The 72,089-nt window shown below is 44.5% G+C and overlaps 1 long non-coding RNA gene across 1 annotated transcript; it reads right to left on the minus strand.

Moving 5' to 3' along the window:
* Positions 1 to 26,672: 26,672 nt before the first annotated feature.
* LOC123406178 lies at positions 26,673 to 31,503 on the minus strand. The gene is made up of 3 exons (XR_006612026.1): positions 31,016 to 31,503; positions 30,596 to 30,647; positions 26,673 to 26,827 (listed from the first exon to the last, which is right to left on the minus strand). It is a non-coding gene; the product is annotated as an uncharacterized LOC123406178 (long non-coding RNA).
* Between the last annotated feature and the right edge of the window lie 40,586 nt (positions 31,504 to 72,089).

The following is a 72,089-nucleotide window of genomic DNA, read 5'->3' on the forward strand; positions in this document are numbered from 1 at the left end:
ATAGCCCATGGAGTATAACCATTGGGGCGTTCGAAATACTGGACGTCATAATATTCCCAACATAATTGTTTTGATACCATCCTCATCCCTAGAGCACAACGTAAATCAAGTCTTGGCGCTAGTGTGACCGGATGATAGCTTAGAGCCTCGAAAGAGTGTCGATGCGTCCACCCACGATCATTAGAGACTAATTGTCCCTCCATTTTTGTTGACTTTACAAGAATAGGATTAGCAAAGGTACTTGTTTCATGTTCGTATAATTGCTCCTTGTCAAGTTCTGATAATTTTAAATGATACGAAGAACAAGTGGGTACACCAAGCGCCATCTATACAGATAAAAAAGAACATTAAATTGGAAGATATTACCAAGCCCTAAAACAAGAGGGCTTGAGGTGTATTGCCTAGGACTTACGAGGAGCTACTTTCCGAAAAGAGAGTCAGCCTCCTGTCAAATACACATGGAGAAAAGCTTAAGGTCATGATAAACAAATAAAAAAAAATCCAGATAACAGATTTTACTTGAGTTTTGTGTAATTGTGCGACGGACCAAGTCCTCTTCGATTGAGGACACGGTGGGGTTACGTCTCGCGTAAGTAGGTGTTAAGGATCATTCATTTGATCATTATTAGTTCACGTCCGGTTATGCATAGGCCATCCCCCTCTTATTCTCGTACTCGTAAGTTAGCCACCTCAAATAAATGCTTAGTCACTTGCTGTAGCCTCACCACTTAACCTTACCTCACCCATTAAGCTTTGCTAGTCTTGATACGTTTGGAAATGAGATTGCTAAGTCCCTGTGGCTCATAGATTACTACAACACCAGCTGAAGGTACACGTAAAGTGATTTTATGATGTGAGCGCAATGATTGTGCTTTTGGAATTTCTTCTTCTTCATCATCGATCTAGGATGGGTTGCAGGCCGGCAGCCTGGGATAGCAAGGATGGACGTCATTATTTTATCGTTTGTTTTGTCTGTAGTCAGACCATGCTCTTCTTCATGATAACTGTATATTGTTGTATTTATATGAACTTTATGTAGCTTGTGGCGAGTGTAAGACAAGTCCTTATACTCATTTTTTCAATACATGTACTTTTAACGATATCAATTCTTGCGAAACGACGAGATGTGCTTATATCCCTGTCGAGGCTCTCGAAACAAAGTAAGGATAGGATCGCATCTTGGGTGTTAGGAATTCGTATCAGAGCAATACTGACCTAGGAGCCCCCTTGATTGATCGATCTTGGCCGAGTCAAGTCTAGTGAAAAACTGCTTTGAGTCTAGTTATATATCGGAGAGTATGATTCTTTTTTCTCCTCTTCGATGCCCTGGTGAAAAATCTTGACGTAATAATTTTAATTCTACTCCTCTTCTCACTCAAAAAATATTTAGGATCACGCGGATAATTTTGGAATCTATATGATGTTGATGTGACGGAGTTCTGTGTTGGTGTCTCGTGTCTGACTTGATTTCTTCCGGGGGTTGAGCTCCAGGGGATTCTTGAGCACATCGTTATCATTCAGATTTCTTAGTATCTCAGGACGAAAGATGTTCGAAATTTCTTCAATACTACTAGTGGTGAAAGGAGTCTGGCATCGCCGGTACTAGTGCAGAGTGTCTGGATGTACTGTCATACTTAGTATCATTGTGTTTTCGAGGGTCTGAGATAGATGATTTTCCGAGATCTCTGGTTATGTGTTGACGGATATGATACACTGGACGGGTTAGTGTTATTTCTAGGAGTTGAGTGATGGATTTTACTCCTTGTATCTGTGGACCCGATTTAATGACTAGAAAATTTTGGAACTTCTTAGGTGGGAATTCAAGTAGTTACTTATAGGACAATCTTCCAATAGATTTATGATGTGAGGTTGGGGTTCGACATCTAGTGGATTCGTTTGTTCACGGTCGTTTTTACAAAGGACAGTCTCGATATATGTCATAAGTATGCTTCGACAAGCCTTGTAGCTCGCTACGCCTAGGGAGCATATTCAAGCATCATTTCAATATGACAATCCAACATACGATCGAGCCCGTGCGATCCTATCCACGAAAATTCAAGCGGAATCTCTATCATATGTTTGTTTTGACTAATTTGCAAGCCTCATCCTTTGTTTTGTTGGAGCATGGTAATTCGAGTTGCTTCGATGTCAGGTGGTGAATTCATAACTTTCCAAGATGTGTTCTCATATTTATTTGGGAATGCTAATTAATTCTTTTGCTCAATCAAGTTGTCTTATCAATTCTTTTCAACCAGAGTCATCATGTCAATTCTTATTCAACCGGTGTGCTTCTCTTCAAGTATTCAATCCTCTCCATTTTTTGCAAGATCGATCTCTCATTTCTTTCCAGAGTTCTTCTCATCTATCCCAAGTTGTCTTTGTTTTTCCCCGCCCTCCCGCTCTTTTCTTCAGTGACTCATTTATCATCCAAGTGTATTTCATTTCATTATTGCTTCGCTATATTTTTCTTTTCTCTCTTATTCGGTAATTCATTGTGAAGATTCTCAAGACTTCTTAGTTCATCATTTTTCATTCTTGTTCTCTTTTCCGGTGAATTCAATTCAAGCTATCTATGTTCATCATATCCTTTTCATCATTTAAATTCTTTCCCATGTTGAAAATTCTTATCAAGTCTTTCTTGTTTTTCATCCCTCTCTATTTGGTCCGGAGTGCTGAACATATCTGAGAAGTTTCTTGTTTTCAATCCTTTCAATTATTTTGAGGGTCTCACCTCTTCAAGTTTTTAGTTATACCGGTAAAGTATCTCTCTTTCTGAGCAACCTTTTCAACGGTGTTTCTTTTGAGTGGGCCCATAACCCATAGGTTTTCCCAAGATCTATCCTGGCCCTTCTTATTATTTCTGGAAATCTCTAATTCTTTTTAAATATGATGTAAGAATGGATTCCATCAGTCATATTCCTTCCTCAACGTCAATCTGAATTATTTCATCATCGGCTCAACTTTTCCTTATTCATTATTCCAGAGTGTCTGCTTCACGGTTTCGTTCTTCTTCCAAGCAGGATCTCAGACAAGATGACCATTTCCCTAGATACCATTACTATCAATGCCATGCTAGTTGTCTTGTTTCTTTTGTTACGTCTCATTGCCTACCACCTGTTAAATATGAGCCTCTCAACATTGCCATGAAACCTTCAACCTTTCTACAACCTAGCAAACCACTGATTGGCTATGTTACCGCTTGCTTAACCATGTGTTAGTGTTGCTAGTTGCAGGTGTTTTTGCTTCCACGTGATAACATGGGCTCCTTGTTATATCAACATATTAAAGCTATTTAATTTATTGCACATATATACTTGGTAAAAGGTTGAAGGCTCGTCCTTTCTAGCCTGGTGTTTTGTTCCACCTTTGTCGCCTTAGTTTCGGCTACCGGTGTTATATTCCATAATTGAGTGCTCCTAACATGATCGGGGTTGTTATGGGGACCCCCTTGATAATTCGTCGTAGTTGAAGCTTGTCTGGCAAGGCCCAACTTTGGTACTATATTTGCCTAATTAACTAATGAACCACATAGGGTTTGATCGTTCCGTGGATAACTAATCAACCCCCGGGCCAGTGCTCCTCATGGGTGTTGGTCCAACCTAGAGCACTGTGTGGGGCGAACCTAGGGAAACTTGGGTGATTTCTATCATGCCACGGTATGCGTCGCTTATATGTCGTGTCCTCAGAACAAGATACGCGCCTCCTATTGGGTTCGTCGACACGTCGGGTTGCCTTGTTGGACTTGTTTTAGCTTTTACGAAATATCTTGTGCATCGGGATTTCGGTGTTTCTTTGGGCTATCTGAGAGCTGAGGTTTTCCACTAAGGAATCCGAGGAGATCACTAGTTTCGTGATCAACGCTTTCTATGCGGCATGTGGTAATTTGTGATGGACTAGTTGGAGCTCCCCTGGAGGGTTAAATCTTTCGAAAAGTCGTGGCCGCGGTTATGTGGCAAACTTGGAAACTTTGTTTAACATCCGGTTCTAGATAACTTGAAGTAAGCTTAATTAAAATATGCCAACTGTTTGTGTAACCGTGAATGTCTCTTTCATGAGCCCCTTGTCCTATTGAGGACACAGTGGGGTTATGTCTGACGTAAGTAGGTGTTCAGGATCATTCATTTCATCATTATTAGTTCACCTCCGGTTTTCCTTAGACCATCCCCCTCTTATTCTTATACTCGTAAGTTAGCCACCTCAATTAAATGCTTAGTCGCTTGTTGCAGCCTCACCACTTAACCATACCTCACTCATTAAGCTTTGCTAGTCTTGATACCTTTGGAATGAAATTGGTGAGTCCCTGTGGCTCACAGATTACTACAACACCAGTTGCAGGTATAGGTAAAGTGATATTATGACGTGAGCACGATGATTGTGCTTTTGGAGTTTCTTCTTCTAGGATGGGTTCCACGCCGGCAGCCTGGGATAGCAAGGATGGACGTCGTTCTTTTATCGTTTATTTTCTTCCGTAATCGGACCCTTATCTTCTTCATGATGATTGTATATTGTGGTATTGATATGAACTTGATATAGCTTGTGGCGAGTGTAAGCCAACTCCTTATACTCATTTTTTCAGTACATGGACTTGCTACGGCATCCATTCTTGTGAAACGACGAGATGCACTTCTATCCCCGTCGAGGCCCTCACGCCAAAATAAGGATAGGATCGCATTTTGGGCGTTACACTACCATTTGCATTTCTTTGTCTATTATCATCTGCATCAACTTCATGGTCAGGTTGCCATCATTTTTAGATATAGTTGTTTGTATTGAAGCTTGAAAGCTTGATGTCCGTGAGATGAAAGCTGAATCTGGCACAGTGCCCTCGTCATTTTCTCTAGGAATAGGTGTGGAGGGCAGCATCCTATGAAGCATTATACATCCAAAGTCCTAAACTTGTAGAAAGTTATTGATCATGTGGTACAATTAATACATTTTTTAGTTTATAAGTACAAGTTGGACAAAAGATTAGAATTTGCGTGGAAAATGACTGGTGTATGATAGTCATAACCATCCTGTTGGGCTTGGGCATCATCTTGTGTGACATGGACCTGCTCTTGAGGTACTTGGTCATCATCTTGTGTGACATGGACCTGCTCGTGAGAGACTTGGACATCATCCAGTGTGATTTGGCCATCATCATCTGACACATCATCAAGTATATCCCTTAGCCCCCTTCTAACTTGTAGCTTTGGCCTTGGCAAAATGCTAGCTTTTCTCTTGCCACATCCTTTCCTATTGTGTTCTTGTTTATTAGAGTAAGAACATTTTATTGTACGTCCATGTCTAGTCCGTACCTTTGTTCCATCTTTCTTCTCAATCTCATAAGGCTGCTTTTTCCTGCTCTTGTTGGAAGGCCTCCTTACCTTTTTTCATAGATAGGTGGCTTGATTTCTCACCCATTCGTCTTCCCCCACTCATTCCTATCTCTGCAAGGCTTGATAATGGGTTTGTAAGCTAGCTTGAGAGCTTCTATACTATAACAGGAGTGCACCACAGTCTTAGGTTCAATTTTCTCATGTCTGCAGCATGCAATTGCATGGTCACAAGGAACTCCACTTACATCACACCTTTTACATGTGCAACTCTCCTCCTTTATGTCAACAATGTATGTCATGTTCTTGTTGTCAACCTGAAAAATGGCATCACGAGCCCCTCAAACCATGAATGTAGTTGATAGCTCTATATTCTTTTCTATTATTTTCCCTATTTTTGGCCATATGGTTCTAGGCCAGGTCTCTGCCTCTTTTCTCTTGTCGTAGAATTTGACCATTAGCTGGGTTTTGATCTTGTCAATCATTCATCTGAGATGCATCTCCCTATCCTCGAGAATATATTTGTTGAAAACCTCATAGTTGTTGTTTAGAAGGATATCACACTTGGGCAAGACTCCTTCGACCCCTCTAACCCAAGTGTTTGGTGGAAGTTGCTCAAGACACTTGTAGGCTTCTAAGCTGATGGCCTTTATTTCTTCCATATTTGCAGCCCATAGATCTGATGTTGTGCTCCTTGCACACTTTCATAACTAGTTATTAAGCACATCTCCTTTGTGTGTTTGATGAAAGTTTTGCCACATATGCCTGACACAGTGTCTGTCCTCTCCATCAGGAAAGTGTTGCCTCACTCCCATGATTAGTACCTTTTGCTTGTCTGACATTATAGTGAATGGCTTGTATTCAGTATTCCCAAGTCAATCTTCGGATTTGACAAGAACCATTTCTAATTGTGAGTGTTGTGAACCACCACAACTGCAAATGCTATAGGGTAGATGCAGTCCATACTTGGTCTTCAAGTGGCATCCATCTAAACATATGAAAACACTCTAAGCTTGCATGAAACCCCTTTTGCAAGCATCCATAGAGAAATAAAAACTTCCAAATATGCCATTATTGACTCCCACATAGAAAGAGCTGCATGGGTTTGATCTTCTAAATTCTTGTGCATAATCCCACATGCTATTGTACTTCTCTAACTCATCTCCTTCAGTCACTTTCTTGACTAATCTCATAGCCCTTCTCAGTTTGATCCTTGATGGTTTCATATTACAGTCCTTATGAAATACTCTTGAAAAATTCTTCATATTCATATTTTCATCACCTCTGAAGGAATCAAGGTATTTTCCAGCCATAAAAGGAGAAGTGAATGACCTAACTCTCCATTTCTTTATGCACGTATGCTTTGGTTGTATTTCTTGACCATGAAGCAATTAATTCTTGTGTCATATGATGCAAACAAAGTCGAAGGGAGCCCATCTTCACAATAGCATCCAGTCTTTTCCTATCATTTTTGGGGCGCTTAATGTCAACTCCTTCCTCACAAACGTACTCGTTGATAGCTTTCCTCGGTAACTCAATGGTGCCAAAGGTCTGACCAACTTGGAACTCAGGTTTCGTCAGGTCTTCATCTCTGAAGTATTTGAAATTCAGCTTAACCTTATCTTCATTAGAGTCAGGCAAACTCATGTCCCCATCTTTAGTAGGATCATCAGGTTCTTCTTGGAATGCTTTACCTGTCTCAGAATCAACATTGATGTCAAGCAAGTCATTGTCATCTTGAAGATCATTGTGTGAATCAACAAGCTATAGGTTATAATCATCACCTGAGTCATGAACTGCTAAATCAAAAGCTCCATCTGATGCATCCATGTTCAAAGTCGTGCAGGTTTTCCTGCCCCTGTGCTCAAACTGAAATGAATGGACATAATCTCCTTGTTGAGGTGGTCCAGGTATGTAATAATCTTCTGACTCTTCCTCACTTTCAGATAGTGCATCTTCCTCACTTGGATCTTGGTCAGCCTGTTGGTTAGGTTGCTCCTCTTGTTGTTGATTAGTTTGTTTATATATTTGGTGATGTGATTGCTCCTCTTGTCCTTGCACCTTATTTGGTCTCTTGCCACTGAATTTGACCACAGGAGGATCCTCATCATCAGAATAATCAGGAATAGTACTAATATATGATCTCAGGTTGTTATCATGATCAAGATAAATCTGCTGGAACTCGTTCCCATTATAGCACAATCCTCCATGTCTTCAGTTATAGTGTTGCCCCCAGCTTAATATCTCTCAATCCATTATTGTAAACTATCAATTCGAGAACACACCAGTAAGCCCTGATTATTGCCTCAAACTCATAACCTATTTCCTCCACTAAACTAGCAACAACACTAGGTGTCTAATTATCTATATCACAGTAGTCATACCAAATGGAGTGGCCCTTGTGGTAACCCCTATGCTTTCTTGAGAAAAGGAAATAGCCACCATGTATGACTTCAGCAGAGAAGTGGTTGCTCTTGGCTTCCGCAAAACAATCACATTGACATTGTTCAAACAAATAAATTACAAACATATTCACACAGTAGAAATAGACATTGCAATCTTCATACATTTCTGACAGTAAAAACAGACAGTGCAATCTTCACACATTCTTGACATTTTCTTGCAAAATTTAATCTTTTGTAGAATTAAAGAGGGGAATTATGGCCTCCACTAGATAAATACATGATCTCTGAGGTCCAACATCAATTTTGTGGGTCTCTAAAATGAACAGAAGACATTTGACCAACACAAGGTTGTATTAAAGCACACATTTTTTGCCAATTTAACAAGGATTGGCCTTTTCTGGCACTACACCACTGTTGTTTAACCCTCTAACCCTCCCCCAAACCCTAATTTTCATCTATGACTGTCGCTGCTAAAAACCTACTTGGCACAATCAAGTAGCTAGAACCTTACAAGCAGACAACTCGATCCATGATGACAAAGCCAAAACCCTAACAAGTGAGCGCAATTGAACCCAACACGGAGTCGATCGAGGAGCTAGCATCGAAGGATTTAGCGCACAAGGATGAGACTATGACGATGTACCATAAAGGGGCAGGTCGGCATCCGGTGGATGCCGCATCAGAACGAGAGGGGCGTTGTGCAGGCCTCTCCCAAAGGGCACGGACGGTGGCGGCTCGGCGGCCGATGACGAGCTCATGTCCATCACCACACACAGTAGAGCTCGGGGCCACCACCTCGGCAGAGACAACAAGGAGGGGAGCGAGCAAAGAGGAACAGGGGAGCGAGCGGGTGCAGTCCGACCAGGTGCATCCGACTAGGTGGGAAGATATTTTAATTCATCTGATTTTGCAAGAAAAACCATGGTTTATGTGCGTATAGCAGCGGTCCAACGGCCTCGAGCTGACTTGGCAATCAACGCACATGTGGACATCCGAGTCAACCACCAAATCAGCGTGTATATAGACAAAATCGTAGAATGGACCGTATGTGAACCCGAGGACAAGTTTTGTGACCATATTTCGGGTATTTCTAACTACGTGGACTACTGTGAACTTTCCTATTTAGAAAACATTGTCGATCCGCGGCAATGGAGGATTAATTTGATTATTTTCCCTTACTACGCATTTAGCCGAATCACTGAACCGAATAGTAAAGGAAATCTTATCCCCTCCCGTCAAAAATCCTTCCCAATCTCCTTAAATATCCTTCCTCCCACCGTGGCCAAGTAAAAGTGTGAGCTTTTCTTTCTCCCACCCTCTTGCCGCCTTGTCTCCCGCCACCGTAGCCATCATGCCTGACCGCCGCCACCGATGACCATCCCTCCAGACGGAATGGATAACTCAGACCCTTCCCTCGCCCCGCCGGCCACTGTCCTCGGCTTGTCGCAGAAGGAAACCACCCACGCGTCGTCGTTTGCATCGAAGAAAAGTTTGGGAATAAAAAATCCATCGGGTTCAAGCTCCGCCTCTAGCCGCGGCAATGGCCTTCTAGGAGGTGACTACCTCTCCGGCAATCCGCTCCCTCGTCGAAGCCAAAAGCACAAGAAAACCAATGGCAATGACGAAAACCCTTGCTGAGGAGTCTATGATGACAACGTCAAAGAAGAAGAAGTTGGCGCCCCGTCCAAGGTTGGCTCCTCATGCAGCTACTCCGGTGGCCACTATAGCCATTGCTCCCGCGCTGGCGACGGTAGCGGCCGACAACAAGTGTCGCGGCTGCCAAGTGTTCAATGAAATTCCCACTTGATAAACTTCAAATCTTTTTAGAAATTAGGAGATGATTGTTGGTGGCCGATGGTGATGTAGTTTTTTGGTTTCTTATCATGGTGTGAATATAAACACAACTGAATGCTTACCATATTTGGAGTCTTCTGTGACAATGGGACTTGATGAGCTCAACTACGACTCCATTTGGCATTTAGAGGCGGCCCAAGACATGGAGCAAGAGGATGTGGCCGAAGAGGAGGAGGTGGTCGAGGAAGAGGAGGAAGTTGAGGAGGTAGTGGCTGATGAGGAGTTGGGCGATTAAGAGGAGGTTCTAAGCACGCGGTCGTCAAGGTCACATACCGCTAACTACAATTACAAACAAGATGTTGCTCTTTATGATGCTTGGATGAACATCTCCATGGATGCAACGATTGGACTCAAACCAAGACTATGTTTTGGGAGAGAATTACAAGCCACTACAACAACTCCATGGACATGCAATCAAGCTGCACCCGAGGTTTTCTTCGGCATCGTTGAAGCACAATTCATGACCGATGCAACCAATGTCTCGGTTGCACCAACCAAGTGAATCATGCACCATAGGGTGGTGTGCAATTGGCAGCGTATGCCCCTACATCCGAGAACTATTCAAGCATAGGGACACCAATTTCGGCCACAACCCCTTCATAATGCATCATTATTACAACATTCTAATAAATAAAGAGAAGTGGATCCAAAGAATTATGGAGACCACTCCAAAGAGATCAAGGTTGAGCATATCTGTTGAGGAGGACGGTGAGGTTGATGAGGATGCCAGCAATAAACCGGAAGGTGACAAGATTGCAAAAGAGAAAAAGAAGATAAATGCATCAAGTGGCACTTACAAAGAAGAACTTGTGGCCATGATTGAGACCAAGAAGGTGTTGACGGCCGAATCGAAAGAAGAGAAAATGGCAAGGTGGAATGAGCTCAAGATGTTGGGGTGAGAAATGGAAGGCCACTTTGGCGGCCAAAGAGAGGAAGTTCAAGGCGGAGGAGCATAGGCTTGGACATGAGGAGGAAGGATTCGTGATGCCAAGAAGCTGAAAGAATGTAATATCATATTCATGAATCCAACCACAATTGATAACACCGCCCGAAAGTATTGGGATCTCACTCATGGATAGATCTTGGAAGCCTCTATTCGTAATGTTGGGGGTAGCAGAGAGGGTGGTGGTAGTGATGGTGGTGGCCAAGGGGTGGTGGTTTTAATGGTGGTAGAAGAAGGGGTGATGGTGGTGATGGTGTTGACCGAGGGGCAGTGGTGTTGATGGTGGTGATGATGGTGACCGAGGGGGTGGTGGTGGTGATGGTGATGGACGAGGCGGTGGTGGTGTTGATGGTGGTGATGGTGGTGGTGGTGATGGTGATCGGGGTGGTGGTGGTGGACGAGGAGATGGTGGTGGTGATAGTGACCGAGGTGGTGGTGGCGGCTGAGAGGATGGTGGTGGTGGTGATTGTGGCCGAGAGGATGGTGGTTGTGGTGGCAATAATGTTTTATTCGCTGAGCACCTCGTTTGAGTTCATGCATGCCATTGGTTGTCTAGATCCATAAAATATACATGTCATGTTTGTGATGATTTTGGATCAAACATTGTGTTTGAAGTGGTGACTTTTGGGTGAACTATGCCTGTTTGTATTTGAAATTCGCGATGATGAAACTATATGATATGATGGTTATGTTCTGCATGCTTTAATTTCATTGTTTTCATGATATATATAATGAAGTGTTTGAACCTCATGTGGTTCAAACCCAAAATCTATAACATTTTTTACTCCACTAACTTTTAGAGGATCGGCTAGGTGCGGACACCTAGACACGAGTAAATTCTTACTCCTCTAACTTTCCTCTGTGGATCCTCCTTCGACTTTTAGGGGATCATTTGAGAAATGCCCTAATCTGGTTGGTGTGGATATGATCATTGTTGTACACTACCAGTTACATATCACATTGCTTGTTTTTTCCCCGCCTACATATGTCTAGTTTTGGTCTTATATGAATTTGCTATTGCTCGCATGGTTTTATGTGCGTGTATTGGTGTTGGTTGTATGGATCATAGCTATGCACATGTCGGGTGTGTGCTCATTATGATTGTATTATTTTGATACTTACTTTTGAGAAAATAAAATCCATCCTTTATCAAAAAATTGGCGAGTTCATGTTAAACTGACGTTTTGATTCAGTTGAGTGAGGTAAAAAGAGCATGAGTAAGAACATGTCGGGATTTCCCAAAATGGCCATTCTAGTTCAACTGTTAATCAATTTATTAAAGGTCGATTTGGGTTGTCACAATTATTCTATGAGAATTTTTGACGTGTTGGTCGATTTTGGCTTACCGCGAAGATGGGGCATGCCAGTCGTGGACTCCATAACGAGTGTGAGTCGTGCGTGAGTGAGTGTTAGTGCTCGTTGTGGCGTACATTGCGGGAGCGTGTCAAATGGTAGTGGGTAGTGGTTAAGGGAAGTGCGAGGAGACGAGGCAAGCATGACAACATCATAGGTCGTTGGAGGCGGGACCTAGCGATTAGGCCAACATTGTCGATGATGCGGGGAGAAAGAAAAAAACAATATAATGACTTTCCATTCAAAAATTCGACTAAAGTAAAAAACAACCATGCATCTAATCAATAGATGGTTCTATAAATATTACATGTGTAGCACAAGTGTTACAGAAAAGCGATTCGGAGCAAACTTCGAACCAGTTTAAGTTTCAACTTTAAAAGATCCCTCGATCCGAACGAATCTCTTGTTTTGATTCAAAGGGTTGGTCTGCCCTTCTTCTTAGAACTTAACCGAGAAGTGGCGGGGTAAAACAGGTAAAAAGGTACAATATGATTATCAAACTTCATCAAAAATAAATATTGGGATGGTGTGGGTTTTGTTTGAGGTAATCCTCCTACTTTAAGAAATTTGACATATCTTCCGCAATCCAAAGTTTGACATCTCGGCTGGAACTGCCATGGCTTCGACCGTTTTCTTCCTCTCCCATCCTTTTCGCTGCAACGATGGGTTCATCATCATTGGATGAAGACGTCGATGAATGCATGCTCATATCCAAAACGAATCCGCATCCAGTCATTGTGATGTGGGAGAGGAGACAAAGGGATTCAGGAGTGATGTGAGATAACTGGGAAGGGTGGTATATATAGGTATGTGGAAGAGAGTTGTTGGCAAACTAGCCACTAAAAATATAAGTACTTGAAAAGTAGTTGTAAGGATTACAACCATCGCAACTACAAACCATTTGAAGTATAATAGTTGAATTGGTTGTTACAAGATGTGTTCTAATAGAGGGGGGGTATAGATAATTTGCTGAAAAAAAGGTAGTGTATATGAAGAAATCTTTTTATACCATTATTTATATGGATATATGCAAAACCAAATATACACAAGTTGTCAGAGACTTTCTTAGAGGTGGGCGAAGGACAAGACATATGTGGGCAATTGTAGCTATTAGGATGGGAGTGTCTAACCATTAGACATTTGTGTTTCATCTTTTGGTTTAGGTCATTTTTTTGTCCAGTGACAAATTGTCACGTGTATATGCTCCATTGAGTTGAGTTCATTCCACCAATTGTAAAGAATTCATGTGATTTCATTTGGCTTTCAGGTTGGATTCCACTTCGTCTGAGTGTTCAGCTCCACACCGCCCCCGGCCCTCTTGGGTTTTCCAACCCTCAGCCCACCCTGTAGGGCCAAAATGGCAAACCCGATGAGTTCCTCTTAGTGTGGTTTGGCATGCAAATCTGGCACACCATCTTGTTACATGAAAACTATGAATGATAACTCAAGAATGACAAGTGTAATGAAGCAAGAAATATTCAAAATGAATGAAAACTAACAAGTGCTACTTGTGAATTTATCTTCAGAATGATTCAAAATCATTCTTAGGGGTACTAAGGTCTAAAAACTGAAAACTGAGAGTTGTCATTCATTGATTTCCGGATGGACTTACATTGAGTTATTGATATCCGATGCAAGCATTACATTGCATAGATGGTGTTCTTGTATGTTGCACGTAAGTATTTATCATGATTTTCTATTGTGTGCTTTCCACATTGTAGTCTGGTAAATCTGACTTGTATTTTTGAGCCTCTTCATAGTGTTGGTGATCCTATTCTAAACATTCTTCAATCAAACACATTGTGTGTCATCCTATATGATGCGCATTTCGAAGAAATGGTCGTCGAGTGTGTGAACTCTAATGAGAGTCCCTGCCTAACATCGACAACTTACCTTATCCTTTGTTTTTATTCATGCAACAATAGGGTTCCTGACTTAACAAGAAACAAAGCTTCAACATTTTACTAATACAAAATATGAACTTCTGCAACTTCTCCATTTTTGAAAAACACATTAATGTTCTCACATGGAAACGATAACATGAGATGTCAAAACAGTCCATGTTATGAACAATGCAAAATTGGTCGAAGGGTAAAACTAAAATGAACATGTAGGATTGTTAAGTCTCGAAGGTAAGAAAATCTAGAGAGCAACACACAACATAGTACTTCATTGGATGCACGGCCACACAATTTTACGAACTTATCTAGTGAATTGCATGATTATATTCATCCATGTAGGATCCTATTAAGTGTTAACAACCATTGGGCTACTCACATGTCTTGTGTTTTTCCAGAATACATGTATGATAGAACGATGGAGAGCTACATTTCGACCAAATTATTTCAACGTCGAAAATAATGTGAACAAGTTTTTTCCTTGTAAATCGCAAGCACCTTACGAGAAACATATTATTAATAGGCCTACTCAAGCAATGCATCAATTTTTCGGCAAAGTAATCAACCAAGTAGCCCAAGTAGATAGCATTTCTCAACGGATCATTGTAGTTAACAATACTAAGACACTTTCATGTTTAGAATTCATACCAACAACACAAATTCGATATTCCATTATTTTAAGATTCACACGGGGGACAAAATGGAGACCCACTAAAAAAGGAGTATTTTCTAAACTCTACAAACAAGATTTTGGTCAACTAGTCCTCATGACGGATGCAATGAAACATAAAAAATAACACACATAGTTTAGTAAATCTATCTTGGTAGCTTCATCAAGTAAGAATCACAAAGATTCATTGTTATCTACATAAATTTTGTCTTTGTGAAAGTGAAACTCGAAATACAAGAACAACACTATAGGATTGGCTATTGTAGCTACTATAAAGTCTCCGTTTTAGAGTTTTAGAAAAGATATACCAGGGATATATAACATAACTAGAGAGTGGACACTCTCCTATACGTCTAGTAAATATGCGCTATGGATATAATATCACCATTTTCCATTTTAAATAGGCCATCTAATATATTGGAAATTAAACTATACTTCAGAGTTCCCGATATACTTGTGCCCCTACCAACAATGCTAAGACTGCATCTTACTACACCAAAACCATTCGTATCCTGTACTAGACCGTATAATCTACCATCTCCTTGTATTACTGTTTGGTGATACCCTGGCTAAGGGAAACAATTATAAAATAATGGAAATCTGACTAAATTTGTGATGTTGGACTAAAGTTCCCACGTACAACTTACCCATAGCAACCGACAGACGTCTCCTCCTGCTCCACCGAGAGTCCTGTTTCTGCCCGCCATCCCGGCGCTCATCTCATGCGTAGGGAATGACGACGGTGCATTGATGCCCCCCCCCCCCCGCGCGCTCCTCCTCCTTCACCTACACTCGCCGGCGGCAGTAGTGTCCTTCCTACTCATGAACCTCGACTCGAACTAATCCTACACTCGCGGGAGGACGTCACGAGATTGAAAGGAAGGAATGTGGTTGACCAGGATGCATTCCAACAAAGTGAGATCCATGCACCCCACCTGAGAAATATACTCGATGTGTTGAACTCCTATTTGGCGCACTCAGTGCTAGTAATAGGCTTACCCACAAACCGGTGCACTTGCCCTCTCCGTTCTGGCCTTGATCCTTTTAACTTTGTTTTTTATTTTATTAAAATCCAAAAATAGTGCACGAGTTAAGATTCAAAGTCCAAACCTCATGTTTTATTTCCAACGATGGAACATATCACTTGTTGTGCCTACTTCTACTCTTTCTCTCTTCTTGTTGTGCACATTATCGGTTCACGTACCAGTGTTTTCTGAGTCTTTTTTTATTCGGTTTTTTCTTGTTGGTTTTTTCATGAACTTTCTATTGAATTTGTTCGCTTTTTTACTTGTGAACATTTTGCAAATTTATGAACCATTTTTTCAATTCACAAACTTTTTTGCAAATTTGTGAACATTTTCCAAACCTGTACTTTTTTAATACTCACAAACATTTCAAAATTCGAATGCAGAAAATACTCACACAAATTTTATAATTCGAATGCAAATAACATTTTTCGAGTTCACAAACATATTTTCAAAATTATGGAGTTTTTAATATTGACAAACATTTTAAAATCCAAATACGAAATATATTTTCAAGTTCACAAACATTTTTTTTCAAACTCGTGAACTTTTTAAAATTTAGTGATATTTTTACAAATCCGTGATATGTTTTCTAAAATTCACCGACCTCCTCCAAATTTTGTGAAATCTTTTCCAATTTATGAACCTTTTTTCCTTTTTGGTGATGTTTTTCATTTTTGTGAACTTCTCTCAACTAACGAACCTTTTCAAGTTTTACACTTTTTTCAGTGCATGAACATTTTTCATGTTCATTAACTTTTTAAAATCAATGATTTTTTTCCAAAATCGATGAAATTTTTCGTAGACGCAAACTTTTTTTCAAAATCTGTGAACTTTTTTCATTTTTTATAAGCTGCTATAAAATTTGTTTTTCTAAATTCATGAACTTTTCAAATTTCACAATTTTTTTCTTAAATTCGTAATATCTTTTACTTTTTATGTACTTTATCGAGTTCACAATTTTTTCCCAACTTCACAAAAATCCCTTAAATGGATGAAATTTTATTTAAAATCCGTAAAGTATTTTTGTTTTCACATATTTCTTCAACAGTGAAGCGTGCGGCCGAACGAGCGAGAGCGGGCGAAGAAGCAGCAAGAGAGAAGCAGGAGCCAAATTAGGTTGTGGCGCGCCCATATTCATGCAGGTGCTGACGAGGACATGTGTCCCCGCTTCGAGGCTTATCCGTCTACCCCAACAATGCTAAAAACAGTCTACCCCAACGGCTATATGGATCAGTGCGGTGTAGTTCCCCTCGCGGACAATCCTCATTACACGTACCCAGTCGCGCTCCCGTGATCGAAAACAGACACGGACCGTGAAACGCTCCCACGTCTCTCTCTTACTAGACCGGGATCGCGCCTTGGCGTGAGGGTGTCGGTCCCAACATTTTGGTGAAGCAGATAATGCTAAGTTAGTAGGAATTAGAGTCCAGTGTGTTTATAAGATCACAAAAGACAACCACTCATACATAAAGTTCGATACCAAAAACGCAGCCATTCAACATGAAGTTCAATACCAAACGTGCGAACCAAAGTAGCAACACCACCAGCCAAACCGTAAAAACCATCAACCAATGTTACTCCAGTACCCATAGAAAGTAGCTAGAACCAGATGAAGGTTTTCCATGAATGCAGGAATGCAAAAGTAAATAGCAGACATAGAGGAACAATGAATTTACTTCATGAAGGAATTCAAATCGGTAAAATTGGGACAACCAACCTGAGTATTAAACAGTGATGTTGTATATATGTGTTCCTTGTAATACGCCATTATCAGATAATTAAGGGTCGTATGATGTGCTCAGTAAACAAATTATGCCCAAACGTATACATAGATGACTGTTTTTGCAAGAACAAAGGAGACTACAAGAGATAGAAATGAAAAGACATCATCATGGACACACCCAACTGTGGGTGATGCTGATAGGAAAAAAGATGGTATTTACTTATTCTCAAGAATATATAGAAAGGGAAAAGTTTAATAGCCACTATTGATCTGTTAGGATTTAATTAATCATATTAATACCTACTTTCCAAACCGAGGTGGTTGCCTCGTGTCCCTTCAGAAGCACCCCTTCGGAGGCTATATATGTGTGTAATCTATCATCAATGAGAAGAACGGTTCACTTTACATCTTTTGTCTTGTCTCTAGTTCTACTTCGAACACGTTATCAGCATTGTGCTCTCCGATCAGAGAAATAGGCCATCCCCAAGCAGCGGTTAAGCACGCCTGAAGCGCCCGCCCGACGTAACCCGGTGCCTCCAGAACCACGGCCCTCAAACAACAGCAGCGATCGGCATGGCTTGTCCTGGCGGTGTGCCTTCCGGCTACACAGCCATCTAGGTGCTGCAGCCCAGCGCATGGCGCATGCTCGCGGCGCAGTGGTCAGATCCGAGCGGCCGGCATTCCTCAGGCGCACAGTCCGGCGGCGACATATGACGAGTCAACTGGCCACTATTGCGTACAGAGAGGAATTTGTCCAACAATTCCTTGTTTGATCTTATCTGTCTGTGATCAATCAATGATCCAATAATTGATTTCTTTTGTTCTGAACGCCTTTGCACTCACAAGCATGTGGGCATGATGAGATGAAGGGATTGTTGAAGCATCAACCGAAAGAAATTCATGGGTCAAAGACCAGAAGGGTTGAATCAAGATTGCATCAACGAGTCATGCAAAGGGGAGGTAGAAGGGACGAAGTCATTTTCTGGATTTTTTTCACGATTTTGACCCCTGGGATGAAAGTATTTCACGGAATGAACTCTGACTGAAACTATTTCACAATCTAACCTTTTTTGAAACGCCAGAGCCCGTGGCGTTGCAGACGCACATAGAAACGCCAGTCTAATGTGGCCTTGTAGACGCACATAGATACGCCAGTCTAATGTGGCGTTGCAGACCCACTCAAACGCCAGACTCATGTGGCGTTGCAGGCCACGAATGAAACGCCATGGTCCATGGCGTTTCAGCAGTACACATGTTGCTGGCAGCATGTCGTGGGCTGGTTGGATGTCGTCGCTGCGTTCCATAGTGGGTCTGCAACGCCAGCACTGTTGGCATTTCACAATTGGCCTGCAACGCCACATTAGACTGGCGTTGCAAGAAAGAAAAAACGCCACGGCAAACAGGCGTGTCACTGTAGGGCAGCAACGCCAGCACTGTTGGCGTTTCACAGTGGGTCTGCAACGCCACGGTAGACTGGCGTTGCAGAAAATAAAAAACGCCACGGTAGACAGGCGTATCACTGTAGGGCAGCAACGTCACGGTAGACTGGCGTTTCTATGTGCGTCTGCAATGCCATGGGCTCTGGCGTTTCAAAAAAGGTGAGATTGTGAAATAGTTTCAGCCAGAGTTCATTCCGTGAAATACTTTCATCCGAGAGGTCAAAATCATGAAAAAGCCTCATTTTCTATTCTCCCTTGCCCTGATGGTACCGGCCAGTACCCCTCGTCGCCTCGTTATTACTGCAGCAACAACATCCTCGTGGAAGAGGCATGTAGTAGCACCAGTCCTCCCGTTGCGGTGGAGACTACAGCCACGCCGCTCCTCCGAGCGGCCGTTGGCCTCGCTCAGCCCAGCCGCATCACGCGGGAGAGGAGGCCCCACGCTCAAGTCTGAGCACTTGCGGCTGTCGGCGTAACCCTGGCGCACAACACTGCGTGTCTACGCGGGACCTTAGCGACGTCGAGCGCTCTCGCGCATGGCGGGATGCCTTACCAAGTGCTGGCATCTAGCAAGCAGTGTTAGCGCTGTAGCGCTCGCACGCGCATGGCGCGATGCCTTTCCAAGTGATGGAATCTAGCAAGTAGTTCCAGCACTGCAGCGCCCTCGACACGGTCGAAGCGACCTCCTCTCGACGACGGAGCACCCGACGCTCCTTGACCGTCGGCCCGCCGCTGCCCCTGCACGCGCGGTGCTTGTTCCTGCGTCCGTTGGCTCGTGGCAGCCAACAACCATGGCCACCAATGGAGTGGCGTGTTGCCCGGCCCGCGGCGACTTACGTGTGTGCCGTTACATTCCACTGGAGCACGGGATGCGGCTCTCGCCATGGTGCAGCCCTCACCGACTTCCCACGATAGTGCGCGACAGCAGCGGTGCCCACCCGGTGCGGAGGCGGTGCCCAGCGATGCGGTGCGCCCTCTGCGGCAGCGAAGCACGCGGCCATGGAGTGGCCCTCGGCCACGGCCGGGATCTCGGTCCAAGGAGAGTCATGGCTCCTCCTCCTTCCCCAGTGAGGCCCCTCTGGAGACGTGCTTACCGACGGCAGTTACTCCCATGAGGAACTGCTCAAGAGAGAATTTAGGGAAAACGTATCCCTTTGCCATTTTGCATTAAAGATCTTGTGTTAACATGAATTTGCAAAAGGCCCAAACAGTGGTCTAGACTAGTTTGCCACAATACCCTTCTTTTTGTGGGATTTCACAAATTGGTTCTGTTAAAATACTATTTACTAGTATTCACATATTTTAGACCCTGTTATATCAAGTATTTATCTTCAATATTGTGTTTCTGTAGAGTACCTTGTATTCCAGAACATATATGTGATGTAATATATTTCCATGTCCTAATTGGGAGACTTTTAGTTTCTTGCAAGTAAAAATCTATTCATCTTAATTGAGCCTTTTCCTTGATACAAGCAAGAATTCATATGCAAAATTTGAAATGTTGTTTTTCAAATTGGTGTTTTGGGATCACAAGGTAGTGTGTAGATCTACTACTTTGCAGATTATCAACACTACTGATAAAACCTACATTTTTTCGTTTCAACATTATGTTTGCTTTACAAAGTGCTCTCCCACACATTTTACTAAGTCATGACATAAGGCATTACGAGTAAGTATCTACTGATTTCATCAGATTATACTCTCTAGTGCTGCGAGATCTACTCCATGTTGGAGATTATCTTCAAGGTGTCATATTTAGAAATTTGAGATTCACACTAATGGTTTCAAGATAACTTCTTGAAATACCCATTGATTTTGCTAAGTTCATTACAACATCAACCATGATGGTCCTTAATTTACTAACCGTAAATTGGTTATCTCAGGTTTACCCATAGCAGTAAAATATGGCTATAGAATTTGATGCACTCGCCCTCAATGGCCACCACTGCCCTATCTGGGCCATGGACATAATGATCGCTCTTGTCTCTCGTGGGATAAAGGGTGCAATCTAGGATTCACCTCTGGTCAGGATCACACCGCTAATAGAAAATAGTGCCTTATATATCATAAGGCATTTGATTCAGATCTTTGCATCTGGTAATTCTGTATTAGGAATTCATGGGATACAATGAACTCAATGGCAAAGGTTTTAAGCCCACTTCAACCTTCAACCCGACATTACCAGTGATGATGGGATCCCATGGGCACGGAGAACGTGTGATTGAACATGCCTCAACCGACATTTTTAGAGACTATGAATAGTCTCCCAGTCTCCTGGTGGCCAATATAACTTATGTCCATTCATGATTGTAACAATAACAAAACATATTATTGTCATCATATATTGTATATCACAATATATTGTATCAGCACTTTGGTACATATACATTTGTATGTATTCTCTATATCTGACATTGATTTTCAAATTGAGAATCTTCATGTCTATATATAGATTTCTACGGGGGTCAATCTGATGAAATATGAATTGTGCCTTGTGGACATATGCGCCACGAACTCTATACTCAGGGAAGTCCAATGTTTCCACTCTCGTTGGGAGAAAGGAGATATTTTAAATCGCTAGACACGATGAGGTATTTGTTGAATCAACTTGATTCATATTTACTATCCTTGTGGGTACTCGAGTAACATCGGGATGCTTTATTGCTTCCCAAGTTTAACTCGTACCCTACTAAACTATAGAGGTATCCGTCAAAATAGTTTCCATAGCAAAACTTATGATGACAATAAAGAGAAATAACTTATCTTTACCATATGCAACGGATATGGCAAACACATTTTGTATGTATCATCTGGATTGTACTACACATACGACACAACCCATAGCACATGTTGCGCACGAGATAGTTTCACAGAGTGTCTTGTACATGACAAACTTGGCATTCTCGTCTTGGTCGTCGAGACACTGGGTTGAAAGAGAAACTATCAGCAATTCCAATAGTTTATGATTATTATGATGCTAAATTCTAACAGTATTTGGATTTTGTGTGCAGTACATGTGACACACGGAAGCTAATTTTAAGGCTCGCGCACCTTAAAGTCTACACTGAACCACTCAGACTCCTTGAATGCATCAAGTCGAGGTTAGTGGCTCTTTCCATCCATTGACTAGACCATTCAGGTATTCCATGGTTCTAAAAGACATATGTATAAGATTCTCTCAAGTGTGATTTATCCACATGAAACCATTGGCTCATTATCCTAACATCGATTTCCAGCAAATCGAATGGATAACATTGCAAGATTCTCCTTGAGTGGCTTCTCTATGGCCCTTGGATTAAAGTTTAGCAAGTTGTCCTAATGTCTAGACTCAAAATGGTTTGGTAGAATCCTTTATCCAAAGAATTAAGCTTAATGCATTATCTTTACTTTGGAATTGCAACTTACCAACTTTACGTTGGAGGCATGTAGTTTTACACGCTCATGACAGAATTGCATAATATTATTCCCCTATATCTTTGATATGTAGAAATCTATCAAGTATTTCCCATCTACGGTAATTCGGTTGCATACTGATATCACCACCCGGCATACATCATTGGCCCCTCAACATATAGTTGGGATCTATGTGAGGAATAACTATATTTCCGTCAATACCTCAAGCCCCTCACATGGGGAGTTATTCGAGGCTAGTATGCTGATTCAATGAGGAATATTTCACGAATTAGGGGGAGAATTCAAGTACCATAAAGAATGTCAGGAAATTAGTGGAATGTTCAACACATTTCTGCCTCAAATCCACGTACTCAAAGATCTAAACCATGTGTTCAGAAGATTTGCAGCACATTGCAAATAACCTGTCAGATTCATTTACTGACTATAAAGGTGTCACCCAATCCTACAATCTTGTAAAAGTACGTCTGAAAGAGTGGAGGTAACAACAAAAATCACTCCACTCCCCGTTCGATGCAACATGGGGAGATGTATGGCAAAAGTACATTGGGATTCAGCTTCTTGCAAGCAAGGATATCAAGGCGTGTGAATTAGTAAATGCAAGTCAACTTCACGTTGACAAACACCTAATGGGTAGTATACACCTAGTGGATGGGAAGCCTCCACCAACCCAGGACATAGTGCACACAATGACCGGGACATCAAAATACCCGACTCAATCGCATTGGGAAATCGCGAGCAGTCACCATGGGTAATGATATTTCCATCAACTATATATTGATATATAGATTCTAGAGAAACATATAACCGGAAGTCTACAATTTTCGACATGCATACATTTCTTAACTAGACTGCAAAAATCTTTCAAATGATTCATGTCCAAAGACCATGGCCATGGCAAAGTGTGAACAACACTCGGACTAAACTCAAGCAAAGGGTATAATCTAGGTAGAAATTATCTTGCTCAATAATGGGAAGGTATTCATAAGAAAGACCTAGACTAGTTTTCTTTTGGAAACATAATTGAAAACAACGAGGTGGTGAAACAAAGAGCAAGTATTGGAGCACAAGGGTTCACGCAGATACCCAACTATTCTCTAGAGGTGGAATCTCTTTCCGATAATTTATATCATTGGCACTACAAAATCATCTATCTCTGCAGTTGATAGATGTAGTGATCACATATCCATGCAGATTGCTAGATTCACACAGATATGATTGATTCCCAATGCAATGTCACTTCTGAATCGAGATGCAAAACGCAACATACATTGTGTAAAATCAGTAAGTCACCATACGACTTATTGTTGTCGGTGCATATGGTACAACCGACGTAGTGAGATCCTTATACACAAGGATTACCCCTACAATGATGATTATCCATGTTTGTGTGTCTGTGATGAGGACACATGTAATCATCTAAACGACGGAGTTTAAAATGAAGGATTTGGGTAAACCAGAATATCGCTCGTTACTACAACTTGAGCACCTTCATTCATACATTATGGTATAATGTGTTGTCTATATCCAAAATATATTGGAGAAATTCATTGTGGACAAATCTTTTCCATCCATGGCTCTCATGGTAGTTCATTCTCTAGACATAGATAAAGATCTATTTAGACTAAGAGATGATGGAAATGAGATATTGGGACTCAGCGTTCCATAATGTCATTGGATACACCAAACCAAATTGGTTGGGACTCAAGAATATCTATCGATATCTCCAAAGGCATCAAACATCTTGTCCTGGTTTTTCAAGTTTCAGAGAAATTTGAACACCAATACCAATGGATATATTGATCAGATCCCTGCTATGTCAGATCATAGACAAGCTTAGTATTCCTACTAGATGTGGTAGTCATCTCATGAGAGTCTTCGAAACAGACCTCGTGTCTACATCCACAAACCATTATCTCAACAATAATGTTTCTTGTGTTGCCTGGATGCAAACAGGTTACATAATAAGCAATATCTCTATATTGCATATCTTGCAAGTTAAATCATGTGACTGATTTACTCACGAAGTCTCTACCAACTTTTACACTCGAGAACTATGTTCATGGACTTGGTATGTGACGGCTTCGAAATTTGCAAGAATCAGGGGGAGTATCTTCCTGAATTGTTCCTCTTCAATGCATCATATTATACTCTTTTTCCTTCCATGAGTTTACTATATAGGTTTTCATGAAGATTTTTAATGAGGTAATATCAATACAAGATCATATGTCATACTTTCAGTTTTCCCCCACCGGGGTTTTTAGGAAAGTATATACGACATATTTATTGTCCTCTAAGTTCTATGAATTTCTCATATTGACTTAAAAGAGACAATAACCAGTAAATGTTGCATCATTTTCTCCATATTTTCCCCACCGGGTTTAAAGGAGTTTTAGCGACATATCAAACATATATAACCTCATTTTTCCGACATGGTTTTGGAGGAGTTTTCAAGATGACAAGGCTTACACTAATAAGCATGGATTAGGGGAAGTGTTAGGATTTAATTAATCATATTAATCCTTACTTTTCCAAACCAAGGCGGTTTCCTCGTGTCCCTTCGGGGGCTATATATATGTGTAATCTATCATCAATGAGAACAACGATTCACTTTACATCTTTTGTCTTGTCTCTCATTCTACTTAGAACATGATGCCCTGAACAGAGCACATGATTCGGGATCAGGTGCGATGTGAAGAGGTAGTCTAGCCTTTTATGAGAGTCAATTGGGAAGTGGAAAGGCAAGGTGAGGAGGGTGGCGAGAGGGTTGCGACCATGTTGTCATTCTTTCCTCCTCTCAGCACATGGTAGAGGTATGTGCCCACATCATTGCACAACAAATGAGAGAATTGATTCTGTAAATCTTCTGCTTACTACAAACGGAATGCACAACTTTTGAAAATCTAACTTCTGAAAATCTGAAATGAACTGCTCGTCGCTGGGAGGCAGGTCTTTGTTATGAGCAGATAGTCTCTTTTGCAGCTTTTTCTTGAATAATTCAGTAAATCAAAATCCTTATAGGGTTCTCTAGAAAGCAGACCAAATGGAGAAACACATAGGTGAAAGTTTAAAGCAGGCTCACCATGCTTCCCCACTGGTCCTCGACGACGCCTCTGTGCCATGGTCAAGTAGGAGCTCGACAACCTCGACATGGCCCTCATAGGCGGAGATACGCAGCACAATGTAGCCGTTGGAGTCAGGGAAGTTGAGGTCAGCGTCGTGCGGCCATTGGAGTTGCGGTAGTCGGGATCACGCCTTGGCGCGAGGGTGTCGGTCCCAACGCTTTGATCATAAATGGGGCATTGAATATAGGAAGCATAAATGAAGAACACCGAATGCACAAACCATATAACCTTGTAATTAAAATATAATCCTTCTTATAAACTACTCCGTCCATTCCTTTATATAAGGTGTACTTCTTTTTTGATAAAATTCCATAGTGTAAGGTGCGTTTTTGCAAATCCTTATAATTCCTTTATTAGCCTTAGAGAAAAAGGAAAATACCTCTCTCATGATTGCATATATCTCTAACTATATATAAAAAGGAAACCATCGCTCTCTCGATTGGGTGTATCTCTTACTTTTCTAGACTCATTGATTTACTTACCACTAAACAATAAATTTGTCAAGGGTAATTTTGTCCTAACACCTCTATAATTATGTGTCTTGATCACCATGCAGAAAATTATACACCTTACATAAAGGAATGGAGGGCGTAACATGGAAATGATGGAAAAGAAGAGAAAATAATAAGTCCTTAAGCATACCCAGCTACAACCCAACATATCACATGCCACAAGGTTATCTGTAGCTTTACAATTTTGCTACATGACAGGAAAATGGATGCTTGCCCGACCTATCATAGAGCAAATGTCGTCCCAAATCACATATGGACATAATACCTAGTCATCCATTTTTCAGGAATAATATAAAAGCTTGAGAATTGTAAGGTGAAGAACACAAAAGCTAACAATTGAAGAAGAAAAATAATAGAGGCTTTAGTCATCTATTATATCCAATCAATCTTAACTGCAAATTAATTACAGATAGGCTATATAATGAATCGCCACATAAATTATTCTTGGCCCACATAGTCAAAATTGCTGGAGAAGAACACAAAAGCTAACAATTGAAAAAGAAAATAATAGAGGCTTTAGTCATCTATTATAATCCAACCAATCTTTAACTCCAAATTAATTAGAGCATATATAACCGCAAACAAAGCTAAATTGCTGCTAAGAAGCTAGCAAGCAACTAATGTCTGCTAAACTGATACACAGTCTACTACTCCTTTGTCCCAAAATAAGTTTCTCAACTTTGTACTAACTGTTAAGACAATTATTTTGGGTCGGAAGCAATATTTGTTAGCCAAAGGAAATTTTCCAAGAAAACCAAAGAAGTACACATGAGCCATCATGGCTATACCAATATCATATTAAGAAAATGCAAAGGAATAGCTAAAGAACAATTACTTCAATAGCCCAGCTTAGCTTCCATAATGCACCACATATGTTGCATGTTGTCTAAAAACAAACTATTTCCTAAAACTACATCTCAAGAATATCCTATTTAAAATTTAGAGGAAGTAACATGCCAAAGCAAGCAAAATTTAACAGGATTTTTATTACCATATCACGAAGTTCATGTCCAGAGGCGCAGAAGCAAAAAGGTCCAAAGATATAATGTCACACAGAAGCGGCATAGGCAAGCTTCCATGGACTGCTCGGCATTTCTAATGTTCGGAAATGAGAAGTCGAGATACAGGTTGAGCATCAATAATATTTCAGCCTGTGTAAAATCAAATCAAATGTATGAGTACTCCACGGATATACTATACTATTGCTTTTCAGAGTCAAAATGATCGAAAATAATGAAATAGCGCCGAAGTCAATCGACCTCATGATTTGAAACCAGAAAGCTATAAAACCATTTATAGGAAAATTGTTACATAATACGTTACTACGCTAGGTATATTGAAGATAGTATAATCATGAGCAATCCAAAATGAAGCAAGTAATTTCTTACAAAAACAACAGCCAGTCGAGCTGTGGCCAATTCATGTTGCTGCAACCTGTAATGACACACTCGAGTTAAAGGGACAAGCAAACACACTATTTTCAGTGTAAACAAAACTTATTTCCCTTAAAAGATAAACCAAGTGTTGTAATCGAAGTATGGTAGAAACTAGGGTTCTACCGGATCTTGGCCGGAGGTTGTAAGGGAAAGAGGGGATCGGCTATGGTCGCCAGCGCAGGGGCGCTGTCTCGCACTGATGGGGGCGGCGGCGCGATGGAAGAGGCGGCTAGGGTTAGGGCACCAGCTCCTAGTTGGAGCCGATCAAAATAGATTGATCTTTCCTTAATCTCAAAACGTTGATTACATGACTATATATAAGTTCCCTAGGCTATAAAAAACTGGGCTAAGCCCCTAATATTATTAGGATAACTGGGCCAGTTTGGCTAACTCGGCCTCTCGTCATAACATTTCTCCCCGCCTGCGCAAACAGCTCGTCGTCGAGCTGGACATCTAGAAAATGTTGATGGAACTCCTTGAGCTACTCCCAAGGTGCCTTCGGAGGGTTGAGTTGGTCCGAAATACGTTGTTCATCAAGGCCTGGAATGTCGCCGGCGCATTGGAGAGACCGAAAGGCATCACCAAATACTCGAAGTGATCGTGATGGTAGCCAGAACGCAAGTCGAGCGTAGGGAAAAGCGTGGCCCTGTCGGATCTTCCCGGAGCTCCTCCACGACCGGTATAGGAAAATTGATCCTCATCGTCGTGGCAGTGAGAGCACGGTAATCGAGGCAGCAACGCCACGAGCCCTCGGGCTTGTGCACAAGGAGCACCGGTAAAAGGTCGTTGTGCCGCTCCAGGAGATGAGCCAACAGGGGCGGCTCGGAGTCTTCTATGGCGGTCGACAGCTGAGAGGAAACTGCTAGAGAAGTGCCACCCTCGCCTTCAACTGCACCATGCGCCCTTGACGCCAGAAAGTCATGGTCAGTGCGTCGAAGTCCCAAAGGATGGGTCCGAGCGTCCGCAAGAAGTCTACACCGAGGATGAAGTCGTAGTCCCCCAAGTCGATGCCGACGCACGTGATGGCGAAGGACTCGTCGCCGATAAGGATGGTAACCTCTTGCGCAATTCCGTGGCAGCGGAGACGGTCACCATTAGCCACGGTAACTCGGAGCTGCTCGCCGCCCGTCGGGTGAAGGGCCAGGCGACGCATAATAGACGCGGGCAGGAAGTTGTGTGTAGAGCCCGTGTCCAGGAGAGCTAAGAGGCGCTCCCCATTAACCGTCACTGGCAACAGCATCGTTGTTATCGCTCGTATGCCGGCAAGGGCATGCAGGGAGACCACGAGAGCGGTGGCTGACGTCGGGGCTGCCGCCTAGGCAAGCTCGGAGGGAGTTGTATCCTCCACGACATAGTCGTCCGCCTCCAGGTAGAAGAGGCGCGGGCAAACGTGGCCTGGCACGTAGGGCTCATCGTAGTTGAAACATAACCCCTGGCGACGATGCTCATTTTGTTCGGCCAGGGTTAGCCGACGGAACGATCAGAGGCCCGAAGCGTGCGAGGCAGAGCTCGCGGAAATGCTCCCATGAAGGTATGCCGCCGTTGTCCTACTCGAGAGCATAATACCACGTCTGTGCGGCGCCTCGGAGGTGATAGGAAGCGAGCCAGGTGCGATCCGACACTGGCGTCCGTTGCCCCTGAAAAAACTGGTCACATTAGTTGAGCCCCGCTCAGTGCCATCATAGGTGGCGAAGTCCAGTTTGGCGAAGCACGCGGCGTGTGGGTAGGGCCTCCCTGGCAGTACGGCTCGTCGGCACGGAGTAGTGCAGGGGTTGGTGCCGGGTACCCATCAGGACCGGCGAAGCTGGAGGGCACGTCGTACTGCTGGGGTGGCGCCGGTAGCGATTGGATGTGCGGCGGCGCCGAGGCCATCATGTACACCGGCTGTGACGACCCGGTCACCCAGGCCGGTAGAGGCGACGGCGAGGGGGGAAACCGGAGCTGGTGGATCGGCACCCCCCGCGCAGAGGTAGGGCCCGGCCCGGAGGTGGTTTGTGCCAGCGAAGGCAGTTGCAGGGTCGGCTGTAGCGGCCCGACCGAGGGTGGCGGAAGCAGCTGCAGCGGCCAGGCGAGCACGGCGGTTGCCGCCAGCTGTGGCGGCTGCTAGTGCAGCAACGACGGCCCGGCGCGGTCTGGTGGTGGCGCGACCGGCTGCGGCCCGTAGGGGGCGGCCAGGTAGAGCCGGATACCCTGTACGGCGGCGGCCGAGTCGCGGATCGCGTCGGTCAATTCCTCCGGGGCGAGGACAGCAGGAAGCGGCGCGACAGAAGAGGCCGGCGCGGGCAGTTGCGGAGCGCCGACCGTGGTGGTCATCGGGGTGTTGGTGGTGGACGGCGGCGGAAGGGTTGAGGTGGGCGGCAGCGGAGACATGATCGCACCGAAGCTATCTAATACCAAACTGGTAGAAACTAGGGTTCTACCGGGTCTTGGCCGGAGGTTGTAGGGGAAAGAAGGGATCGGCTGTGGTCGCCGGCACAGGGGCGCTGTCTCACACGGATGGGGGCGGCGGCGCGATGGAAGAGGCGACTAGGGTTAGGGCACCGACTCCTAGTTAGAGCCGATCAAAATAGATTAATATTTGCTTAATCTCAAAAGTGCTGATTACGTGACTTTATATAAGCTTCCTAGGCTAAAATAAACTGGGCTAAGCCCCTAATATTATTAGGATAATTGGGCCAGTTTGGCTAATTGGGCCTCAGGTCATAACAAAGTAACCGTAAGCAAATACTCCCTCCGTCTCAAAATAAGTGTCTCAACTTTGTACTAGCTCTAGTACAAAGTTGTACTAAGCTTGAGACAGTTATTTTGGGACGGAGGGTGTATCATTACTGCACTTTTGATCCTGCAGCTACCAAAAAAAGACAGATCAAAATGGCCGTTAAGATACAGTTGTCGGTAAAAAGTGACTATAAGTTGGTTGAGGAAACATGAGTAACAGATTTATACGAACAAGCAAGGACACCACATATGGCAACATGACCCTGTCATGTAGTTCTAAATCAAGGTTTCATTCATGAAAGCAGACAACACCAATAGTGATCATTCATATGAACCAAATAATTTATTTTTTGCCCAGAACACAAGGGTGTAAAATTAGAATAACAACATGAATCGTCATCTCAATCAATAACTTAAGCTAGGAAAAAAGAGTAAATCATTCCCGCTGGTGTTTTATTTCCATTAATGAGTCATTGTCACCAAATTATATTTTCTCTTCTTTGTGTGAGATTGCACCTACATATTCAAGTACCATAAAGTAGTTTCCCAAAACGTAAAGAAAGAGAACGGATCACAATAGATTCTATAAAATTAGAGAAAAGAAAGAAGGGAATTATCCACCTAAGTATATATCGTTAAAGACAATAGAAGCAAAAAAATGTTGGCTGCTACTAATTAGAACGAGGCCCGTGCCAATGAACTTCCACCCAAAGTACAATGGAATGCACAATCTATATGCGTATTTGAATAAGATCGAAAGGTTACCTTCTCTGCCCGTGGATCCATACGTTGCGTGCCTTCCTAATGTGCTGCAGATCTGTATAGGTTGTCATGTTTTTAGTAAAGGTTGTCATGATTCAATTGATGTTGCTTTAAGCCTTTAAATCTAAAGAAACAGATAAACATGCAGTAAGACCTAGCAATCCAGAAGCAGGAGTTTGCTTGGTACTTACTCGTAAGGATACAAATTTAGAACAGAAAAGGTACCCTCTGACCGTAATTAGTTCAACCAAATAAACTAAAGTTTCAAAAATCCTGGTATATGGAAAATGATGCACCAACCACACTGATAGCAAGTAAACTTATGTTCATATTTTGTGGAGATATAAAAATGAGACTAATGGAAACATAAAAAAATATACAACACCAAAATGCAGAATTAACATGAGGAAGAAAAAAAAATACCTCAGAAGATGATTTTGTCATTGATCACTGTAGCCCATATAATTATCGTAGTGTTTCCGAGTGGAAAGAAGCGCATCAAAACAAATTACAATTTGAATCATATCTGAGTGTGACAGAAAACATTAATCAAAGTTGCATAATTACACCACTGCCTTCCTTAAAAGAATCACACATGCCGAAATGTATTATTCCCCAATTTTAAATCTCTTTCGATCTTTCGTAAACTGACGAAATAGGAAGAACAGAGCCATTAACATTAAACTACAGAGATTGAGAATTGAGAGGCCAGCTAAATTAATCCGTAAAAACACTTGCATGCAAGCTACAGAGGTAGGCACCCAGAAACACAACAGCTCCACCATCACACCTCCGCTCCACTCCATTAATGGCTTGTAGGAACGGCTGGTCTACTCCTTGCCTGAACGACGGCGGATGAATTCCAGTCAAGCAAAACATGGCAACTGACAATTCAAATCCATCGACTGCTATTAATGGCCAATCAACCTATCAATCAATCTTTGGCGATAGAAATTCAATCAACGTATGACTGTCCGCCGCCACTAAAAGATTATATATAATAATAATTGCAAGATCACATCACATAAAGCAAGAAAAAAAATATGTGACACCAAGATGGTTAATTACTCACATATTACGTGTTGATGCATTTAACTTTGCAGCACTAAGAGAGCCACACTGCTACAAGGGCGACTGGTTGATGAAAGGCGCATAGAAACCATCATATTTACTCATTGTTACACGGCGTAATTAACTCTGCAACCAGTAGTTAATTTCTCATGTACACAGTGGTGCATTTAACTTTGCAGTGCCACACTATTACCAAAGGCATTTGAGAGGGAAACGACCAGTCACTTGGAAGACATGAGCACATACAATTAAGTCTTAGCAAGTGCATGCAAGACGGACAAAACCAGCACTCCAGAAGGTCACGCGTTCAATTAAAACAGATGTGCAGACAGACAGTAAGTACTACTACAGAAGATATGTCCTTGCTAAGCTGAGATATCAATCAACACACGCAAGAACTCCACTTACCGAGTGTTGTTCTTGACGCTGAACATGAGCACAGACATGGGGGCATGCTTAAAAGCCTGAACTCCTTCTCCTTCTTCCCCTGCTGCCACAAAAGAAAGAGGGAACCAACCATGAAAGTTAGGTGCGACGAGAAGGACTGGCTCTAAGTTAGGTGTGGGCGTTAGCAGATGCTTAAGTCAACGTGCGGTACCTCCGCCATTGACGCAACGGCTGGCTCACAAAGCAAAGGCCGACGATCTGCACGCAAAACAAACCAAATCAACGGTGGCAGAATGTACCTTGTATTGTTGCAATGCAGTACATATATCAAAGATCACATAGCAGCGATTCTAATCCAGTTTTCCAACAAAATGTGTTACATTATTAAACAAAAAACCTTTAATTCCAATTTGTATATATATTTTTAATAATTAAGACAATTTTGTGCTGGCAGCCATGCTTTTCCTAAGGCCGAGGAAGAGGGAGGCAGAGGAGGTCACCAAACCAACTAGTGAGGCGAGAGAAGCACGGGGCCAGATTGAGGCATACAGACATGTTCGATAGTGTCATGTGGTGCGGCGGCGAGGATGACGATGACATCAGCAGCGGTGGTGGCATCCGGTCGGCGGAAACCATGAGGGTCCCCACCAGCTTTATTAGTTCTAAATATCTATAATCAGTTGTGACTTGTTAGTAGTACAACAACATGACAAGCTTTTACAAAATATCTAACTCTAAACAACCACAAGTTCTCAGGTATAAAATAACTTTAGTCAAACGAAAAACTGATTTAGAGAAGTCTTGCAGAAAAGTGCCCCTTGTATCCAGTTCTTGTAGAAGTTAATCATGTTGTTTCTTTAGGATTAGGAAAGAAAACCAAACCGAGTCCTAGTAGTATTAGGATTCCTAGTCCTAGTCTATTTCCGTAGTCCCTTGTGGACATGTATAAAAGACACCCTAGGGGTGTTTATTCTAACACCAGAAAAACGAGAAGCAATACAAAGCAAAGGCTCGACACGGGCCTTTAGCCATCAAATCCATCGATCAGTTTTATTCGTGCCGCTAGTTACGCAAGTTCCGTCAAGTAGCCGGCCGAAGCAAGAATCGCGTAGGCACGCCTGTACAGCTGCATACGCACGTTCAAAAGCCTACAATTGGTATCTAGAGCCTCGACGATCTACGATGACGGACAGCGACGTTGAGTCGGTCAAGTCCAGCAAGGGCGGTGCCAAGGCGAACAAGAACGGCGACAAGGTGAAGAAGGGCGTCAAGTCAGCAACCAGTGGTGGAGGAACGAGCGGCGCCAACGTCCACGCGCATCGCAACATACCCATCCAGTACCTGATGCTCACCGACACCAACTACGGCGTGTGGGCGGTGAAGATGAAAATTATTCTCCGAACCCTTCGAGTGTGGCAGGCAATCACGGACGACGACGTCGATGACGAGTCCGACGAAGGTGCCATGGCCGCCGTAGCCCAGTCCGTGCCGGATTCCGTGCTAATGACATTGGTGGAGTTCGAGACGGCAAGAGAGGCGTGGAATGCACTCAAGGAGATGAGGATCGGAAAAGATCGCGTCACCAAGGCTCGGGCACAAGTGTTGAAGCGCCAATTTCACAAGTTGCACATGGCGGATAATGAATCGGTGAACGACTACGCCATGCGTCTTACTACTCTGGTGGTAGAGATCCGCGTGCTTGGTTCAAAGCTCGAGGAGACCGAGATTGTGGAGAAATTTTTCAGTTTAGTGACTGATAAATTCACGTACATCATCAGCATGCTCGAGCAGCTTTACGACATCGACGACATGACCATAACGGAGGCAACCGGACACTTGCGGACATGGGAAGAGAATGCTCATGGATGTCGGAAAGGCAAAGGAGGAGGTAGCGACCAACTCATGTACTCACGCGCAGATTGGGAGGCCCCAAGTAGCAAAGGAAGGCGTGATGGTGGCGAAGGCTCAAGCAACGTGAAGCGCGACGGACAAACCGGAAAAGGCAAAGGAAAAGGCAAGCCACAAGGTCGTGGTAAGGCGGACCAATCTAAAGGGCGAAAGCCACGGAACTTGGATTTACCCGAGGTTAAGTGCTATAGCTGCAACGAGATGGGTCACTTTGCAAAGGATTGTCCGAAGCCTAACAAGCGGGAGATCAAGGCAAATTTGGCAAAGCAGGAAGACGAAGGTCCAGGTCTTCTGATGGCCGAAGTTTGTGATCTCGCTGAAACAGTGGTTGTGAAACCAACCCGAAGGTGCTACTTCATGAGAAGAATGTGACACCTAAGTTATCCGGGGATCACAATGTGTCGTGGTATCTCGACACGGGTGCCAATAACCACATGACAGGATGCAAGGAGAAATTTCTCGAGCTGGAATATGATGTTCAAGGCTCGGTCAAGTTCGGTGATGGTTCAGCTGTGGAGATTTGCGGGCAAGGATTTGTCCTCTTCGACGGTCTCACAGGCGAACATCGCATACTCACCGGAGTGTACTACATTCCACGGCTTTGCAACAACATTATCTCTACTGGGAAGCTTGACGAGAATGCAAGGTGAATATCGAGAACGGAGTGATGACGATCTTCAACAACCTCCGAAACGTGCTAGCTCGTGTTAATCGCACACGGAATAGGCTCTATATCCTCAGCCTTGATCAATATCAACCGGAGTGTTGGCTCGCCAAGAGTGATGATGATTCGTGGTTATGGCATGCTAGATTTGGACACGTTAACTTCTACGCCTTGAAGAAGATGTCAAAGATGGAGATGGTATCCGGGATGCCATTTATCGACCATGTTGATCGAGTATGTGATGGGTGCTTGGTTGGAAAACAGCACCGCATGCCGTTCCCTGCTCAGTCTACCTATCGTGCAAGTGATGCACTCGAGCTGCTCCATGGTGATCTATGTGGCCCTATCACCCCAGCAACTCACGCGGGAAAGAAGTATTTCTTCCTCATGGTAGACGCTTACTCGAGATATATGTGGGTCGTTCTCCTACGATCTAAAGATGAGGCGTTTGAAGCGTTCAAGAAGCTGAAGGCTGCAACGGAGATGGAACACAAGTTGAAGGTTCGCGCTCTACGGACAGATCACGGCGGAGAATTTACGTCGAACGAATTCAACGATTACTGCGAGAAGATTGGCATAAAAAGGTTCCTCACGGCACCTTACACGCCGCAGCAGAACGGGGTCGTTGAAAGGCGCAATAGAACCGTCGTTGACATGGCAAGGAGTTTACTCAAGAGCAAGAACCTACCGGGGACTTTTTGGGGAGAAGCTGTCTCGACGGCGGTCTATCTTCTCAACTGGGCTCCAACGAAGGCGGTGATCGGCAAGACTCCGTATGAAGCAATTTACGGACGTAAGCTGAATGTGTCTCATCTACGGACGTTCGGGTGCGTGGCACATGTGAAAATGGCGGATCCGCACCTCTCAAAGCTTGCCGATCGTAGCACCAAGATGGTGTTCATCGGATACGAGAGGAGTTCCGGCACCAAGGCATACCGCTTCTATGATCCACAAACAAAGCGTCTACGGATTTCATGCGACGTCGTGTTTGAAGAAAACCAAGCGTGCAATTGGAGCGCCGTAGCCGACAATGCTCCAAACAGTAACATATTCACGGTTGAATTTCCAACTGATGATAATGCAGGGGAGGATGTCCAAGTGGTTGATAAGACGCCCAACCAAGGTGACCACAATGGTAGTGATCATCATGGTGCTGACACCGACGACGACGGGCATAGGTCGCAAGGAGGTAGCGACAACGTCGCGCACGACACAGGCGGAGATCTCGACGACAACATCGACAACGAGGCGCATAGTGACGACGACAATCAAGATGATGGTCACGGTCACGACGACTACGCCGACGACGCGGATGTCGATGACACACCAGGGTCTCAGCCGTCTTCCTCAAGTGCATCAACACCGACACAATTTGTGTCGCCTCCTTCGCAAGCCACAATGGACTCCTCGGGGCCTCGTCGCTACAAGACCCTCAAGAAAGTCTACAAGTACACAAAGCCAGTTACACTCGAGTACTCCGGACTATGTCTGTTCGGAGTTGAAGAGCCAGCGAACTTCGTAGAGGCGAGCAAAAGTTGTAGTTGGACGCACGCCATGGATGAGGAGATGAAGGCGATTGAGGGCAATGGCACGTGGACTTTGGTAACCCGACCTCCAAACCAAAAGGCGATAGGTTTGAAGTGGGTTTACAAGTTAAAGAAGGATACGGAGGGTGCCATTGTGAAGTACAAGGCAAGACTCGTTGCAAAGGGCTACGTACAACGTCAAGGAGTTGACTATGATGAGGTATTTGCACCGGTTGCTCGAATCGAGACGGTGAGAGTGCTCCTAGCTTTGGCAGCACAAGAGGATTGGAAGGTTCATCATATGGATGTTAAATCTGCTTTCCTCAACGGCGATCTCACAGAAGAAGTGTACGTGGAACAACCCCTCGGCTACGAGAAGAAAGGTGAAGAAGAGAAAGTTTACAAGCTCAAGAAGGCACTTTACGGGTTGAAGCAAGCGCTAAGAGCTTGGAACTCAAAGTTAGACCGGAGTTTGGTCTCGCTCGGGTTCAAGAGATGTTCCCTCGAGCACGCAGTCTATACAAAGAACTCCAAAGGCTCAAACCTTCTAGTTGGAGTGTATGTCGACGATCTGATTATCACCGGAGATAGCGTACAAGAAATTGAACGTTTCAAGGCGCAAATGAAGAACAAGTTGAGCATGAGAGATCTAGGATTACTCAGCTATTACTTGGGCATCGAAGTTAAGCAAAGCACTGGAGAGATTTCCCTATGTCAATCGGCTTATGCGGTCAAGTTATTGGAAAAGTGTGGCATGTCAGATTGCTACGAGACACAAGTTCCAGTGGACCAACGTCACAAGTTGAGGAAGCGTAGCTCAAATCCGCCGATGGACACCATAATGTATCGAAGCGTTGTGGGCAGCCTAAGATATTTGGTGCATACCCGACCTGACTTGGCTTATTTAGTCGGGATCGTGAGTCGTTTCATGGAGAATCCGACAACCGAGCACATGAGCGCGGTCAATCAAATCTTGTGCTATGTGAAAGGCACCATTAATCTTGGTTGCACGTACAGAAAGATAAAGGAAGGATTGATCCTTCGTGGATATTCAGATAGTGACATGGCAGGTGATGTTGATGACCGCAAGAGCAAAACGGGCATGGTTTTCTACCTTGTCCCGAATCCGATTAGCTGGAATTCTCAGAAGCAAAAGGTGGTGGCATTGTCTTCATGCGAGGCAGAATACATAGCGGCAAGCACGGCAGCTTGTCAAGCAGTGTGGCTGAGAAGACTCCTAGCTATTCTTCCAAAGCGGGAGGTGCAGAAGGGGTCACTGAAGATCGATAACCAAGCTGCAATCTCGTTGTGCAAAAATCCGGTTCATCACAAAAGGAGCAAGCACATAGATACCCGGTTCCAGCATATCCGGGAGTGCATTGAAGAAGGGTTGATCGAGGTTCAACATGTGAACACGAAAGACCAACTTGTCGATATTTTCACCAAGTCCCTCGGTCGACAGAAGTTCATCGAGATGAGGAGGAAAGTCGGAGTGCAAGAAGTGAAGTGAAGCAACAAGATTAAGGAGGTGAATGTAGAAGTTAATCATGTTGTTTCTTTAGGATTAGGAAAGAAAACCAAACCGAGTCCTAGTAGTATTAGGATTCCTAGTCCTAGTCTATTTCCGTAGTCCCTTGTGGACGTGTATAAAAGACACCCTAGGGGTGTTGATTGTAACACCAGAAAAACGAAAAGCAATACAAAGCAAAGGCTCGACACGGGCCTTTAGCCATCAAATCCATCGATCAGTTTTATTCGTGTCGCTAGTTACGCAAGTTCCGTCAAGTAGCCGGCCGAAGCAAGAATCGCGTAGGCACGCCTGTACAGTTGCATACGCACGTTCAAAAGCCAACAGTTCTTACCAGATTACTCATTTACTTGTTTCAGCATTTGTTCATGAAACTGCAGTGTTTACCAGTGAAAACATAATTTTGTTTTTTCAAACTTCAACCTTACTATTGTTAATCAAGGAGCAGTATTTTCTTTAATATCAACTTTAATATTATTAATCAGTTAGCATATATTATATGTTAGTAAAACCACTATCAATTGCATTGAAGAATTTAATATAAGTTGCAGGATATACAATACCTAGAGACTTGTAACCCAAAAATGATCTCTTCCTTGTAAGTTTTTCTATGCGCTACTATCTCTGAATGCTTAGCTGATGGTTGCAGTACAAATAATGCTCGACAAGTATGGAATGCACATGGCACTGGTCTACTGATAATAACTACAATAAAGTAAATTAAGTGGCTTGTGTGTAGGTGAATTGCAACATTTTCCCTAGTGAGTTTCTCAACATTCATGAGCTCGAGTATCCTTTTTGGCACAGCTTCTGCATCAATGTGAAAGAATAGTGAACAACACAAGTGACTCCCGAAAAAAGTAGCAACAGAGAAGGGATACTGGTAAGTTCTTACTGTCAGTTCCAAGAAGCTTAAAGCCATCCATGTCTAGCATGTGCACATCACTGATAATAAGATCAAACATGTCCATGTTTTCCCGCAGCATCCTCAGTACGATAACAGCGTGATTCGTCGCCGTTACCGGACACACAAGAACAGGTTACTCTTCCAAAGTGGGTAACAACACAAGAAAAGGGAAATGGTCCTATGCATTTTTCATGACAAAAACCATATGCCTCGTGCATCTTCTATACTATAAAAAGTGCATCATAAATCCAGGTCACGCAATCAAGTGAATCTGTCCATCAAGAGGTAGTCAATCTTTGGCTACAGGCAGCATTCATATATGATGCGTAGTACACAAAATCTACTTGTGAGCTGTGACAACTACCAACATCAAAAATTTTACTGGTCATCCTAGACACCGAGGAACAAGCAAATTTTCTGAAACAGAGCAACTAAAATTGACCACGCCTGACCAAGTAGTCGGCTCCTTGACAAATTACAACCATGAACTGCAAAACAACAAGATAAAGGTTCTCACCGTGATACTGGCAGCGCCGCAGGAGGGTCTTGAGCACCTTGAGGTAGATACACGTCCTGCCCTGCAAAAAGATAATTGATTAGGGTCAATGGACATGGAAGTAAAGAAAAGAGGGCAAGGTATGAGGTTCAACGTAGAATTTAAGGATCCTTCGTTAACAAACAAATGCTACAATTTTATCTAGTTTGATGCCGAGAGATTTATTTAAGCTAGTACAATCGCGGAACTTGAAAAAGAAACGAACATAATCAAAATGTATTATTTAAAAGACAACGTGCAACATAATTGACGGTAACTCTGTAAGTACCTAAGGGAACCACACACTTCAAGTGAACATAATTGGGTAATCAAAAAGGAATAGTGCAGAACTGCAGATTCAGAATATGTAGACCACGTTAAGTAAAATACCCGTATGCATGTGGCAATATATAACTTTTAAATTTTACCAGTAAGTCATGATAACCGGTTGACATTTAAAAATACTATAAAAATAAGCAGAAATCATAGTGAAGCAACATCCAATCGCCTGAAATAAAGCTTTCCGCACTGGGAATAAGCAAGAACCAAGTAGCAGGCTAGCAGTAGTAATAAGCAAGAACCAGCAGAACATGAACAACATGGGGAAGCCATCAATCAGCTAGCGAGCAGCAACAGCAAGCGCATGGCGAGCAGCAACAGGCTGGGTCTGTTGTTAAGTGAACCTATTCGGGCTAGCCATGGCTGGGTCTCCTGCTATTCTGTCGAAGCCAACCGGAAGTTGTGTTTTTCAATTTTAGTTCAAATGGATCTATCTCTCCAGTTCAATTCCTATGTTTTTATTTTACATTTGGCATTGTGCTTACTAACATGACATACCCAGCGATGAATCTTGTTTATAAGCTTTGGCTAGCCAAAAAAAAGAAGCACTAAACAGAACATGAGAAAGTGAACGCGGGTGAACTACAAGAGGCCATGATACACTACTTTAATAGTATTGTAACCTATGCATCTTACACATCTCTGCATAGCTAAACCACAGTGAAACCAAGTTCACGTCAGCAATAATAGTCTATCCAAAGTAAAGGTGTTTCTCTTCAGCACACCATTTTAAGTTAAACCATGAATAGGTCCGTCGACTAAGTTACCTACAAGCACAAGCACATAATTTGCGGCATTGTCACATACCTCTAGCATCCAGCCAGAATAAATAATGTGTTCATGAGAGAAAGAGCAAGATAGAGAGAGAACCTTGTCGGGTGGAGATGGCGTTCTCGGCTGGAAGGCGCCGTGGGCGGAGCAATGACCACAATCCGAGGCGAGGAAGCATGGCGCAGTCGCGCGGATAAGCAGGGAGGCAGCCTTTTATCTGCATGATTGTGGAGTGAAATATTAATAACAATTAGTAGGCACAACAATAAAATCTAATTCTTCCGATTGACACACATGAAAATAATGGACGAAATTAAAAGGGAAATATAATCTCAACTATGTCAACAGCTACAACCCGACATAACACGTGCCTTCAGGTTATCTATATAAAGAAAAATGACAGCTATGTGCACACACTAAGTGCAGAAAGAAAAAGAAACCAAATGTGATTACTTTTAAAGGCTTAATTTATGAGCTGCACATGTGAATCATATGTCCATCAGCAGAGGCATATTTTAAGAGAACCGACATTTTCCTTCTGCACCTAAATAGGTGACCTTGAACTAATATAAGCAGAGGAAAGCATGGAACTAACAATTTTAGTGCTCTTTTACAAAGAAAATAAAAGTTAAGATAGAATTAAAATTAAAGAGCACATTAAAGTTATTGTTTATTAAAAGAGAATATGATTCTGTTATTTTCTAACCAACGTTGTTAATAACATAATCATGTTTTATCATTATTAGAATTAAAGGTGCATTTATTTCTATTTTTGCCCAACGGTAATATAGTTTAATTGCATAAACAGTTGCATGTTTAATTTGACCAACGTTAGATTAAAGCATATGATTGTTATACTGATCTCACTTACATTGTTATTTCAGGAGGCTTCCACGTGATGAGTTGCCTAAAAGATGTTCCGACACTCAGAGGTGATAACTACTCTGAGTGGAGGAAGAAAGTAGGCATGACTTTTGTCTGTGCTGAGGTGGACTGGGTTTTGGAGGAACCACAGCCCGTTAAACCTACAGAGCCAGTCAGAGAGACCGATGATGATGATGATGCATGTGCGAAAAAGGAGAGGGATCATGCTCCAGTGGAGCTGTCCTACTCCATTTGCAATCAAAAGTGGATAAATGCCAACAGAAAGTGCTTGGCATTTATAAAGAATACAATTGAGAACGTCATTGTGGGCTCAATTGTAGAGTGCATTTCCGCAGGGGATATGCTTAAAAAGATAAAGAGCTAGTTCACTGGCTCTTCAAAGACATATGCCACCCAATTGATAAAACAACTGGTTACAAAGAACTACACTAGACGTGGCCATGGCATTAGAGAGAACATCCTTCGGATGAGCAACACGGCAGCGAAGCTCTAGCCAATGGACACGGATCCGGAAATCAAACCAGCACTCCTCGTCCACTTGGTCATGGCTTCACTGCCAAAGGAGTTTGAAACCATTATTGTGAACTATAACATGTCCCCTGAAACATGGGACATTAAAAAGACAATACCAATGTGTGTCCAAGAAGAGGACAGACAGAAAGCCTCACATGGTGGTTCACTCAACTATGTGAAGGACAATAAGAAAAAGAATTTCAATCAAAACACCAAAGGTTCTCCTTCAAAGCCACATGGTAAAGTCCCTTCGCATTTTCAGCATCAGCAAAAGCCTCTTCTAGTGGACAGGGACACTTATCTCCACTGCAAGAAGACACGACACTACAAAAAGGATTACCCTGACTGGTTAAAGACCATCATGGAAAAGAGAGGTAACAACATCGTTTCCTTTGTTAACTAATCTCTGTATTCACAGTTTTCGAAATCTACTTGGTGGATAGACTCAGGTGCAACTGTTCATGTTGCAAACTCTTTACAGGGATTCCATTCGACGAGGATTATGCAAAGAAGAGAAAGAAGTATTGAAGTCGCAAATGGCGTCCAAGCAGAAATTGAAGCTGTCGGCGACATCTCCTTGGAGTTGGCTGAAAGATTCAACCTTTTGCTTAGAAACGTCCTATTTGTCCCTTCATGTAATAGAAATTTAATAAGTGTTTCTTGCTTAGATAAAGACAATTGCAAGTGTTATTTTGGACATGGCAAGTGTGCCATATGGTACAATAATGCTTATGTTGGTGTTGCCTTACTTCACAACGACCTTTATTTGTTATCACTTAGCGAAAAAGTGCATTACGTGTGTAATGTGAATGAGCAAGATTCCCCTTCGAACAAAGAACAAAAGAAAAGAAAGAGAACTCACGACTCATCGAAGTTATGGCACTGTCGTTTGGGTCAAATTTCGAAAGGGAGGATAGAAAGACTAATTAAAAGCGAGATACTTCCTCCACTAGAGTTCTCAGACTTAGAAAAATGCATTGATTGTGTTAAATGAAAGTATGTAAAAACAAATTAAAAAGGGCGCAAACCGAAGCACCGGAACACTAGAAATCATCCACACTGACATTTGTGGATGGCTATGACTCGTTCATAACATTCACAGATGACTACTCCCGTTTCGGTTATATTTATCCAATCAAAGAAAGAAATGAAGCATTGGATAAATTCAAAATTTCAAAGCTGAAGTTGAAAATCAGCTTGACAACAAAATAAAGATAGTAAGATCTGACCATGGGGGGAGTACTACGGTCGACACACTCCATATGGCCAAGTCCCTGGACCTTTTGCAAAGTTCTTGCAGGAGACTAGCATAGTAGCCTAGTATTCAATGCTGGGAGAGCCTCAGCAAAATGGAATAGCTGAAAGACGTAACCGTACCCTTATGGATATGGTGCGCAGCATGAAGAGTTACTCCAACCTGCCATTGGGATTATGGATGGAGGCGCTTAAAACCGCCATTCACATTCTCAATAGAGTACCAAGCAAGTCGGTGACCAAAACACCGTACGAGCTGTGGACAGGAAAAGTACCATCCTTTCAACACTTCAAAGTGTGGAGATGCCCAGCTGAGGCCAAGATGTTTAATCCAAATATTGCAAAGTTAGATCCCAAAACAGTGAGTTGCCACTTTATTGGCTATCCTGATAGATCAAAAGGTTTTCGTTTCTACTGTCCAGAAAGATACACAAAGTTTGTAGAAACGAGGCATGCGGTCTTTTTAGAGGACGAAATGATGAGGGGAGCCTGGTAGCTCAGAAAATTGATCTTCAGGAGAAGAGGGTGCATGCACCTAATCCAATGATTCAAGAGCCATTTTTCGCACTACCTGTTGTAACTCCAACCATGACAACTATGGGAGAGGATCCGGAACATGTCCTTCAGGATCCGACTGAACCTATTGTTGAGCATGAAAGGGAGGTACATCAACCAATTTTAGAGGATGTGCCAGAGAATGAGGCACTTAGAAGGTCTAACAGAACAAGAAGATCAACTATTTCTGCTGATTATAAAGTTTATAACACAGAATTGGTTCATATGGAAGGTGATCCCACTTCATATGAAGAAGCGATGAGAAGCCCTCACCCATCGAAGTGGCTGGAGGCAATGGAAGACGAGATGAAATCGATGAGTTCCAACGATGTTTGGGACTTACAAAATATTCCTAAAGGAGCTAAAACAGTAGGTTGTAAATGGGTCTACAAAACAAAGTATGACTCTAATGGGAATATAGAAAAGTATAAAGCACAACTCGTGGCAAAAGGATTTACACAAAGAGAAGGGATAGACTACCATGAGGCTTTTTCCCCTGTCTCATGTAAGGATTCCTTCAGAATCATAATGGCATTAGTTGCGCATTTTGACTTAGAGTTGCATCAAATAGATGTAAAGACGGCATTTCTGAGCGGAGATTTAGAAGAAAAATGTCTACATGAAACAACCTAAGGGTTTTATCATGGAAGGCAATGAAGATATGGGATGCTGCCTAAAGAAATCCATTTATGGACTAAGGCAAGCCTCTAGACAGTGGTATCTAAAGTTTAGTGATACTACAAAAAGATTTGGATTTAAAGAAAATGTTGATGATGTTAGAGTTATAATATAAGTCATGTACCCTTTTGTATTTATCCCAATATATAAAGGGTTTCCTGCATATAGTCCATCACCTGTACATGTATATATACCGGCCTATGGCCTCATGGGAATACAAGTTGCTTTCCTAACATGGTATTAGAGCGTTAGGTTTTTTTTTCGCACGTGCAACTCGTGCTCTCGATCTAATCTCCCTCCATGCAGCCTACTTTTCTTCTCGCCGTCGCTGCTCTCGGTCTCGCCTCCCGTCGATCTCCAGGACGCTCCCGATCCCGTGCTCCAGGGCGCTCCCATCGACAGGCGTGCTCCTTTCTCCCATCGACATGGGTGCTCCTGCCCAGATCGACATGGCCCTGCCCTGGTGTCCCGATCGCGATCTACCACGCCCGCCTGCTGCCGCCCCAACTCCCGATCGCGATCTGCCACGCCCGCCAGCTGCCGCCCCAACTCCCGATCGTGATCTGCCACGCCCGCCAGCTGCCGCCCCAACTCCTGTCACGATCTGCCACGCTCGCCAGCCACCGCCCCACTCCCGTCGCAATCTGCAGCGCCCGCCAGCCGCCGCCCCACTCCCGTCGCGATCTGCCGCGCCCGCCAGCCGCCGCCCGATCCCGATCTGATCCCGTCCTGATCGTGATCCGGCTCGATCCGCCTCCAGTCGGTGCGCCCGCCAGCCGCCGCCCCGATCCCGTCTTGATCTCGATTGGATTCGCCTCGGCTCGGGCTCGGCTTGCTTCTCCTGGTTCTCTACTGTAAAAAAATGTCCGCTGCATCCAGCTACGTTGTTGTTCCTCGTTGTCCGGTGATCTTTGATGGCACTAACTACACCGAGTTCATTGGCTTCATGCGCATTCACATGCGTGGCATCCGCCTATGGGGTTTTCTTTCTGGCGAGGACTGTTGTCCGCCATGTCCGGTTTCTCCTGTGGCTCCCGCTCCGCCGACCCCACCGGCTCTTCCTGCGGATGTTCCTCAGGCCGCAAAGGATACGGCTAAGCTTGTTGATGAGGCCGCTATATGTGCTTATGATGCGAAGGTTTTGGCTTACGAGGAGGCTCTTGAGACGTATCATGCTGCTCTGTCTGCTTACACCCAGTGGCTTGATGATGATGCTCGTGTTGCAGCTGTTCTCACTGCTAGCATTCTGCCTCAGTTTGCCTCATAGTTTCTGGGCCTTCCTACTGTGTTTGAGATGCGGACTCGCCTTTGTCAGCGCTATGAGCCCTCGGGTGATGCCTTATACCTCTCTATGGTCCGTCAGGAGCATGCTTTTCAGTAGGGTGACTCTACTGTTGATGACTTCTATGCACATAGTTCTGCTATCTGGCGCCAGCTTGATTCTCTCCGCACTGCTGGTTGTCGTACTTGCCCCTGTTGCCAGGCTGTCCAGGCCAATTTGGAGTTTCATCATGACTACGAGTTCCTGTCTCGGCTCCATAAGGAGTTTGAGCCCCGGCGTGCTCAGTTGTTTGCTCGTGGCCGTATCTCTCTCATGGAGGCGCTTTCTGAGATTCGTGCTAAGGAGACTCGCCTATGTGGTGCTGGTTTGCTGGAGGTTCCCTCGGTGCTCGCTGCTCGGGCTACTTCTACGCGACCTGTTGCACCGACCCCTTCTCGCTCGAGTTCTCCGCCGCTCTTGCCTACTCCTTCTGGAGGCTCAGGTCGCCCCCGTCCACATTGTGCCTACTGCAACAATGATGGTCATATTGAGTCCAACTGCTACACGAAGAAGAAACACCTACGCAAGGCGCGATCATCATCTACACAAACCTCGTCATCTACATCGACAGCTTCAGCCATTTCTTTGACTGAGCAGGATATTCTGAGACTTAAGCGTCTGCTCGCTGCTTCGGGTTCTTCCTCGACGGGTACTGCTGGTTCTGTGACTGAGGCTTCCCGCACTGAGCAACCACCTTCTACACAGTCAGGTACATCCCCATGGGTTCTGGACTCTGGAGCTTCCTTTCATATGTCTTCTAATTCTTCCACTATGTCCTCTCTTCGATCGCTTGATTGTCCTATTCATGTCCTCACCGCTGATGGTACTCCCCTTCGTGTCGTTAGTAGAGGCAATCTTATCACTCCTTCTTATTATGTTCCTGGTGTTTCTCATGTTCCTCGACCTACATGAATCTATTTTCCGCTGGTCAACTTGCTGATTCTGGTTGTCGTGTCATCCTTGACCTTGACTCTTGTTCTGTCCAGGACCGTCGCACGCACACTCTGGTTGGGGCTGGTCCTCACCTTCGTGATTCTGAGGGTCCTTGGGAGTTGGACTGGCTTCATCTTCCTTCCGCTGCCGACTCTATCGCCAGTTCTTCCGCTTTGGTCGCCTCGGCTACTGGTTCCTTCCAGCAGTGGCATCATCGACTTGGTCATCTGTGTGTTTCTCGTTTGTCGTCGTTCGTTCGTCGAGGTCTTCTGGGGTTTGTCTCAGGAGATGCCTCTTTAGAGTTTCAGGGTTGTCGTCTTGGTAAGCAGATTCAGTTACCATATCCACATAGTGAGTCAGTGTCTAAGCGTGCTTTTGATTTAGTTCATTCCGATGTATGGGGCCCGTCTCCCTTCGCTTCGAAAGGGGGTCATAAATACTATATTATTTTCATAGATGACTTCTCTCGTTACACATGGCTTTATTTCATGACTTCTCGTAGTGAGGTTTTGTCCATTTATAAGTGTTTTGCTGCCATTGTTCATACTCAGTTCTCTTCTCCCATTCGTGTGTTTCGTGCGGACTCCGCTGGCAAGTATATCTCCAAGATGTTGCGTGGTGTTCTTGCTGAGCAAGGGACTCTATCTCAATTCTCTTGTCCTGGTGCTCACGCTCAGAATGGCGTGGCTGAGCGCAAGCATCGTCGTCTTCTTGAGACGGCTCGTGCATTGATGATTGATGCCTCTCTCCTGCCTCATTTTTGGGTTGAGGCCGTCTCCACCTCCACCTATCTCATCAGTCTCCAGCCTTCCGCTGCTTTACAAGCTGGTGTTCCTTTCGAGTGTCTTTTTGATCGTTCTCTCGATTATTCGATGCTTTGCTTGTTTGGTTGTGTTTGCTATGTTGTTCTTGCCCTCCGCGAACGCACCAAACTGACCGCTCAGTCTGTTGAGTCTGTCTTCTTAGGCTATAGTCATGAGCATAAGGGCTATCGTTGTTGGGTTCCAATCGGTCGTCGGATGCGTATCTCTCGGGACATGACTTTCGATGAGTCTCGTCCCTTCTACCCATGCCCATCTTCCTCGACCTTTTCAGTGGATGATATATGTTTCCTCACTTTTCCTGACACACTGATACGTCTCCATCGTATCTACTTTTCCGAACTCTTTTACCCTTGTTTTGGACTCTAATTTGCATGATTTGAATGGAACTAACCCGGTCTAACGTTGTTCTCAGCAGAATTGCCATGGTGTTGTTTTTGCACAGAAATAAAAGTTCTCGGAATGACCTGAAAATTTACGGAGAATTTTTCTAGGATTTATGAAAAATACTGGCGCAAGAATCAGCAACGGGAGTGGAGCCGTGAGCCCACAAGCCCACCAGGCGCCCCCCCTGGACGCGCCTGGCAGGCTTGTGGAGCCCACAAAGCTCCACCACCTCTCAATCCAGCTCTATATAGTCCGTTTCGTCCGGAAAAAAATCACGGAGGAGGGTTCATCGCGTTTTACGATACGGAGGCGCCGCCACCTCCTGTTCTTCCTCTGGAGGGCAGATCTGGAGTCCGTTCTGGGCTCCGGAGAGGGGAGATCGTCGCCATCGTCATCATCAACCTTCCTTCATCGCCAATTCCATGATGCTCTTCACCGTTCGTGAGTAATCTCATCGTAGGCTTGTTGCACGGTGATGAGTTGGATGAGATCTATCATGTAATTGAGTTAGTTTTGATGGGAATTGATCCCTAGTATCCACTATGTTCTGAGATTGATGTTGCTACTACTTTGCCATGCTTAATGCTTGTCACTAGGGCCCGATTGTCATGATTTCAGATCTGAACCTATTATGTTGTCGCCAATATATGTGTGTTTTAGATCATATCTTGCAAGTTGTAGTCACCTACTATGTGTTATGACCCGGCAACCCCGGAGTGACAATAGCCGGGACCACTCCCGGAGATGACCATAGTATGAGGAGTTCATGTATTCACCAAGTGTTAATGAGTTGGTCCAGTTCTTTATTAAAAGGAGAACCTTAATATCCCGTAGTTTCCATTAGGACCCCGCTGCCACGGGAGGGATGGACAATAGAGGTCGTGCAAGTTCTTTTCCCTAAGCACATATGACTACATACGGAATACATGCCTACATTAGATTGACGAACGGGAGCTAGTTACTTACCTCTCCGTGTTATAGCTGTTACATGATGAATCACATCCGGCATAATCATCCATCACCGATCCAATGCCTACGAGTCTTTTACTACTGGTCCTTGCTACGTTACTTTGTCGCTACTACGGTTGTTGCTGCTACTGTTACTCTGTTGCTACTGTTGTTACTTTGCTGCTACTGGTTACTGTTGCTACTGCTGCTATCATACTACCTTGCTATTGATAATTTGCTGCAGGCACTAAATCTTTCAGGTGTGGTTGAATTGACAACTCAGCTGCTAATACTTGAGAATATTCTTTCGCTTCCCCTTGAGTCGAATCAATAAATTTGGGTTGAATACTCTACCCTCGAAAACTATTGCGATCCCCTATACTTGTGGGTTATCAAGACATTTTTCTGGCGCCGTTGCCGGGGAAGCCAAAGTGAAGAATAGTCTCCCGTCAACGCACCTTTTTCTGGCGCCGTTGCGGGGGAAGCTTAGCAATATTCTGTGAGTCACTTGGGATTTACGTCTGCTGGTCACTATGAGGAATCCGATAGATCAAAGAACTAAAGTCTTGCCGTCAACTACGAGGACAGGTAAGGAACTGCCATCTAGCTCTGCACTTGATTCAGCTTCAGTTATGAGTAAGTTTGCGACATCACCTCCTGCTAGAAATCTTGATATGTCGCATGTGCTTGATGATGCTACTTCTACTGCCCATGATGCTTATGATGATGCTATGCTTGATACTGCTTTGCCTGATGATGCTATGCTTGATACTGCTTTGCCTGATAATGCTATGCGTGATACTGCTTTGCCACTAGGTGCATTCCTTGATGCACAAATTGCTAGAGTTGTTGCTAGATGTGATGATACTTCTGAAACTGCTGATACTATTGAAGTAGAACCTACTTTGCCTGATATGCCTGGACGCTATGTTATGGAGGGAGAGATAGCTGAGGATTTTCTTGTGTGTAAGGATAGCTATGATGTTGAGAAATTACTGTGCAAGTGGAAAGAAAATTTTCTGAACGCTAGGATGAAATACGACCTGAAGTTTGCAACTTCGCCTATCTTTGTGACCGATAAGGATTATGAATTCTCTGTGGACCCTGAGTTAATCACTCTGGTCGAATCTAATCCTTTTCACGGTTATGAGTCTGAAACGGTTGTAGTCCATCTTACCAAACTGCACGATATAGCTACCCTATTCATTAGTGAGGAAAAGATCTGCCACTACTACATCCTCAATCTGTTTCCTTTCTCGCTAAAGCATGACCATAAGAAGCAAGCTGCCTTGCAGGAAATATACCACTTTGCTCAAGCTGAAGAAGAGAGTCTCCCACAAGTTTGGGGGAGGCTCATCCAGCTACTGAATGCTTTGCCTGATCACCCTCTTAAGAAGAATGAAATACTTGATATCGTCTATAATGGACTTATCAATGCTTCCAAAGACCACCTAGATAATTGTGATGGTTGTGTTTTTAGGGAACGAACCGTAGAACAAGCCAAGATCCTACTGAATAACATCCTGTGCAATGAGAATGCCTGGACTATTCCCGAACCACCTCCTAAGCCAACTCCGAAGAAAAAAGGTATTCTATTCCTCAGTCCTGAAGATATGCAAGAAGCTAAGAAATCTATGCGAGAGAAAGACATTAAATCTGAAGATGTCAAAAATCTACCACCTATCGAAGAGATCCATGGTCTTGATAACCCGATACAGGTAGTAGAAGTAAATTCTCTGCGTAGGTTTGATGAGAGTGATATTCCTTTTGATAAACCTGCTAGCCTATGCCTGGATGAATTTGATAACTTTGAATGATTATGTTAGCAGACAATTGGCACACAATGCTCGTATGCTTAGTCATTTAAGTGCTTGTGTGGACAGAAATGTCAATGATCTTAAGCTCCTGAGTAAACATGTCTCTACGGTTACTACTTAGGTAGAACAAGTACTTAAGGCTCAAAGCGACTTGCTCGATGTGTTGAATGACAATTCCGTTAGAGTCATTACTAGAGGCGGTAGAATGACTCAGGAACCTTTGTATCCTGAGGGTCATCCGAAGATAATTGAACAAGATTCTCAAGGAGTTAGCACTGATGCACCTAGTCATCCTAGAAAGAAGAAGAAAGATGATAGGAATTTGCATGCTAGCAACCCTGTTGCTGCTACACCTGAGAGTCCAAATGATGCCTCTTTCTCTGATGTTGAAACATAATCTGGTGATGAAGATGAGCCTAATGATAATATCAATAGTGATGTTCATGATGATGCTCAACCTAGCAATGATAAGGATGTGGAGATTGAACATGTTGATCTTGATAACCCACAGCCTAAGAATAAGACATACGATAAGAATGACTTCGCTGCTAGGAAGCATGGTAAAGAAAGGTAACCATGGGTTAAAAAACCCATGCCCTTTCCTCCCAAACCATCCAAGGAAAAAGGATGATGAGGATTTTGAGCGCTTCGTTGAAATGATCAGACCTGTCTTTCTGCAAATGCGTTTGACAGATATGCTCAAAATGTCTCTGTATACTAAGTACATGAAAGATATTGTGACTAATAAGAGGAGGATACCTGAGGTTGAGATTTCCATCGTGCTCACTAATTATACCTTCAAGGGTGGAACTCCTAAGAAACTAGGTGATCCCAGTGTGCCCACTATACCTTGCTCCATTAAAGGAAACTACGTTAGAACTGCGTTATGTGACCTTGGAGCCGGTGTTAGTGTTATGCCTCTCTCTCTTTATCGTAGACTTGAACTGGATAAGTTGACACCCACTGAAATGTCTCTACTAATGGCAGACAAATCAACTGCTTTCCCTATCGGCATTTGCGAGGATGTGCCTGTTGTGGTTGCTAATGTCACTATCTTAACAGACTTTGTTATCTTGGATATTCCCGAGGACGATGCCATGGCGGTCATCCTCGAAAGACCGTTTTCAAACACCGCAGGGGCTGTTATAGATTGCAACAAAGGCAATGTCACTTTCCATGTCAACGGTAATGAACATACAATGCACTTTCCGAAGAAACAATATCGAGTACATTGCATCAATGCTATCGAAAAAACTTCATCAATTATTATTGGGAGCTTTGAATGCCCTATTCCTCCTGTTAAGATGAAGTATGATTTGGTTGTTGGGGAGATACACATCCCCATTGAGGTAACCTAGTGACTATTCAGAAATTCTCCGTTCTCTTTTGCGATTCAAAAAGGTTTGTCGAAGAGACTTGATCAACCTCATTGACGAATTTCTTTCGATGACCATGAGATGGATGAATCGATGAGTGACAAACCTCTGTTCCAAGCTTTCACCTTCGGTTGCTTAGAAGAAAAATGATAGATTTAGTTTAGTTTTCCCTATTTTCTATTTTAGCGTCCGGTAAAAAAGTACCCCGAAAATAAAAGTTCTCCGAACGTCCTGAAAATCAAGTATGATTTTTTCTGGAATTTTTGAAAAATACTAAGACGAAGAGCTAGTATGGGGGCTGCACCAGTGGGCCACAAGCCCTGGAGGCGCGGGCATCCCCCCTAGCCGCGCCTACTTGGATTGTGGGGCCCACGTGCACCTCCTTCACTCATTCTAGCTCCCATCTGCTTCTCCTACCTACACAAAAAATCGTTTCGCAGCTCAAACCCGTGTTCTTGCTCCTCTTGCTGGGATTTTCGATCTCTTTGCTCAAAGCACCATTCTCCGAACTGTTTTGGGGAAATTACTCCTTGGTAAGTGACTCCTCCATTGGTCCAATTAGTTTTTGCTCTAGTGCCTTATACTTCGCGTATTTTTGCTGCCTTGGTGACCATGTTCTTGAGCTTTGCATGCTAATTTTAGCGGGTCCCAAGTAGTTTTAATGCGTAATATGGCCTCTAGGCACTTGTGGGAGTAGTTTCTACGAGTTTAGTTCAGCCTTGTTCATTTTTCCTTTGGGTCACTGAAAATTTCAGAAAAGGAAGATGTTCAGGAGAAACTATCATGGTGGTTCCTCAAGCAGGAGAGGTCCCCGTCTTGTGATTCGGGAGCTTGATCCTTTCCAACCAAGGTACGCGCAGGTACAACCATGTGAATGGCCTTCTGATGAATTCATGATTGAGGCAGGTTTCAAAGATGAGTTTGATGCACTTGTTCACAACGTCGGACTCAAAGAATTCATCTCCGATAAATGTGAACAGTATGTTGCTCTCACTGCCTCTTTTGTTCGTAGATTCAAATTTTCAGTTGGCCGTGATACATCTGTACTGTTTGATCTCTATGACAAATCGTATACCATGGATTTAGAGGATTTCAATAGAATTTGCAAGATACCTATTTGGGGTAGTCTCAATGATCCTCCTAAGTCTTCGGTTAGAGATCTTTTCTCTGGTATAACTGTTGGAAAAACTAGAGATATTACGCAGGCTACCATGGGAAGCATTCATTTTCCCGCCTTGCATTATTTTGCCCTCTTCATAGGCAGATGCATTAATGACAAGATTGAGCATTGTCACGTGTGCGCACCCGACCTTAGTATCCTTAAGAGCGCAGTAACTGGTGATAAAATTTTCAACATGGGAGCTATTATAGCAAGGAGGTTGAATAATAATGCTAATGAAGAGGATTTCCTTGGTGGGATCTATGCCACTCGCATAGCAAATTTTCTTGGAGTACCCATCCGCGAAGGAGATCCCCCGCTCCATACAGCTTTCCTTGACCGTGTCGCTTTGACACGCTACCAGTTCCTTGAGAGGGATGATGAATCCCTCCTATACCGTTTGATATGTAACCGGCAGCGTGTTTTCCATATTACCCTTCTTGCTCCTGCCTTCTTTGAATTTCAGGTAAAACGGAGATATTACATAACCAGAGGAGAGACAGAGGAGTATGAGAGGGAGGCAAAGGTTGCTCGTCTCCGAGAGGCAGCCATTCAGACAGTGGTTGCAGCGCTCCCGTACAACCCCCATTATGATTTTGGGTGTCGCCAAGACCATCCTTGGGAGTAGACCAACTTAGGCCAAAATCCTAAGCTTGGGGGAGTACGTGTTTCTCACCGACTTTACATTCTTGCTTATGCTTTCACTTTGTTCGTCGGTGTTCACACTTTGCCACTGCATCATCCATGCTAGTTTATTTTCTTTTTCTCGTTTTTGTTTCGTGTGTCTGTCTAGTTTGAAAAAAAACCAAAAAGATTTTCTTTTTCTTTTTTTGCTTGTTGGGAGCTTTCCCGTGTAAATAGTTTTCTTTTTCTTTGGGTCAAGGTAGAAGACCATGGTTACAATGTTTAGTGGCTCTCGCGTGCATATCTGTTTATCTCTCAAAGAGCCATATTACTCTGTCTTCTCCTTTGTGTTTGCCTACAGATTCCAGCATAGTCCAATGCACGAGCACTCTTATTATTGTTCACATCGTTTGGTCGTGCAAGTGAAAGGCAATAATGATGATATATTATGAAGTGACTAAGCCTGGAAAAGCTGGTATGAACTCAATCTATTTTATTTTTGTAAATATGACTAACTCATCATTCCTGATTCAGCTTTGTTGTGAGAGAAACATGTTTGCAATGACAACTTAGAGATCATAGTTGTTTATGCCATGCTTACTTAGCTAGGAGCTTATCATGGTTTGTCTTGGATGCCCACATGAATTTTGAGATGACTATGATGTAGTATGATAGGATGGTATCCTCCTTTGAATGATTCAAGTGGCTTGACTTGGCGCATGTTCACGCATGTAGTTGAAACAAAATCAACATAGCCTCTATGATATTCATGTTCATGGTGATTTATGTCCTACTCATGCTTGCACTCATTGTTAGTTAATCTCATTACATTTTGATGACTGTTGTCGCTCTCTACTTGGTCGCTTCCCAGTCCTTTGCTAGCCTTTACTTGTACTAAGCGGGAATACTGCTTGTGCATCCACTTACATAAACCCAAAGTTGTTCCATAAGAGTCCACCATACCTACCTATATGCGGTATCTACCTGCCGTTCCAAGTAAATTTCCATGTGCCACTCTCTAAATCTTCAAGAAATAATCTGTTTTGCATGCCCGAACCGCTCATGTGGTGATAGGGTCTCTTAGTATATTCCATGCTAGGCGTGTTATCCTCGATATGTGTTTATTCACTATCATTCACGAGAAAGGGGCCGGTAATTGGAATTCCCAGTTCCATGCTGAAATTGAAAAGATAATTGCAAACAGAACTCCCCTAGGATCGATGTTGGTATGGACGGCACCCGAGGATTCGACTAGTCGTGGAGTGTGATTGATTGGTGGTGGGGGAGTCAAAACTTTACTTTTCTGTTAGGGAACCACCTATAGCATGTGTAGCGTGGAAGATGTTGAGAACTCTTAGTCATTGCGTTGACAATGAAAGCATGCCACCCAAAATTATTATCTCTATTTTCAAAGCTTGAGCTCTGGCACCTTTGCAAATCAATGCTTCCCTCTGCGAAGGGCCTGTCTATTTATGTTCCTGTTGAGTCATCCTCCTCTTATAAAAGCACCAATTAGAGAGCACCTTTGTCGTTTTTATGCTTTGCTTTTAACTGTGTTGAGTATGACTGTGACTGGATCTTCTTTGCCATGAATTGCAATGTTTAGTCAACCCTTGGTCTTTGAAGGTGCTCTGCAATTATGTTTTGTGGTCTTAGAAAGAGCTAGCGAGATACCATTTGTTCGTACTGCTTCATATTGTTTTGATTGAAGTGTTGACATTTGAGACTTATTATTATTTGCTCGCTAGTTGATTATGCCGTTGATATGAGTTTACTGTGATACCTTAATGTCATTTGCTTATGTGGCTAGCTTGTGATCTTGCTAAAATTCTGGTTATGAGTTAGACATAGTTGCAACAACAAGATCAAACAGAGTTCGTCAAAGTTTTTTCTTTTGTGTCTTTCAGTTTGTCAACTGAATTGCTTGAGGACAAGCAAGGCTTTAAGATTGGGGGAGTTGATACGTCTCCGTCGTATCTACTTTTCTGAACTCTTTTTCCCTTGTTTTGGACTCTAATTTGCATGATTTGAATGGAACTAACCCGGACTAATGCTGTTTTCAGCAGAATTGCCATGGTGTTGTTTTTGCGGAGAATAAAAGTTCTCGGAATGACCTGAAAAATTTACGGAGAATTTTTCTGGGATTCATGAAAAATACTGGCGCAAGAATCAGCGGAGGGAGTGGAGCCGTGAGCCCACAAGCCCACCAGGCGCGCCCCCTGGCCACGCCTGGCAGGCTTGTGGAGCCCACAAAACTCCACCGCCTCTCAATCCAGCTCTATATAGTCCGTTTCGTCCGGAAAAAAATCAGGGAGAAGGATTCATCGCGTTTTACGATATGGACGCGCCACCACCTCCTGTTCTTCCTCTGGAGGGCAGATCTGGAGTCCGTTCTGGGCTCCGGAGACGGGAGATCGTCGTCGTCGTCATCATCAACCTTCCTTCTGTTGTGTAACGTAGCATAAATTCAAAAAAAAATTCTACGCATATTCAGATCTTCCTATGGAGAGACCAGCAACGAGAGAGGGGTGAGAGCATCTTCATACCTTTGAAGATTGCTAAGCGGAAGCGTTACTAGAACGCGGTTGATGGAGTAGTACTCGCGGCGATTCAGATCGCGGTGTGATTCCGATCTAGTGCCGAACTACGGCACCTCCGCGTTCAACACAAGTGCAGCCCGGTGACGTCTCCCGCACCTTGATCCATCAAGGACAAGTGAGAGGTTGGGGAAGAACTCCAGCAGCATGACGGCATGGTGTCGATGGAGAGACGAGGTCTCCGGGCAGGGCTTCGCCAAGGGAGAGGCAAAATTCTGAATCCAACAGCCCCAAAACCCCCACTATTTATAGGAGGAGGGAAGGGGGGTGCGCCACCCCTAGGGTTCCCCCCTAGGTGGTGCGGCAGCCACCAGATGGGGAGGGGGCGGCGGCCAGGGCAGGGATAGGGGGGCGCGCCCTAGGTGGGCCTTGGGCCTCCCCTGCGCCTAGGGTTCCCCCTCCCTCTCTCTCTCTGGTGCGCATGGGCTGGGTGGGGGGCGCACCAGCCCACCTAGGGGCTGGTTCCCTTCCCCACTTGGCCCATCTAGCCTGCCGGGGTCGTTGCCCCCCTTCGGTGGACCCCCAGGGCCACCTCCGGTGGTCCCGGTACGTTACCGGTGACGCCCGAAACACTTCCGGTGTCCGAAACCATCCGTCCTATATATCAATCTTTACCTCCGGACCATTCCGGAGCTCCTCGTGACGTCCGGGATCTCATCCGGGACTCCGAACAACATTCGGTAACCTCGTATAATAATTTCCTATGACCCTAGCGTCAGCGAACCTTAAGTGTGTAGACCCTACGGGTTCGGGAGACAGGTAGACATGACCGAGACACCTCTCTGGCCAATAACCATCAGCGGGGTCTGGATACCTATGGTGGCTCCCACTTGCTTCACGATGATCTCATCGAATGAACCACGATGTCAAGTATTCAATCAATCCCATATATGATTCCCTTTGTCTGTCGGTATAGAACTTACCCGAGATTCGATCGTCGGTATACCTTTACCTTGTTCAATCTCGTTACCGGTAAGTCTCTTTACTCGTTCTGTAGTACGTCATCGTGTGACTAACTCCTTAGTCACATTGAGCTCATGATGATGTTCTACCGAGTGGGCCCAGAGATACCTCTCCGTCACACGGAGTGACAAATCCCGATCTCGATTCGTGCCAACCCAAGAGATACTGTCGGAGGTACCCGTAGTGCACCTGTATAGTCACACAGTTACGTTGTGACGTTTGATACACCCAAAGCACTCCTACGATATCCGGGAGTTGCACAATCTCACGGTCGAAGGAAAAGACACTTGACATTAGTAAAGCTTTAGCATGCGAACAATACGATCTAGTGCTATGCTTAGGATCGGGTCTTGTCCATCACATAATTCTCCTAATGATGTGATTCCGTTATCAATGACATCTAATGCCCATGATCAGGAAACCATGATCATCTATTGACTAACGAGCTAGCCAACTAGAGGCTTGCTAGGGACACATTGTGATCTATTTATTCACACATGTATTACTGTTTCCTGTTAATACAATTATAGCATGAACAATCACTACTGGAATTCCTATATTTGCCGTCCGCCAAATCTTTGTCATCAGCCAGCGGACGGCGAAGAACCTCTTTACCGTGTGTTGGCAAAAAACAGACGGTAAAGAGGAGGCTGATGGCAAAATAAATATTTGCCATCAGCCACCTCTTTGCCGTCTGCTGACAGACAGCAAAGGTAGGGATGGCCGACGGCAAAGCTGTCCCACCCCACCCCTCCTCTCTCCCCATCCCACCCCGACCCCACCCACCCCTTTGCCGTCTGCCTGAGTAGCTTTGCCGTTCGTGGCTGACGGCAAAGGGGATCAGTGGCAGACGGCAAAGGAGATGGACCCCCGAAAAGTTAACGGTCGCCGCGCGCCTACCTCTCTCCTCTCTCCCACGCACTCTCTCTCTCCCACACGCTCTCTCTCTCTCTCCCACGCACGCCCTGCGCCCCCCCTGCGGGCCTCCTCCTCCTCCCTGCGCCCCCAGCGCCGCCGCCGCCCCACCGCCGCCGCCTCCCCCCCCCCCCCACCTCCCCACCGCCGCCCTGAGACCCCCCCCTGCGGGCCTCCTCCTCCTCCCTGCGCCCCCAGCGCCGCCGCTGCCCCACCGCCGTCGCCGCCGCACCGCCGCCGCCTCCCCCCCACCTCCCCACCTACACACCCCACCGCCGCCCTGCCCCCCCCTCCACCGCCCTCTCCTCCACCGCCGGAGCTCGGTGAGTCCTTTTTTCCTTTTTTCGTTTAATTCATTAATTAGGTTAGTTAGGTTAGTTGTTAATTACCTATTGTTAGTTAGGTTAGTTAGGTTAGTTGTTAGTGGTTACGTACTGGTAATTAGGTTAGTTAGGTTACTTGTTAGTTGTTAGTGGTAATTAGGTTAGTTGTTAGTGGTATTACCCCTCAAGCTAGGTTAGTTGTTAGGTTAGTTGTTAATTACCTACTGTGTGTTAGGTTAGTTGTTAGGTTTGTAGTTGACCGTGTAGAGCCCTCCCGTCGCCGCCTATGCTTGCACTAGCCAGAACGTTGGGGAACGTCGGTGAGCTTGTCACGCACCTGCCATGGCTACTATGCCATCGAGCTCACGTGCTGCAACAACGATGATGCTGCAACCACCCCCATGCAGGTCGGTGCAGAAACATTACTGTTGGGACCACCCCCTTCAGGCACCGGTGATATTCGACTTCAACACCGAGGATATTACAACAGCTCGCAATAGTAGTTGTCGCACCGACACGACATCTCGACGACACCCCTGACACCCGTCACGATGCCCCGAAACCCCGACACGACGCCCCGACACGACATCTCGACGACACCCCTGACACCCGACACGATGCCCCGAAACCCCGATACGACGCCCCGACACGACATCTCGACGACACCCCGGCATGAAATATTTTTTTATGGAACCTGGAAAGTTTTATAAAGTAGTATAGGTAACCTGGAAAGTTTTCTAGGTAACCTAGAAAGTTTTATAGGTAACCTAGAAAGTTTTATAGGTAACCTAGAAAGTTTTATAGGTAACCTCGACCCCCGACCCCCGACCCCCGACAACACTCACCCTCGACCCCCGACCCCCTACCCCGACCCCCGACGCCTGCGCCGTGGTGGCCGGTAGCGACTGTTGGGGCAGCCCCCCCAGCGGCGCGGTGGTGGCCGGCCACACCGGCCAGGGAGTGCCCGCGGCGTGGTAGTGCTGCAGCAGCAGTTGCGGCGGCAGTGGCGGCGCCCCTCCGTGGAGTGGCTGGAAGGCCGGGGTGGCCCACGGCAGCGACGGCGGCCCGTAGGTAGTGGGGGCGACGCTCGGCGGCGGGGGTTGGGTCCCAGCGGGGCGGTGGTGGTGGTTTGCGGCAGTGGGGCGGTGGTGGTGTTGAGCGGCGGCGGTGGTGGAGGGAGCGACATGATCAGCCTGGAATCTCTGGATACCAAATTGGTAGGACTAGGGTTCCTACCGGGCCTCCGACGTAGGTTGTAAGGGTAGGGAGGAGGGGAGCGAGGGCTGGAGCGGACGCGCCGGTGAGATGGCGCCGTCGCGGCTAGGGTTAGGTGCGGCAGAGGCTAGGGTTCCGACTAAGAACACTTTCATCCATTTCATTATGTGTGTCACCATAGATCATTACTGTGGTAACGAGGAATGGTTTTTCAGGCTGCTCTTCAGAAAGAGAGAGCGGCAAACCAGGCTGCTCTTGAGAAAGAGAGATTGGCAAGCCAGGCTGCTCTTCAGGCTGCTCTTGATGAGAGGGACCAGAGCACGGCACGATTGCTTGAGGAGGAGAGGGCCCGGAATGAGGCGGGTCAACGGGCCCTGTACGAGCTTTTTGTGGTATGTTTTTTTTCACATTAGCCAAATCATGTGTGTAATGTCTGTTTCAATACTAACTAATACGACCCATTCTTCAGGGTCTGTGCGAGAAGAGCGGTCAAGTCCCTCCGCCGATGCCCGTCTTCTCTTCGATTGGCACGGTGAGTTTCATTATAAACTAGTATTATCCTCCTCCTCCTCCTCCTCCTCCTCCTTCTTCTTGATTTCTTCTTCTTCTCCTCTTCCTCCTCGTTCTTCTTCTTCTCCTCCTCTTTCTTCTTCTTCTTCTACCATAATAAGCTCAAAATGAAAAGAAAGAAGAAGAAGAGATGAAGAAGAAGAGAAGAAGGAGGAGGAGGAGGAGGAGGAGGAGGAGGAGAAGGGAGGAGGAGGAGGAGGAGGAGGAGGAGGAGTAGGCCAAGGACCTTCTATGCTTCTCCTCCTCCTCCTTCTTCTTGATTTCTTCTTCTTCTCCTCCTCCTCCTCCTCCTCTTTCTTCTCCTCTTTCTTCTCCTCCTTCTTCTCCTTCTTCTTCTCTTCTTTTTTCTTCTTCTCCTCCTCCTTCTCCTTCTCCTTCCCCTTCCCCTCCTCCTCCTTCTTGTTTTTCTTCTCCTTGTTCTCTTATTGCTTCTTCTCTTTCTTCTTCAATTTAGCTTATTTGTCATATATGTTGTTGTTCTTCTTCTACTTACTTTCTTATTCCCATTTTGCAGATTGGATGTACTACATGCATGGAAGCTGGCGTTGGAGTGCTTTAGTTTCGTTTTTTATTTGAGTTGATGAACAATGTGTTGGTTCTTTGTATGTGTTGATGAACAATGTGTTGATGAACAATATATGTGGAACTATATGTATATATATATGGATGAAACTTTGTATATGTTGGTTTCTTTCGATATATGGATGTCCATTGATGAACAAATGACATTGGTGAACTTTATATGTATATCATATATGTGTTGTGAACTATATATCATATATGTGCTATGAATTATATATATTATTGCTGTGAAATAACATAAAATAAACAAAACAGTGACAATATGGGCTCTTTGCCGTCTGCTGGCTGATGGCAAAGGCCTTTGCCATCAGCCAGCAGACGGCAAAGGTGCCACATGGCACCCAGCTGTGCTTCCTGGGCAGTAGCAGCTGGCCATATAGGCTCTTTGCCGTCTGCCTGCTGGGGGGGCAGACGGCAAAGAAGAGGGCACAGAGGAGGGGCAGGAGTGGAGAGAGGGGGAGGGGAGGACACGGCAGACGGCAAAGATATTCAATAGGGCAGACGGCAAAGATTGACCAGCAAGCAGACGGCAAAGAGCCTCCGTTAACCCCTAACGGAGGCAACGCCTCTCGGCTGCCGTCTCAAGCTCTTTGTCGACTGCTCCTCAGGGAAGCTGACGGCAAAGAGCTTTGTCGTCCGCTTTGGGGGGGCAGACGGCAAAGAATGTCCTATGCCGTCGTAGGCTGACGCAGAAAATTTGCCGGCCGTGACAATCTTTGCCGTCTGTGGTACTGTCTTTGCCGTCCGGGTATTTGTCTTTGCCGTCTGTGATGGAAGACGGCAAAGAAGGTGATTCCTGTAGTGAATAGACGATTATCATGAACAAGGAAATATGATAATAACCATTTTATTATTTCCTCTAGGGCATATTTCCAAAAGTCTCCCACTTGCACTAGAGTCAATAATCTAGTTACATTGTGATGTATCGAAAACCCATAGCATTATGGTGTTGATCATGTTTTGCTTGTGGAAGAGGTTTAGTCAACGGGTCTGCAATATTCAGATTTGTGTGTACTTTACAAATATCTATTACTCCACTCTGGACATGGTCCTGGATGGAGTTGTAGCAGCGTTTGATGTGCTTCGTCTTCCGGTGAAACCTGGGCTCCTTGGGAATGGGAATGGCCCCAGTGTTATCATAGAAGAGTGTCATTGGACCCGACGCGCTTGGAACCACTCCAAGGTCGGTGATGAGCTCCTTCATCCAAATTCCTTCATGAGCTGCTTCTGAAGCAGCTATCTACTCCGCTTCACATGTAGATGCTGCCACGTCTTCTTGCTTGCTGCTACACCAGCTCACTGCCCCACCATTCAAAACATATACGTATCCGGTCTGTGACTTAGAGTCATCCGGATCTGTGTCGAAGCTAGCGCCGACGTAACCCTTTACGACGAGCTCTTCGTCACCTCCATAAACGAGAAACATTTCCTTAGTCCTTTTCAGGTACTTAAGGATATTCTTGACCTCTGTCCAGTGTTCCATACCGGGATCACTTTGGTACCTCCCTACCAAACTTATGTCAAGGTTTATATCAGGTCTGGTACACAGCATGGCATACATAATAGAGCCTACGGCTGAAGCGTAGGGGACAGAACTCATCTTATCTCTATCTGCTGTCGTGGTCGGCGACTGAGTCTTACTCAATCTCATACCTTGCAAATCTGGCAAGAACCCTTTCTTTCAGTTTTCCATATTAAACTTCTTCAATATCTTGTCAAGGTATGTACTTTGCAAAAGACCTATGAGGCGTCTCGATCTATCTCTATAGATCTTGATGCCTAATATGTATGCAGCTTCTCCAAGGTCCTTCATTGAAAAACTCTTGTTCAAATAGGCCTTTATGCTCTCCAACATTTCTGTATTGTGCCCCATCAATAATATGTCATCCACATACAGTATGAGGAAAGCTACAGAGCTCCCACTCACTTTGTTGTACAGACAGGCTTCTCCGTAAACCTGTATGAATCCAAATGCTTTAATCACCTCATTAAAGCGAATGTTCCAACTCCGAGATGCTTGCACCAGCCCATAGATGGAGCGCTGGAGCTTGCACACCTTGTTAGCACCCTTAGGGTCGACAAAACCTTCTGGTTGCATCATATACAACTCTTCCTTAAGGTTCCTGTTGAGGAACGCTGTTTTGACGTCCATTTGCCAAATTTCATAATCATAAAAAGCGGCAATTGCTAACATGATTCGGACTGATTTCAGCTTCGCTACGGGAGAGAAAGTCTCTTCGTAGTCAACTCCTTGAATTTGTCGAAAACCCTTTGCGACAAGTCGAGCTTTATAAACGGTTACATTACCATTTGCATCAGTCTTCTTCTTGAAGATCCATTTATTTTCTATGGCTCGCCGGTCATCGGGCAAGTCCACCAAAGTCCATACTTTGTTCTCATACATGGATCATATCTCGGATTTCATAGCTTCAAGCCATTTGTTGGAATCCGGGCCCGCCATCGCTTCTTCATAGTTCGAAGGTTCATCGTTGTCTAACAACATGATTTCCATCACAGGGTTGCCGTACCACTCTGGTGCGGAGCGTGCCCTCGTGGACCTTCGCGGTTCAGTAGTAACTTGATCCGAAGCTTCATGATCATTATCATTAACTTCCTCTTCAGTTGGTGTAGGTGCCACAGGAACAACTTCCCGCGCTGCGCTACTATCCTGTTCGACAGGGCGTGTAATTACCTCATCAAGTTCTACCTTCCTCCCACTTACTTCTTTCGAGAGAAACTCTTTCTGTAGAAAGGATCCGTTCTTGGCAACAAAGGTTTTACCATCGGATCTAAGATAGAAGTTATACCCAATTGTTTCCTTAGGGTATCCTATGAATACGCATTTCTCGGCTTTGGGTTCGAGCTTTTCTGGTTGAAGTTTCTTCACATAAGCATCGCAACCCCAAACTTTAAGAAACGACAAATTAGGTTTCTTGCCAAACCATAGTTCATACGGTGTCATCTCAACGGATTTAGACGGTGCCCTATTTAAAGTGAATGCTACAGTTTCTAATGCGTATCCCCAAAATGATAGCGGTAAGTCGGTAAGAGACATCATAGATCGTACCATATCTAATAAAGTGCGATTACGACGTTCAGACACTCCGTTGCGTTGCGGTGTGCCAGGCGGCGTCAGTTGTGAAACGATTCCACACTTCCTTAGGTGTGCGCAAAACTCGTGACTCAAATATTCTCCTCCACGATCAGATCGTAGACACTTAATTTTTCTATCGCGGTGATTCTCGACCTCACTCTGAAATTCCTCGAACTTTTCAAATGTCTCAGATTTGTGCTTCATCAAGTAGATATACCCATACCTACTCAAATAATCGGTGAGAGTGAGAACATAACGATAGCCACCGCGAGCTTCAACGTTCATTGGACCACACACATCAGTATGTATTATTTCCAATAAGTCGGTTGCTCTCTCCATTATTCCTGAGAATGGAGTCTTAGTCATCTTGCCCATGAGGCACGGTTCGCATGTGTCAAATGATTCAAAATCAAGAGACTCTAATAGTCCATCAGTATGGAGCTTCTTCATGCGCTTAACGCCGATATGACCAAGGCGGCAGTGCCACAAGTATGTGGGACTATCATTATCAACTTTACATCTTTTGGTACTTACACTATGAATATGCTTAACATCACGATCGAGATTCATCAAGAATAAACCATTCACCAGCGGAGCATGACCATAAAACATATCACTCATATAAATAGAACAACCATTATTCTCTGACTTAAATGAGTAGCTGTCTCGCATTACGCCAGACCCTGATACAATGTTCATGCTTAAAGCTGGTACTGAATAACAATTATTAAGGTTTAAAACTAATCCCGAAGGTAGATGTAGAGGTAACGTGCCGACGGCGATCACATCGACCTTGGAGCCATTCCCGACGTGCATCGTCACCTCGTCCTTTGCCAGTCTCCGCTTATTCCGCAGTTCCTGCTTTGCGTTGCAAATGTGAGCAACAACACCGGTATCAAATACCCAGGAGCTACTACGAGCGCTGGTAAGGTACACATCAATAACTTGTATATCACATATACCTTTAACGTTGCCAGCCTTCTTGTCCGCTAAGTATTTGGGGCAGTTCCGCTTCCAGTGACCTTTTCCCTTGCAATAGAAGCACTCAGTCTCAGGCTTGGGTCCATTCTTTTTCTTCTTCCAGGCATCTGGCTTACCGGGCGCGGAACATCTTTGCCGTCTTTCTTGAAGTTCTTCTTACCCTTGCCCTTCTTGAAACTAGTGGTCTTGTTGACCATCAACACTTGATGCTCTTTCTTGATTTCTACTTCTGCAGACTTGAGCATCGAGTACAACTCGGGAATGGTCTTATCCATCCCCTGCATGTTGTAGTTAAGCACAAAGCCTTTGTAGCTTGGTGGGAGAGACTAGAGGATTCTGTCAATTATAACATCATCCGGAATTTCGACTCCAAGTGAAGTCAAACGACCGTGGAACCCACACATTTTGAGTATGTGCTCACTGAAAGAACTGTTCTCCTCCATCTTACAGCTAAAGAACTTGTCGGAGACTTCATATCTCTCGACACGCGCATGAGATTGAAAAACTAGCTTCAGCTCTTGGAACATCTCATATGCACCGTGTTGCTCAAAACGCCTTTGGAGCCCCATTTCTAAACTGTATAGCATGCCACACCTAACCAGAGAGTAGTCATCACTCCGCGTTTGCCAGACATTCAGAATGTCCTGGGCTGCTGTGGGAGCGGGAGGGTCACCTAGCGGCGCATCAAGGAAATAAGCCTTTTTAGCTGCTTCAAGGATGAGCTTCAAGTTGCGAACCCAGTCCGCATAGTTGCTACCATCATCTTTCAGCTTGTTTTTCTCTAGGAATGCGTTGAAATTGAGGTTGACGTTGGCCATCTACAATATTTATAAAGACAACTTTTAGACTAAGTTCATGACAATTAAGTTCATTTAATCAAATTAAGTATGAACTCCCACTTAAATCGACATCCCTCTAGTCATCTAAGTGATACATGATCCATGTTGACTAAACTGTGTCCGATCATCACGTGAGACTGACTAGTCACCATGGTGAGCAACTTCATGCTGATCGTATTCAACCATATGACTCATGTTCGACCTTTCTGTCTCTTGTATTTTAGGTCATGTCTGTACATGCTAAGCTCGTCGAGTCAACCAAGGTGTTTCGCGTGTGTAAATCTGGCTTACACCCGTTGTATGCGAACGTTAGAATCTATCACACCCGATCATCACGTGGTGCTTCGAGACAACGATCCTTCGCAACAGCGCACACTTAGGGGAATACGTTCTCGAAATTTTAAGAGGGATCATCTTATTATGCTACCGTCGTTCTAAGCAATAAGATGAAAAACATGATAAACATCACAATGCAATCATATAGTGACATGATATGGCCATTATCATCTTTGCTCTTTCGATCTCCATCTTCAGGCATCGCATGATCATCATCGTCACCGGCGTGACACCATGATCTCCATCATCGTGTCTCCGTGAAGTCGTCACGCCAACTACTACTATCACTACTACTATAGCTAACCGTTAGCAATGAAGTAAAAGTAGTAAGCACATGGCGTTGCATCTCATACAATAAATTAAGACAACTCCTATGGCTCCTGCCGGTTGTCATACTCATCGACATGCAAGTCGTGAAACCTATTACAATAAAATGATCATATCATACATCATACATGCAACATCGCAACTTTGGCCATATCACATCACATGTCAAACCCTGCAAAAACAAGTTAGACGTCCTCTAATTGTTGTTGCAAGTTTTACGTGGTTGATTTGGGTTTCTAGCAAGAACGCTTTCTTACCTACGTGACAGCCACAACGATGAAATGCCAAATCTATTTACCCTTCATAAGGACCCTTTTCATCAAATCCAGTCCGACTAGAGTAGGAGAGACAGACACCCGCTAGCCACCTTTATGCACGGTGTGCATGTCTGTCGGTGGAACCAGTCTCACGTAAGCGTACGTGTAAGGTCGGTCCGGGCCTCTTCATCCCACAATACCGCCGGAAAAGAATAAGACTAGTAGCGGCAAGCAATTGTCAAATCATCGCCCACAACCTTTTGTGTTCTACTCGTGCATAGAATCTACGCATAGAAAACCTGGCTCGGATGCCACTGTTGTGTAACGTAGCATAAATTCACAAAAATTCCTACGCATATTCAGATCTTCCTATGGAGATACCAGCAACGAGAGAGGGGTGAGAGCATCTTCATACCTTTGAAGATTGCTAAGCAGAAGCGTTACTAGAACGCGGTTGATGGAGTCGTACTCGCGGCGATTCCGATCGCGGTGTGATTCAGATATAGTGCCGAACTACGGCACCTCCGCGTTCAACACACGTGCAGCCCGGTGACGTCTCCCGCACCTTGATCCAGCAAGGAGGAGGGAGAGGTTGGGGAAGAAATCTAGCAGCACGGCGGCGTGGTGTCGATGGAGAGACGAGGTCTTCCGGCACGGCTTCGCCAAGCACCGGCGGAGAGGAGGAGAAAGAAGGGCAGGGCTGCGCCGAGGGAGAGGCAAAAGTTTGTCTCCAACAGCCCCGAAACCCCCACTATTTATAGGAGGAGGGGAGGGGGGTGCGCCACCCCAAGGGTTCCCCCCTAGGTGGTGCGGAAGCCACCAGATGGGGAGGGGACGACGGCCAGGGCAGGGAAAGGGGGGCGCGCCCTAGGTGGGCCTTGGGCCTCCCCTTCGCCTAGGGTTCCCCCTCCCTCCCTCTCTCTGGTGCGCATGGGCCGGGTGGGGGCGCACCAGCCCACCTAGGGGCTGGTTCCCTTCCCCACTTGGCCCATCTAGCCTCCCGGGGTCGTTGCCCCCCTTCGGTGTACCCCCGGGGCCACCTCCGGTGGTCCCGGTACGATACCGGTGACGCCTGAAACACTTCCGGTGTCCGAAACCATCCGTCCTATATATCAATCTTTACCTCCGGACCATTCCGGAGCTCCTCATGACGTCCGGGATCTCATCCGGGAATCCGAACCACATTCGGTAACCTCGTATAACAATTCCCTATAACCCTAGCGTCATCGAACCTTAAGTGTGTAGACCCTACGGGTTCGGGAGACAGGTAGACATGACCGAGACACCTCTCTGGCCAATAACCATCAGCGGGGTCTGGATACCCATGGTGGCTCCCACTTGCTCCACGATGATCTCATCGGATGAACCACGATGTCAAGGATTCAATCAATCCCGTATACAATTCCCTTTGTCTGTCGGTATAGAACTTGCCCGAGATTCGATCGTCGGTATACCTATACCTTGTTCAATCTCCTTACCGGTAAGTCTCTTTAATCGTTCCGTAGTACGTCATCGTGTGACTAACTCCTTAGTCACATTGAGCTCATGATGATGTTCTATCGAGTGGGCCTAGAGATACCTCTCCGTCACACGGAGTGACAAATCCCGATCTCGATTCGTGCCAACCCAACAGATACTTCCGGAGGTACCCATAGTGCACCTTTATAGTCACCCAGTTACGTTGTGACGTTTGATACACCCAAAGCACTCCTACGGTCTCCGGGAGTTGCACAATCTCACGGTCGAAGGAAAAGACACTTGACATTAGAAAAGCTTTAGCATACGAACAATACGATCTAGTGCTATGCTTAGGATTGGGTCTTGTCCATCACATCATTCTCCTAATGATGTGATCCCGTTATCAATGACATCTAATGCCCATGATCAGGAAACCATGATCATCTATTGACTAACGAGCTAGCCAACTAAACGCTTGCTAGGGACACATTGTGATCTATTTATTCACACATGTATTACTGTTTCCTGTTAATACAATTATAGCATGAACAATAGACGATTATCATGAACAAGGAAATATGATAATAACCATTTTATTATTGCCTCTAGGGCATATTTCCAACACCTTCATCGCCAATTCTATGGTGCTCTTCACCGTTCATGAGTAATCTCATCGTAGGCTTGCTAGACGGTGATGAGTTGGATGAGATCTATCATGTAATCGAGTTAGTTTTGACGGGGATTGATCCCTAGTATCCACTATGTTCTGAGATTGATGTTGCTACTACTTTGCCATGTTTAATGCTTGTCACTAGGTCGCGGGTGCCATGATTTCAGATCTGAACCTATTATGTTGTCGCCAATATATGTATGTTTTAGATCATATCTTGCAAGTTGTAGTCACCTACTATGTGTTATGACCCGGCAACCCCGGAGTGACAATAGCCGGAACCACTCCCGGAGATGACCATAGTATGAGGAGTTCATGTATTCCCAAGTGTTAATGTGTTGGTCCGGTTCTTTATTAAAAGGAGAACCTTAATATCCCGTAGTTTCCATTAGGACCCCGCTGCCATGGGAGGGATGGACAATAGATGTCATGCAAGTTCTTTTCCCTAAGCACGTATGACTACATACGGAATACATGCCTACATTAGATTGACGAACGGGAGCTAGTTACTTATCTCTCCGTGTTATAGCTGTTACATGATGAATCACATCCGGCATAATCGTCCATCACCAATCCAATGCCTACGAGTCTTTTACTATTGGTCGTTCCTACGTTACTTTGCCGCTACTACTGTTGTTGCTGCTACTGTTACTCTGTTGCTACTGTTGTTACTTTGCTGCTATTGGTTACTGTTGCTACTGCTGCTATCATACTACCTTGCTACTGATACTTTGTTGCAGACACTAAATCTTTCAAGTGTGGTTGAATTGACAACTCAGCTGGTAATACTTGAGAATATTCTTTCGCTTCCCCTAGAGTCGAATCAATAAATTTGGGTTGAATACTCTACCCTCAAAAACTATTGCGATCCCCTATACTTGTGGGTTATCACACACCTATCACACCCGTCGAGCCTTTGCCTGTTCGTTCCACTCCCTCTTCTTCTCCACCTCCAGTCGATTTGTCGCCATCATCTTCCATGATCTCCTTGCCTAGCATGTCACCAGATTCTACACCTTCATCTCCGGTGACTTCTTCATCGCCACTCCTTGATTCTACCTTGGCAATTCCTCCTTCCATTGTTCCATCTTTTCCTCACTATTACACTCGTCGTTCACGTTCTGTGGATGCCTCTGTGGATGTGTCGTCATCCTTGTCTCAGCCTACTTATGGCTTGCATTCTCGTCCTCGTCCGCCTGTTGATCGCTTTGGATTTTCCACCGCTGGTGCTACTGTTCTTGAGCCGACTACCTATCATCAGGCTGTTGTTCATCCTGAATGGCAGTTTGCGATGGCAGAGGAGATTGTTGCTCTTGAGCGCACTGGTATGTGGGATCTTGTTTCCCTTCCTCCCGGAGTCCGTCCCATCACTTGTAAGTGGGTCTACAAAGTTAAGACTCGCTCAGATGGTTCTCTTGAGCGTCACAAAGCTTGTCTTGTGGCTCGTGGTTTTCAGCAGGAGCATGGTCGTGATAATGACGAGACGTTTGCTCCTGTGGCTCATATGACCACTGTTCGTACACTTCTTGTCGTGGCCTCTACATGCCACTGGTCTATCTCTCAGCTTGATGTTAAGAATGTTTTTCTTAATGGTGAGCTGCGTGAGGAGGTATACATGCAGCCACCACCAGGGTATTCTGTTCCTGATGGCATGGTATGTCGTCTTCGTCGCTCTCTCTATGGCCTTAAGCAAGCCCCTCGCGCCTGGTTTGAGCGTTTTGCCTCTGTAGTCACTGTCGCTGGTTTTTCAGCCAGTGTTCATGATCCAGCATTGTTTATTCACCTTTCTCCTCGTGGTCGGACTCTTCTTCTTCTCTATGTTGATGACATGGTCATCACTGGGGATGACCCCGAGTATATTGCCTTTGTCAAGGCCCGCCTTAGTGAGCAGTTCCTTATGTATGATCTTGGACCTCTTCGCTACTTTCTTGGGATTGAAGTCTCTTCTACCTTTGATGGCTTCTTTATATCCCAGGGAAAGTATATCCAGGATCTTCTTGCTCGTGCTGCTCTTACTGATGAGCGCATTGTTGAGACTCCTATGGAGCTCAATTTTCATCTCTCTGCTACTGATGGTGATCCCTTGCCCGACCCGACGCGTTATCGTCATCTTGTTGGCAGTCTTGTTTATCTAGCTATCACTCGTCCGGATATCTCTTATCCAGTTCATATTCTGAGTCAGTTCGTCTCTGCTCCCACACCGGTTCACTATAGTCATCTCCTCCGTGTTCTCCGATATCTTCGAGGCACGATCTCTCATCGTCTATTCTTTCCTCGCTCCAGTTCTTTATAGCTTCATGCCTATTCGGATGCTACGTGGGCTAGTGATCCTTCAGATCGCCGTTCACTTTTTGCTTACTGTGTTTTTCTTGGTGGTTCTCTCATTGCCTGGAAGACGAAGAAACAGATTGCAGTTTCCCGTTCGAGTGCAGAGGCTGAGTTGCGAGCGATGGCTCTTTTGATGGCAGAGGTGACTTGGTTACAGTGGTTACTTCAGGATTTTGGTGTTTCTGTCACTACACCGACTCTTCTCTTATCTGACAGTACAGGTGCTATTAGCATTGCGCGCGATCCTGTGAAGCATGAGCTCACCAAGCATATTGGTGTTGATGCTTTCTATGTGCGCATTGTTGTGCATGATCAGGTTATTGCTCTTCAGTATGTGCCTTCCGAGTTACAGTTGGCGGATTTCCTAACGAAGGCCCAGACTAGAGCACAACATGGCTTTTATCTCTCCAAACTCAGTGTTGTTCATGCACCATGAGTTTGAGGGGGGGTGTTAGAGTTATAATATAAGTCATGTACCCTTTTGTATTTATCCCAATATATAAGGGGTTTCCTGCGTATAGTCCATCACCTGTACATCTATATATACCGGCCTATGGCCTCATGGGAATACAAGTTGCTTTCCTAACAGAGGATAACTGCGTTTATGCAAAGTTCAAAAATGGGAAATACATTTTCCTAGTCTTGTATGTGGATGATATCTTGCTTGCCAGCAATGGTGTTAGTCTACTACAAGGAACAACAAAGTTTTTATCCTCAAACTTTGATATGAAATATCTTGGTGATGCTTCATATGTTTTGGGCATTGAAATTCACCGAGATAGAAAAAATGGAGTCTTAGGACTATCGCAGAAAGCATATTTAGAGAAGGTTCTCAAAAAGTACAATATGGATGCGAGTAAGGCCACACCTGCTCCTATAGTCAAGGGCGACAATTTTGGGAAATTCCAATGTCCCAAGAACCAGTACGAGCTCGATGAGATGAAAGCAGTACGATATACTTCCGTTGTTCAAAGTTTACAGTATGCACAAGTGTGCACCCTCCCTGACTTAGCTTTTATCACCGGGGTACTCGGTAGATATCAAGAGAATCCAGGCCTAGAGCATTGGAAGATTGTAAAGAAAGCATTGTGCTATGTGCGACGCACAAAGGACACCATGCTAACATACAGAAGAT

Source organism: Hordeum vulgare, chromosome 6H, assembly GCF_904849725.1.
Source record: "Hordeum vulgare subsp. vulgare chromosome 6H, MorexV3_pseudomolecules_assembly, whole genome shotgun sequence".
NCBI classification, from domain to species: Eukaryota; Viridiplantae; Streptophyta; class Magnoliopsida; order Poales; family Poaceae; genus Hordeum; species Hordeum vulgare.